General features: G+C 46.3%; 1 protein-coding gene across 1 annotated transcript; it reads right to left on the bottom strand.

The window, feature by feature from the left end:
* Positions 1-10,857: 10,857 nt before the first annotated feature.
* On the bottom strand, positions 10,858-40,741 carry ntn2 (netrin 2). The gene is made up of 7 exons (XM_071907338.2): positions 39,691-40,741; positions 24,972-25,160; positions 18,472-18,621; positions 15,823-15,876; positions 13,554-13,556; positions 11,350-11,424; positions 10,858-11,243 (listed from the first exon to the last, which is right to left on the bottom strand). Exons 1-7 carry the CDS (start codon positions 40,739-40,741, stop codon positions 10,858-10,860), a joined length of 1,908 nt encoding a protein of 635 aa, XP_071763439.1.
* Positions 40,742-60,948: the final 20,207 nt, after the last annotated feature.

The following is a 60,948-nucleotide window of genomic DNA, read 5'->3' as shown; positions in this document are numbered from 1 at the left end:
CTAAGGGAAAAGGGGGGAGATCTTTTTCACTGTGTGGTTGTTGGCCTGCAGACATCCAGACGTGTGTGGAGACTGTGGAGCCGGATGACATCTCAGTCTGGACTCATCTCTGTCTTAGCTATCTCTGGAGGAAAAGGCCTCTGCCATCACAAAACCATCAAAACCACACAGGTCACATTTGACTTTCCTTTTATCTCTTCTCTTCCCATCTCCTCCCCATGTGCTCTCTAGTCCTCTTGTCACTCTCTACTCACTTTCCTTTCCTCTCTCCATCTTTTTTTTTTCTTTCTCTTAACCCTACTTGCCCTCCCTTGCGTTCACCCCTCCCCCTGCTCCGTCCTCTCTGTCCTTCTTCACAGATAAGTAGGCATCCCTCACCTTTCACATAGCATCACATGGTAGCAATCAGAGTGGGCTTTGGCAGACAAATTAGGGCAGTTAATGTGGACCGGAGATCAGCGCGGAGGCGGGGAAGCTGGTGCTAAATGCCAACAGATGGGGCCTGATGCGGACCGGCCTAGCATAGCACAGGGCAGTACAGTATAGCTGGGGGTGCGAGAGCTAACAGAGGGCCTAAGCCCAAAGGAAAGAGGAGCACTCTCACCTAAACCTAGGTTTTTATTAGTGAGAAATGGGAGAGAGGGGAGGAGCGAGAGATAAAGAGAGAAAAGTTGGAGAAAAAAGAGCTCACAATATCTGTATCTTAGAAACGACGAATCTAACCTGACTTTATGGTCCCAAAACGATCAAAAGCTGATTTGTATTTGATTGGAAAAAGACAGAGACTGTTGAGCTTGAGTCTTATCTCAGACAAAAATATTATCCAGAACCAGATTTTTTGGAAAATGGGTTAAAGAGATACTGTCAACACTATTTCTCTGGCTCTATTTGTCCCTTAGAGAAGCCAAACTCAAGCGATCTCAAGCGCCACCTCTAAACTTTGCCAAAATGTTAGTCTCTGTCCATTTAAAGATGAACTGTATTATCCACTCCAAAATGAGTCAGATTTATTTTAAACACAGTGTTCCCAATGGTTATTCACCACTGAATTATACATATTTGATCAAATGTTTGGCCCGTTGAAACGACCGACGCAACTCCAAGCCAGTTCAAAATGGATACTCCTCAAATGGCACATTTTCACCCATCAGTCTGTCATCACTTGTAAAGTATGAATGAATAATGCGCTCTGAAATCTATTAATTCAGAATACATTTCTCCTATAAAATGTGGGACTCATCATATGCTGCTCCATGAGTGTTTTTCCCATGCTTATTTTATGCGCTTCCTTTCCAATTAATTTGGTTCGATGTATGTACTGTGGGTCATTAGTTTGACCCTTCACACCTGTTCTAACAAGGCCGCTTCGAATGGAAAAAGTAATGGATTGATGATTTCTGCTTTCTCCTCTCTCTCTCTCTCTCTCTCTCTGCCTCTCTCTCTCTCTCTCTCTCTCTCTCTCTCTCATCCAGTCCAACCACCCTGTTTTTTTAAAGTGTGAGGAGAATGATCTTAGCCTTTTTTTTTTTTTTTACTTTCTCTCTCCCCAGAGCTTGGCAAAATCAAAGCCAAGACCTTCTCTGATTTCTATATCCAATCTTTATCCCAAACCAAAACGACTGCCCCAGGCTTGATACTGAAGCGGCCCACCATGATCAGATGGAGCATTCACAGCCAAACACAACACTGCAACATAATGAAAGTGTTTTTATATATCATTAAAAGCGTTTGGGCGCACACTGAAGTGGAAGTTTTAATAATTACTCATTCCTGAAGCCAGGATTGTAATTCTCAAAGCAACGCTATTAAAATGTGCCGGAATAAGTGAAATAACTGACATGGGGCTAATACAAAATGTATCACTCTAATTTCTATTTGTCCGTCCACACACAATCCTCTTTTTGTGATCATCTAAACACATTGGCAGCACATACACACTAACACACACACACACACACACACACATTCCTCTTATGTTACAGGCTTTGAAGAGGCAGACTCATCCCCATTTTCAACAGTACCCAATCAAACACAAAGCTGAGGGGCGGATTAGGAGCAGGCTTGTGCTGCACAATGCTCCTATCAGGGACCACACTGGTTTTAAATTACCCTCTATTCCTCGCTCATTTTCAATCACTCACTGGCCCAATAAAGTTTGTTTCTCCAATCAAAAAGACCAAACAAAGGAACACTGAATCCCAGTTTTGTGAACCGCCAGGCCCCTCGGATCCACGGCATTGTCTGGCCGTGTCGGGAAAAATTGTCCGGACGAGTGTCATCGGTGTTACTGGCCTATTTGTTCGGCCAAAGGATTTGGAAGGGTTGAAATTGAAGAAGAAGAGGTTCCCTTTGGAGGCAAAGAAATGTGCTTTTTTTTTTTTTTCGTTGCATGGAAAGATGGAAAGATGGAGAGATTGAAGCATGACAGATGTGCGAGCGGAGGTGTGGTCATTGTCACGCATGTTGTCAGTTCCAGAGGGAGCGGCGTCTCTTCAGACGACAGCTGGTTTCACTCAGAGGAAAGACATGCAGCAGAGAAAGAGAGAGAGAGAGAGAGACAGAAAGAGAGAGAGAGAGAGATCAGACCTTCACCACTGAATATTTATGATCCTGGTCTACGCAGATTTCTCGCCACATTTTTTGTGGTTTTCATGGGGGCGAGTGTGTGGTGACCCACACACACTCACAGACAAGCATACATGAGTGTTCACAGATACATACGGTACCTTCATGAATTCACACATGCACTCACTGTCCCTGAGGAGAGAGAGAGGGAGAGAGAGACAAGGACAGAGAGAGAGATGAGAGATTATTAGAATGGAAAGTGGTGGATGTGAAGAAAAGAAAAAAGAAGAAGGACATTGGAGAAAAGAGAAGATTTAGGAAACAGACACACAGACCCCATGCTGGAAAACACCATTGTTGGGCTTTGAAGCACAGTGGTAATGAGGTTCCATTTAAAGCCAATGAAGCCGCTTTGGCAGGTTATGAAAGCATGATTGGTAAGCCCCCCTCGTCTGCCACTGGGTGGTGTGTGTGTGTGTGTGTGTGTGTGTGTGTGTGTGTAAGTAAGAGCGAGAGAAAGAATGAGAGCAGGACAGTATTTGGCACGGATCTGCGTTGCTCTTTTCCACCGCTTTAAGCAGCAGCTCTCTCCCAGACTGGTCGCTCAGGTTGCTCTACAATTACCAATCTACTGTCGCTAAAAGTACTAAAGTGGTTTCCCCAACACAGTTAAAGAGTTATAATTTTACTCAGTTGCATTCACAACTGGGCAATATGTCGATGGCTGACAAAGCTAAACGACATTTCGATGGTGTCTTGATTCGGCACTTCGACGTATTTCCAGTTGGAACAGGATGCTGGGGCGGGACATGATGTGGGGAGTGTGCAAAATTTCAAAAAATGTTTTGCATATAATCTTGAGCTGTTACAAATTCCCAGTTCTTCAAAATAAATAAATCCCAGCCATCAGGATGCAATCATCATCAAGTTTTTCGGGGGTGAACACCCAAAAATGCACCGCCGAGCCATGTTGCCGCTCACTTTGACAGTTGTGAAGTTTCAGGTTCAGGGTTAGGTCTAGGGTTAGGGTTATGTTCAAAAATCTTTGATGGTATTATTGGTTAGAGTTTTTATGTATGCCTACTGGTACGCCATGAAGTAACCACTAAAAATACACAGTGTTCTACGAAGTAAAAGTAATGGGATTCAATATAAAAATACAAGAAAATAAACATTTTGTAATTTTTTGGGATTCATTTGCAGGTTACAGGTTATAGTGTGGAGAATTAGCTATCAAGCTTAAAAAGCAATTTTTCATTTCACTGTCGCATTAACAGAATCACTTTATTTGTGCAGTATAATAATGAACAGGAATTGCTCTTGGTGGCATTGGTACAGAGACATATTGACAATTTAACCAATTTAGATATAGTGTTGATGAAGCTCTAGTGTTAGTGTGTTCAGGTTTGATTTCTTCAACAGCCAGTGTTTCCATCAACAGCCATGTGTTCTTGAACAAGACACTCTACTTGCTCAAGTTGCTCTGGATATGAGTGATAAATGCCTAATGACGCTCCAAACTTATGTTTAACAGATTTTCATTATTTTCAACTCTTGCTCTCAAACGTTGCTACATAGCCACGTTTGAGAGGGGTTAACTACATTTACTGTGCTGCATCTTCTAACCCTAACCCTAGACCTAACCGTAAAATTAAAGGTATATAGAACAATAACTCACAAGGCTTAAGTTTTACTCGTCACATGTGTTTGCACAGCCTTGAGCCTCCTCAATCACTGGAGTGGACAGTGTAAAACCAAAAACCGTAGGTGTTCACTTGTCATTACTCAACCAACTAACCAGTGGACTGTGTCATGTCAAGTCTGGGAAACACTCAAACACACATCCAAACCAACATGACATCACGAGCCAGGAGGAAAGAAAACTAAAGTGATACTGTAAAAAGGCCTGTGCTGTTTTCCTTGCACCTCCATGACTACCTTCACGCTGACTGGAGCCCTCAAATCTTAATGAACACCCCCCTTCCTCCATCTTCCCATTAGAAAACTCAGGGAGAGAGAGAGGCAGCGCTATTCTCAATCATCTGGTAGGAACGTGTGCCAAAGTAAGCCAGGTGATCCAGTAGGGTCCTAACAGGGGTCTTGTCAACACATAGTGGGTGAGGGTGATGGTTTCAGCTGGGGGAGGAGTGGGGTTGGTGTAGAGGTTTGGCCTCAGCCAACCAGAGTTAATATGGAGGGGCCCCAGTGAGTCCCACGTTCAGCCCAGAAGGCGATGTCAGAGCTGAGAGATGAGGTAGATTTGAAACAGCAGCGGACCATCATGAGATGTGATGCATACAAGGTGACTACTGGCCTGTTACACAACTCTTAATCAACTGTTAATGACCCATCTATACCTCATCATGAATATAAATTACTTCAAGTTGCCTTCTGATGCTGCATTTAGTGCTCATGATGCAATCACACTTCACTACACACAATTTAAAGAATAAGCAAATCTAAAACATGGGGAAAGAAAGGGAGCCAGACTTTGTAAGACTTTATCTGGATGCTCCAATGTTATACTGATTATAACTGTAATATATGTAAAACTCAACTATCAGGTGACAAAAAGTATGTGTTCAACGAAGGGTCACTTGCCTATTTGGTGCACCTCCACAGACTATGTAACCCAAAGTCTGACCTCAACCTACCTAACCCTAAACCTAACCCTAATTCTATCATTAACCCCAACCCTAAGATTAACTCTAATGCAGACATTGAATATCTGTAGACTCGATAATTGTTCAAATTCAATTAAGCTGTCAGGAGTGTCATATGAATTCTGCTTTAGAGTGAAATTTTGCTTTAATATAACCTGAAACACTATAACTATGATTCGTAGATGATTTGTAATGGGACTAAAACTACATGTCAGCGCCTGATGTGATCTGCTACAGCCTCCAAATAACCAAGATGTTGGGATATATTCATATATTTCATGACCACAAGCCTTCTGTCATGCATTCAGTGTTGTCAGGCTGTGGGGAGCGGGTAAATTGGGTAATAGTCCCCTAGATCCCATAATAGGTGAATGCATGGCTGGGTTTTGGTTTGCCAAAACTGTCTTCGCTCTAAGGTCATCTTTACCCCATACGGAGTTGCAGGAACAAAGATGTATTTGAGTGGATCTGTGTTGCCCATGCCTTTAGCTGGGTCTGCAGTCAGGGGCTTGGGTTGGGTAGGCTGGGCCGGTGATAGTCACAGAGAGAGAGAGAGACAGAGAGAGAAATAGCGGGTGGTGGAGAACCTGCTGGCGTGTGTCTGAGATGTCACAAGTCTGAGAATATCCTGCATGGCGAAGCGGCGCTTTCAGCACATCATTTGTCACTGCTCAGCGTTGTAAAATGGGCTTTGTCCATCGCTCCCGTCTCTGCTGCTACCTGTGTCCTCGGATGAGAGAGAGAGAGAGAGAGAGAGAGCGAGAGACAGAGAGAGAGAAAAAGTGGTTGGGGGTGTCTTGATTCTAACACAAGCGGATCTCAAGCAATTTTGGGCAGTACAGAAACTATCAAGGGGACTGGAGTCTCAATCAGACCCAACCCGAAGGCTGGCTCAGTTCCTCTAGCTGCATCTCTCAGAGGGCTATAAATCTGGATTTCGCCTGTCCATTTGGCTTCGGGCCATTTCAGCCATTTCTGGACAGGAATGGAGAGCTGATGGGGAGCCAGGATGTCCAGGATGGATGGGTGGCTGGATGCAGAGACATGTCACGGTGTGTGTGTGTGTGTGTGTGTGTGTGTCCGGACCATCTCAGCAGCCTCTCTTCTCAAAGCCTTGATGGCCAGGCCTGGGGAGAGTGATGATAAATGGCTGCTTTCCTGTAATTTACCTTTAGGAGGATGGATGGCGCTGGCCTGTTTGGTTAGTGGGTGGGGAGAGGAGAGCAAGAGGGAGACGAGGAGAGAGTAGACTGGAGGTGAGAGAGGGGGAACGGGGGAAAGAGAACGAGTAGGGAGTTTCCTGCTTCGGCCCTGACTGTGGAGTTGGGTTTCCTCGGAGGTGAGGTACATGTTTGAGTGTGTGTGTGTGTGTGTGTGTGTGCCCCACTGTTTATTTACAGAGCTTTAGCTCCTACTCTATTCATGGAGGAAGGGAGCCCATCCACCCCTTAGTCTAGCCCCTCTATAGTTTGAGTGGAAACACACCACACACAGTCTGTTGTGCCTAGGAGTGTTGTAAGAGCCGTGCCCACTGTATGTGAGCATCCTTTCCAATGGGGCACATAAAGTACACACACACACACATTTGATGTCATTTCAGCAGCTAAAACCAACGACTGCTGTTAAAGAGACAGATGATCAACACACGGCTCATTAACTAATAATTTATTTTTTTATCATTTACGATTAAAAAGTCAGTGGTTCATTGCCTCAGAGGAAAATGTACAAGGAAGACTTTGATATAATAACACAAGTGATGAGCAGGGCTGGACTGAGGGAAGAATCCCTTTGTTCCCCAAGAAAGGTAGGTGGACAATGTTTGCGTGAGTGAACCGTTATTCCCAGACTGTAAATGTAACAAAGCAGAAAGCGGAGGGTTGTTGTGTCAATTTCCATCTGTAGACCTTTATGGGAGAAGCAGAGGGTCCGATCAGCCCGTGTCACATTTTACTCAACTCTCCCCCAAGTCATTTACAATTGGGCTGTTGTCTGGAAACAACATAAAACTGGAGGAATACATTCTGTGTAATATTTGAACCACATCTTCTGGTCGTGATCACAAAAGCATATGTTTCTGGTTTCTACATCCATATAACATCATCTGGTTTGTACATCCATACACGCGAGTCATCTCAGGCCAAGTGACGCTTTAAAAAAGACAACATGAGTGGCAGAGGCAGTTCAGTACATATTTACAACATTAAAAATGTGTCAAGACTTATTAAACAAAGCAAATGTATTGATGGAAGCGAAATGGAAGGAATGAGAGTGAGAGCAGGGACTTGTGAAATGATAATCCTTCTTCATAAGCTATTCAGATTTCCTCTATGCAAATATTTAACAGTGGCGAAACTGAGAAACCGCTTTGCTTCCCCAAATGTCTGCCCTTCAAATGAGAACTTTCTTACCTCTCTGCACTTTCAATTCATGTGCATCTCATCATTTGTTTACTCAGGTATGTTAATTAGACACACACACACACACGCACACATACACACACGCACACACCTGTGAACATTATAAATACTGCGAAGGGGGAAACAAAGGCTTCAGTTCCACTGCCAAGCTGTTGGGCTTGTTAACGTAAAACGACAGGGAGGCTCTCCCTATGAGCTTTACTAAATAGCTTTCACAAGGGGCCGAGTTTCACCCCCCTAAAACAACATCTGGCTCGCTCCAACTTCTTATCTTTATTCCAATATTCAGGGTGGGCACGGGAGAACAGAAAAACGGAGAGCAAACAGGAAATAAGACAGCAAGCCAAGCAGTGAAGAAAGACTTTTGTGCGATTCTACGTGACAGAGAGAGAGAGAGAGTCCCGACTGAAACCGGGCTGAGAGGGAGGCACGGTCGCCGCCGTGCCTCAAAAGTGTGCAGGTTGGTTACAGAGCCCAGGGCGCGCGAGAGAGAGGCCTCATGGGCACGTAATTCGAACATCCATCATAGTGTCTCACGCCATACTCACATACCAGGCCGAGGAGACTGGCGCTACTGTAACACCACCTGTTTGACAGGCCACTGTGGACGGCCAACGCATAAATAATTGACTGTTTGGTTCTGCATTTTTGTGAAATTCCATCTGTGGGAATTCTGCTCTGGGAATACTACAGCGCTGTCAAAACTTTAATGCTTGTTCTTTCCTTCTTTGCTATTTTATAACATGGCACCCACCATTTTTAGAAAGCACGGTGGGTGATGCTCGTTTTGGTTACGGGTTCGTTTTGGATTAGCCAATTATGTTCAAATGCCATTAGACTGATAGATATGCAGGAGGATCCACAACAGTTTGCACTTCCAGCTCTAAACAACCTGTTTCGAGTTTACTTAATAGAGTGTCAAGTCTCACTCAGTCCACATTCTTAAGCTTGACGACATAATTTCATAAACAGTTACAATCAGACCGTATGCCTGTGTGAGTGTGTTCTTCACAGTTTGACGTACATTCTCTGAAGACGTGAAAACGAGCGCTACAGTGCAGTACAGTACGCCGCTGAGGACTTTTGGCCGCCTCGCTCTGTGCCGTCACTTATCTAAGACGCTGAATACACAACATGCAAAACGGGTTAAAAAGGGGGGCGGGTGGTGGCCGACACAGAGGAGCGAGAAGAGGAGAGACACTCTTGGAGGAAAGACAAACCAAACATACCGCCGCAGCCAGAGGAGCGTAACCACGAGCTAGCATGACATGCCTGTCAGCGTGCTCACTGCTACGCTAGCTTGATGTGCCCCTCAAACTTGTGTGTTTATCTTGTACTCTATTTAAATAAATTGTAATGTGCTTTACAAAATGAAATAACAGCAAAAGGCAGATAGAAAGCTTGAGAGCAACCAGACGGGTCTCTCTGTGGTTTTCGTTGGTCCTGACTTCCATAGTCTCTTAATTGAATTTAAAAACAGACCATGCTTATTTGGCAAAGGATGACAGGGACTGTGTTAGGGTGGGCCAGTGGGGGAAGATGACTTGGGAAGTTTTCCTTTGGATCGTGATGCTGACATTGGTTTAGTCCTTGCTCTGCTCACTGTAAATTTTGCTTTGCTAAAAAAGATGGACCAGCAAAAACCACAAACATGCAAACATAACAAAGCACATGAAGATTGAAATATAATATTCTCACGTCATAATACAATCAGTGAGCGCTAAGAACTTTCCAGCCTCATTCATTTTGTCAATATAATCTAGAGAAAAACATGAATATGTTGTTTATCCAACTTTGTTTTCTTTTTACTGCATGAAAAGGAACTCTCGTTTCAATCTCTTATTTTGGCAAGCAAAAGCCTGCCAGTCACTAGACACATCATAAAAAATGGTCAGATATTTAAAGACAGAAAAATGACACTGGCCACACAGTAACATCTGGACGGCCGCTTTCTACCCAAACAATGGAAGACATTATCCATAAAACAGAAAATCTCCTCGGAAATATGGGTATTGTTCCGAAATGCAAGCCATTCGTCCACTCTGCCTAGTCTTCCTTCCAGAAAAAATGAAACAGCGATGAGTCACGATGGTGATACATGACTATATGAACCACTCGTGATAGGGACTAGTGGTGGAGAGGCGAAGCCCGGAAGCTTGGGGTTTGACTCTCACACGCCACAGGCTCTGCTCTGCTTGAAAGCAAATGGGTAAGGATCTATCTCAAATAAGGATATAGCTGGGATATGGAGATAGGAGGTAACCACATGGTGAATATAAACTCTACTATGAGCAGTGGCATCAAATATCTGCAGATATGAGAGTCTACATAGGCAGTTTATTCTGTGAGGGCGGTCTGGTGGCAGCAGCAGTGGTGGTGAGACTGAGGTTTGCTGTGGAAAATGTCCCTGCAAAGGGAGCCCTTGGGTCCTCACGGGTCCAGAGTTTTTTTTAGTTACAGTGGATCGTGATCCATAGAGGTTACTGCAGAGACCTGGAACAAATAGGCCCATTCTGTATGAACAATTTAACAGCAAATGTTGAGAGGTTGTCAGTCGGCCCATAATCTCAGCTCGTGTTGATCAAGGTTGAGTTTGTTTCGACAATGAAACGGGAGGCAGCCACGCTGAGGGTGTGCAGTTTGTCTTTAGACGGGTTGCGGTGTGGTGTCGCGCCACGCTGAAATCAGTCAATCTCTTTGACGTGACAAGCTCCGTTGATTAAAATCCTCAGAGAAGAATGGGAAGTGTGAGCCTCGGTAGTTTTGTGTTGAAACAAGGTGGCGGGAGAAAATCAGTCTGGGAAGAGGAGGAGGAGGCTGGGGGTCTGGAGCAGGTAGTCGGGGGGAAGAGTGGACATTTTCGCTGTCGTTGTCGAGGGAGGGAATGGCGTCTGCTTTTGTCTACACTTCATACCCTTTTTAATGGTCCCTTTTTAAGGCAGACCAATTGGAAAAAAAAGACAAGTGACATTTCGATGACAAAACTTGAAAAATAAAAAGGAAAATAATTATACAATATACACAAAAAGTGGTCCTTAAAACAGGTAAGGTACATGCAGTCTTTGTAATGTGCAGTGTCCCCGTGGCGGGGGAAGACGATGGAGTTGTGTCCTATCCTGCCAAATATCTGCGGGCGAGGAAGGAGATCACTGGGTCAGGGTTCACGGAGGTGAGTGATGGAGGGAGAGGCGGGGACGGACGCTGCTTTCCCATCACGCTTTGCTGCACTTGCCCTTCTTCTCTTTGCGCTGGAACTTCCGCAGGCGCCGCGTCCAAACGTCCCTCCACTGGATCACCAGGCTGTTCTTGTCAGCCACCAGGCCCACACGCTCCGCCCCCGGATTGGTGGTCCCTCCCCCGGGCCCGACCCCCGGACCCGTCCCTGGGCCGGTTCCGCCCTCGCTGCCGCCCATCACCAGGAAGCGCTTGCTCATCTGGATCTTGGGACATTTGCAGGCAAGGTCCTTCATGTGGATCCACAGGATGTTGTCGCCGCGCTTCAGGGGCTCGCCGCGGCTCTTGTACACAGATCCCACGCTAACTGAGAACTTGGCCCAGTCGCCCACCGTCTCCATGTCCAGCACGCTCACTTGCACCGCTGGGAACACATTCACCAACAACAAAGGAAAAATCAGGTCAATATTCTTCATTTCCGGCATTGTACATTTATTAATCATGGTTGATAATTAATTCCAGTCTCTCACCATAATCCTTCTTGCAGTATTTCTTCATGTTGATCTTCAAGTTGCCCTTCACTGGTTTACAGTAGGACTCACAATCTGCAAAAACAATGAAAACCAATATTCACTCATCTAAGATCTTCCTACTGATACTTACTGACGCTCACAGCAGGGACCATTACACACATAATGAGACACTTACACACTTGAAATTAGAATCGTCATTATAAGGTTGTGTCGCACACATAAATACCATTTCATAGTAACATTATGGGCTGGTCTTGTAAAACTTAAAATGATAACTACACATCTGTAATGCAAAGTCAGTATCACAAAACATTGTAAGCAGTTAAATACTGTGAAACCACCGGTGCACACACTCATCCACATCAACATGAATCATTAATCAAAATAATAGCATGTACAGAGTGTGCACACAGGCCAAGGTTACTAAAGATATATATATATATATATATATATACTGTATATGTATATATATAAAGGTGAAACTAAAATTGTAATATTAGAGTTTTGGGTTTTTCATTATTTACTTTTTAAATATGCTACATTCTTTAGGACTAGTTTTATTCTTGTATAATAACCTTTGTGCGTAAACACAAGTGTGCGCTTACATGCATACATGCACGCACACAGCAAAGTAGCCACTGACACTGGCAAAGGCTCCATGGGAAACTGGAGCTGGTTGGACGTGGGACAATGTTGGGCTTGGTCCGATTTTTGTGGGGTAAAATACAACCTCTGACAAATCACACATAAAGCCCCCGCAACACCCGGTGCTGGGAGGCAAGTGAAACATACCAGAGGAGAAAAAGTGTTCGGTTTGACATGTTTTCTGGGGTCTTGAGAAAAGACAGAGCGTGGTGGAAGCGGTCATGGTTGGATGGATATGAATAGGCCTTGGCTGCCAGCGTGACGACTGAGACCACACACTGGCCAGTTGACCTCCGCTGACCATTCATAGGTGGAGTGATGAGGTGTTACAATTATGATTGTGGCAGATTGGACCTGTTGGCTGAGCGACCAATCTTAGGTTTCTTTATTCAACTGATCACTAGGACTAGTTACTACTGAGCTTTAGTTTGTTTTAGGCTTTATTTATCTAGGGAAGAACATCTTTTTCAGCGCTGCCCTGCTTCACACAGTTACACAAATTTAGGCCCAGGAGCTGACCAGTAGAACCAGCTGCCTACCTCAGTGACACTTCATTCACACGCCCTGCCCTGATTTTCCCGATCCAGGATTTGAAGCAGCTACCTTCTGGTTGCAAATTCACTTCTCCAAACTTTAGGCTAGCCCCACCCAAAGGTTTAGAATGATACATAGTGCGCAGCTTTTTGTTTCTGCAGGGCATCGCACACTGAATTTCAAAAGCAGAAGTTCGACGTTGGGCTGTTACAAAAGCTGTTTCGTTAGACATAAGATGAATCATCATTGATTTAGTTTGTGGCCCTACAGTAAAACTCTTAGGCGGAGGGAGAAAGCATGGGCACAGATGAGCTAATGCCATTCAGACATGAAAATACTTGGAATTAAACCTCTAATAATTGGCATTAAAAACACTTGGATTTACTAATTTGATGTTGAAAAATGGAGCAGTACCAATGCTTTTCATGGACCAAGAAATCACAAACTCATGATCGATGAACTCTCGTGATTTGCCAGCTACACTGGTTGACTAACTAGACAAATGAACATATTTGGGAAGCTAAACATCATCCACTGGACTTCTTTCAGAGCCACCTCCCTGCAATCTGCTGAGAACTGGCTGAGCGTACAGAAAGGGGAACAACAACAGCTAAAACAAATTAGATGAACCATCAAAAACGGAAAAAATTACACTGCTTGTGTTAGAAATCCATAGCAAGCTTTTCCTGGCCGAATTGAAGCCATTGCACTGGATCTTTAAATCATGCTCATGGTTATATGGCCACTGCTACTGGAGCCGTGACGAAGAGACAAGGGGTCACTGATGATGATTAGCTACGCTCTACTGTACTTGACTGGATGCCACTGGTTTTTTATGAACCATAGAGTTTTGGATCCGCTGATTTCATTACCCAAAGTTTAGGGAGGAACACAAGGTTATGAAAATGATGAAAACTGATGACCTGACATGTTCTCAATGTACAGTACGCCACAAAGGCCATTTTCCTACAGAGTTCTAGTCGGGCATCTTGAGGGGACACGCGAAAAGCCGACCATGACACCCGCTTGGACCGTCAAGGGCATGAAATTGAAAAACCACAGGCTGGTATCTGCGGTCAAGCCTCTCGCTGCCTTCAAAAGGAAAATCATTCGGTCATGCTGCTTTCCAAAGCAAACCAAGTAAAAGTGATTGCTGGATCCGAATTGGCCCAATTAGACACACAAAAAAAAGAGAAGTCGTGAGAAGAGAGAAATTCCGCTTTCTGGGTTGCATGAGAGCAAGGGTGTTGCGGCGCTCGTTTTCTGGAGAGAGGGACGGATGGAGCAATGGAAGGAAGGCAGGAGGAGGAAGGAGCAGGGGGCCGAGGAGCCCGTAAAAATGTCCAGGAGGCTTGGCTGTATATCAGAGTGCTGGAGATTTTATTAGCTAGAGTGAGAGACAGAAAAGGAGAGACAGACAGAGAGAGAGAGAGAGACAGAGAGAGAGAGAGAGAGAGAGAGAGAGACAGAGAACAGCCAGAAGCTTCCAATAATGCCGGGACAGGAGGAGGTTAAAAAAACCCAGAGTGGAGGTGTGGATGTGGATGGGTGCAGAGGTGTGCGTGTGGATGGATTTGTGTGTGTGTGTATAACGTACTGTGCATCATTCACAGCCTTTAAATTTGATGTTAAATATCATTGAGGGCATGTGAAAGGTCTTTTTCATTATGAGCGAGTGTGTGGTTTCATTTGCAGATCATTATCATGTAAGTGTGCAAGCAAGTGTGACATGCGTGCATTTTTATGTGATGTTAGTGCATGGATTTCATTACATCACTGTCATTGTATGTGTGTGTTTGTGTGTGTGTGTGTGGTATACAGTGGCCTAGAGGTATCAGTGGTGAAATGCTGGCTGGGGGCCAATGTGTGTTTTCCCATGAAGAGTCACTTACTGCTGGCCGTTCACCTGGAAAAGCTCTCGGTGAATCGCCCATTGACCCAGAAGACCGGCCCGCTGAAAACGAGCACAATTGCCTCCGGGACTCTGGCCGCCCTTGTTCCCTCTAGCCTCTTTCACTGCACCATGACAAGGACAAATTGCATCCACCGCCCCTCGCACAAAAACATTTTGGGGCTTTGGGTTTCTGATGGTAAAGCTGGTTCTATGGCAGTTCAGCGAGGAGAAAGATGGGGGAAATGCTCTGGTGTTCGGTAGCGCCCGAGGTGAATTGGCGATAAACAGCGTTTGTGTTTCTCAGACTCCACAACATTTTCCCAGGGAAGTAAACACAAGAAAGGGCTGGACTGTGTTTTTTTTTTTTTTTTTTCTTTTTTTTTTTCCACAAAAAAGGCTCAACGGCCCAAGTGATGAGAGGAAAAGGGAGAACCTTTAAGAGGGAAATTAAATAAGGAAAGGAGTGGCTAATGTGACAAACTGATTAGCCTGCAATTTCATTTTATAGCATTATGTTTTATGGGAGGTTTTTCAGTGGTTATTTGCTATGGTTATGGACTGCTTGGCTGAGTTTGGCCTTCATCTTGACAATTTTCCTGTGATTTTGAAGTCAGTATTGGCTGTCATCATCACACACACTCCCCTTACACTCCCTTCTTTACCTCTCAGCCCCAAACTGTATTTAACGGTTGAGATACAAGAAGGCACAGAGCCAAAAACGCCTTTTAGCCTGAGTTTTGACAACAGAATTAAGTCTTGGCAAAAAAACAACAAAAAAAACCCTGACGTTGCACTCAAAGTCTTGCAGTGAGTTGCCGGTTGCAAACTGGGAGGTACGAGCTGTGGGCTAGGTGTTGATATATGTTATAAACCCACTAATGAATCAACATTTCCAAATCAACACTGCCATTCAAATCAAAGGGCAAAAGAATGAAAAATAAGAGTCGGGTAATTGACCGGAGCCTAAATTGGAGAGGGAGAGGGAGAGACTGAACAAATCTAGAAACGTTCCCCGCAGTCAGTTGCCAACACTCTTTTCACGCCTCAAAACTCTCCCCTTCACTAAGTCTCCCGGCTAAACTGCAACTAATCACCTCTGCTGCCTATCCACTGGCCTTGGGTTGAAGCTGAAGCTACTTTGAGCACAGCGAGCCTCAGCTAACTCGCGGCTAGCGGTTGGGAACCCATGCCAAGGACACAGGTTTTAAAGACAATGGAAAAACTCTGCCGGCTCCAGCGCGCTCCTTCTCTTTGCCGAACATCAAAAGGGAGACCCACCCTCCATTAATATTTATTCCGCAGCTTAAAAACCGAGCCCAGAAATATTACAAAATTTGCTTTTCTTTCCTCATAAACCGGTGGTAGTTAGGGGCGAGGTCCGCACAGTGTGTACTAACCTGCTGGTTCCTCTGTGCTGCTCACCACAGCTGTAGGGTTGGCCACCGGGATTTCTGAAACACACACAAAAAATACAAAATCATTTTATTGGCACAATTTATATCCATACCTTTCATGCAGACATGGTGTAAGTGATTTGGCTGCGTGCCTGCTAAGCACGCATGTGTGGTCAAACAAATGAAGTATGTCTGAATTCATTGAAAATAGCTTCAAAGAGCGGCCTGGGAAGGCTATGAATATAAACGTGGAATATATTGATATAACCAAAACAGAATATAGAGGGTAAGCTAAAGTATAAGGGAGAAGGAGGAGGAGGAGCCAGCGTGCCTCTCAGTTCACCAACACCAAGATACTGAAAGTCCAATGAGGGAAAATACCAGTGTTGTCTTACAGCAAGTTTGGATTGTGACATATGTCAACTATGCGCATGAAAACACATGTGTGCGCACACACACACACACACACACACACACTAGATAAACACAGCAGACTGACAGGGATACTTATTGGTGGTGAGAGGGAAGACATGCTCAAATAAACCATTGCATTCCATGGATTAATGTGATGGTTTAAGTGTCATTTTTATGCCGTGGAATCAACTGCATGGTGCTGAGACAGAGTATGAGCAGAAGAAATAATCGAGGTCAAGAAGAGAAGGTGGGCTAAATTCAAATCTAGCTGTGGGTGGTTGCTGTGTTGTGCAGACCTTAATCAAGATCCAGTTTTGAGTCAATGTTTGGATTAGGAGCTGCATTCTGAAGTCTGCACACTCGATAGGTCTGACATCATGAGTGTAGCTGATTCTTTGTGGTACACTGAATCAAATGGAAAGGTGCACTGGAGTACTGGTTGTCTCAGTGCTGTCCTCCCCTAACAGACGCTGGGTTAACACCGTTGTGTAATCTCCATGCAAGCATGCATAGACAGATGGACAGATGGCAAGGGGGCAATTTGGGTTGGAGCGTCTTGAGACAGATGCAGCCCTCCCTCGCTGCGCCCGCTGGCGAAACTAAAAAGTGCCTCTCGCCTCATGGAATTCCTCCAGGACTTCTCTGCTAATCGTATGCAACTTTCCAATACAAATGCTAATGCTAACAACAGGCCCTCCGCTGTTACCATAAACAGACTTACTGGAACGCCGGCTTAGCATCCACTCAGAGGATCTGCTTTTGATTGGAGTTCGAGGTTGAGGGTTTCAACCAAGCTAATGGGAGAAGGGTGATGAGGAGTGGGGGGGAGTGGGGGGGCTTCTTGGAAAGCTGTTTTGAGGCACAAGCGGCAGTTGTCTCTGTCTGAAATTATGGACACCCCCGCCAACAAAAACAAACAAGGGCACTGAGCTTGGTAAAGGCAGGAGCAGCTGCTAGAAGCCACTCTGAGCCCTTGCGCCCTCGTGGCCACGTTTTGTGAAGACAGAGAGATGATAAAAGGGAAATTCAGATGAGGGTCGCTGCCATCATACTAATTGGCTTCTTAATGGTCTTGTTTTCTGTCTTGGGGGCCAGGAGGGCCTCACTGAGTGGCGAGATGCCCACTAGGGACTAGAGGAGGCCTTACTGACACACAAATTTCATTGACACTACTCGTAACGGCTCCAAATGTGCGCATGTGCCATGAGCAAACATCCATGCTTTAAACACACACGTACACACACACACACACTGTTCTCCTTGTTCTCATTGGACGGTTCAGTGGCGCTCAAACGAGTGGGGTCTGCCATCCATGACCACAGTTGTTTTCTCCTCCTCGCCCCCTTCGCCATCTGCTCCGGGGCCGCATGTGAGAGAAACAACATGGCACCATGTGGCACGGCGTGGCAGAGCTCGGCACGGCACCGGCTGGCGTGGCACGGCTCGCTTTGGTGGAGGCTGTCTTGGCGAGTGTGTGACAGAGTGTGCCGATGCGTGCCCATACCGCCTGGCACACAGTGTGGTGGAAAGCTGCCCTCTGTTCCACATGCCTGCATGTGCCGGGCCACTGGTATATTTCATAAGCCACACACACACACACACACACACACACACATACCTCTATCACAGGAAATTAAAAACATGATGTAGTCCACATGCACACTACATATTCACCAACTAGAGCACACACACACCCTCGATCTACAACTTACAGCGTAGAGCAACAATAATCAAGTCTCGGGGTTTCACACTGCCACAGCTCCCAACTGATCTACATCAGACCAGACCAACTACATCCAGCTTCATCCTTCTGAGAAGCACCATAAGAAACCTCTCTTCCTCACGCTTTCACCTTTCTGTGTCCCATTAACAAAGAGCATGTTTCGATTTACCCAGATTTTACATCTTGGCCCTCGTGTGAGCACATGTTTTGGGCTAGAAATTATCATTGCGTTTACAATAGCCATGCAATACCACAGAACACTGACTTTCGATCAAAGGCAGGCAGTGATGGAAGTGCGCTTTCAATTATCTCCTGTAATCTCCTTGATTTGGGCGTTTATAAGCTACATATAATGCAACACTCGCTGGCACTGGCAGCTGCACTCCTGGCCCCGACTGTGTGTGTGTGTGTGCTTGTGTGTATATGTGTGTGCATCCTAATAGGCTGTGCTTCGATCCCTGACACTGGCTTCCCTATAGTGTGTGTGTGTGTGTGTGTGTGTGTGCGTCACTCACTGATGCAGGGAGCCACAGGCGAGCGGCTCTGCTGGTAGCCCTTGGCGCAGCGGTTGCAGGTGATGCCCGTGACTCCGTCCTTGCAGGGGCACTGGCCTGTGGTCTGGTTGCACGTCTTGCCTGCTGCACCCACCGGGTGGCAGTCACAGGCTAGGGTGGGGGTGGGGGTGGTGGTGGGGAGAGGTGTAAATGGGGGAAGGGAGGATTTGGGTGGGTGACGGGGAGGAAAACAGAGGAGAGAGAGAGAGAGAAAGAGCGAATATATTAGACATTAATTCCCCTCCATCTGAACTTGTTACAAAAAAAAAAACGCTGCCAAGATGACACACAACACAAGTGACACCATTAAGATCCCATTCCACGGAGTCTACAGAGACTAGGCAGGGTGGAGGGTAAAATCTTGTGATCTTCTGTCGTTTGCCAGCAGGCAAGGAGCCTCAGACAGCAGATATGCATCAGGACTGAGTGTTCAGCTCAGAGCTTCAGGCTGTCAGAGTGAAGCAGCCTTTTTCCCTGCCTGCCTCTGGTGCTTGGGATTCCCTAAAAACTGCTAGGTTGAAGGGCCTGGCATGGAGAGAGTGTGTATGTGTGTATGTGTGTGTGTGAGAGAGAGTAATTCAGTGAGTGAGAAAGTAGAAAGACAATTTGGGTGTGAGAGAGGAAGACAGCAGGAGGACAGAGAGAGGTGCATGGCTGTCACGAGACCCAGAATGGGACGCTGTGCCTTCCTCTCCCCTCTGCTTGTGCCCGGTCTCCTAAGTGTTGAGGCTGGTGCCTTGTATGACACACGCTCTGCTGTTTCTTCACTTCCCGAAAATTCAGCCGATGCACAGCAAATGCCAACAGCAACAAGCAAGGCTCGGGTCACCTCGCTCCACCGAGGGTTTTATGGGTTTTGCTGGTTCTAGGCAATTTATTCGAGCCACCTTAAGCAATATAGGGCTTCTCTCTATTTTAAGAGCTGTTAAATACAAGACCTGGCCTGTTGGTCCGAAGCCGTCTAAAAGAAGGCTTTACAAGATGTTAGTGAAGACAAGAGAAAAATGAGAGGGAGAGTGGGAAAAGGAGATATCGAAGAGAGTGAGAGAGAGAGAGAGAGAGAGAGAGAGACAGAGAGAGAGAGACATAGCGCTCCACTATAGTCCAAACGGAGCCTCTGCTGTGCTCATCAGCATAAACAACAGTGGATCTAACCAAACTGTCGCCACTCCACCTCTACTAGGAAAACAGACGTGTGTTCTTCAAGTAATAAACACACACTTAACATTTCACAGCAATCCGACCAGACAAACAGGTCGTTTGGTGACACATAAAACCAAATGTGCAACTCTAACATCCTCTTGAACAGTCTTAAAGGGTGTGATTGACTGATTTCACTTGACTCAAATCTTTTTTATTTGAGCCTTTGAAAACTATGCTCCTTCAAAATTATGCCACAGTTCAATAAAGAAAAGGGTCCTTTCTTATCTTGTACATTGGCACCTGACTGAAAAAACACCAACTCAACGGAAACTCTCCCTTTTCCCCTTAGTTTCATTTAAATTATTTGGAAAACAAGCACACTCTCCATTGTAAAATTACTTAAGTTACTCGACTGTAAGGCGATAGCTGTAATTGTCCGAGCTTATCAAGAAATGACAAGAAAGGCCAAAATTACACTATGGGGGAAAAACCCTGTAACCCTGTAACAGTTTGTGATAGGGCTTGCCAGAGAAAGGCAGCTGCTGACATGCCGCTTGGCCTGACTGTGAATGTGTTTATTTGTGCCGGTCGTTTTTTTGCTGCCACGACTGAGGAGAGTCTGAGGACCCTACCACCTGTTGACTGGGTGAAGGGAGGGGTTAAGAGGTAGGTGGGGGTGGGGGGGCACTGAAACTGACCCAAGAGAGGCCGGTGGGGTGGGGTGGGGCGGTCTGCAGCTCGGATCTTCAGAAACACATTTGCCTTTTCCAACAAGGCCGGCTAGTCCACGGGTGTCAAAGCGGCCGCGCTCCGTTTGAAGCCGCGCGGGGAAACGTAAATCTGATGCCTCAGCGTCCGTGCAAAATCCCCACCACCTGACCCACGCTGGCTCACCCAGGAAACTCAAGCTTTGAAGACATTGGGTACGAGTTTCGGGACAGGCCTGAAGGCGATATATACGTCTGCATATAGCGGGGTTATGAGGCGGGGTTGCGTTGGAGGTCAGGGGTCAAGTCAACAAGGGTCTCTGCCGGTCTCGAGTCTGTCTGGTGTGACTTTGTTCCCGTCACTCTGTGCCAACCATGTGACCTCTATCCTCATCCCCACACCCCCATCCCCCATTCATCAGCCACAGCCAGAGCTCCTGTCCCAGTTCCCAGGTGCTACGGACTCCGCGGCCCATTTGGGAATTTGTGGCATTCCTGGAGTTTGTGCCCCTTTAGACGTGCTAATGAAACCTAGCTGATTAGTGCACTAAAACACTGGTGTGGACCCAGAGGCATACATGGTGGAAAAAACAACATCCATACCTATGATCCTATATCACACTTTGCATTTCTCATATCGCAAAGATTAACATTTACAAACCTGAAAGAGGTAAAACCCCTTCCACACAGATGAACCTGAACCATGTAATTGTTTTGAAACGTTCACAAGCTGGTTTTGTCAAACTAATCCAACAGTGATTTGGGTAGAGGTTTATTCTTGACTGTGAAAATATGTCTGTGTCAAAGCACACTGTATTTGAACGCTGGGGATAAGAAGGCAACACTAAACCCCTCCTGGTTATTTGATCTGTCTGGTAGAAGTCTGGTGTCGGTCTGTCATGCCTGCCTAGACATGTGGCACAGCAGGAGGAACGTCGAGCCATTGTTTCCTGGCTAATCCACTGTTAGCCTGATTATTGAACAACACAGGCAATTGGCATCAAGTCATCAGTCAATCCTGAGTAAACTTTAGGGGAAAAGTGCTTATTTAACAACGTGCGGCGCGTCTGCGTTCACAGTCAGTACGGGCGAGATGGGAGTCATGTCGGAGGTTCTCGCTTCCATTCAAAACAAACACGGGTTGTTAAGACATCAGAGTTTACTGCCAATTTCCACATTGTTCAGTAAACAACCAACGACTGCCAGATCTGAATGGGCTGTCGGGGTGAAGGGGGGGGGGGGGGGGGGATCAATCTCCACCCCCAGCTCTCCTCCTCGAACTGGCTTTCTGAAGTTTTATGTGCAGGGGCTTGGGCCAGTTAAGAAGCAGTAAAAATGTCCTCAGATGTTGATGACTTTTCAAGCCTGTGTGACTGCAGACGTGACAGGCACTGCCTTGGGATTTGTAGTCCTTTGACAGGCGTTTGCTCACTTTAACTGATTAGTGTTGCTCTGTGTGTGTGTGTGTGTGTGTGTGTGTGTGTGTGTGCTTTACCATTCAAGGGAAATTCTTTTTCAGGGGATATTAGCATTTTTCCATTTAAGAACTATCAGCGCTACTATGAAATACTGAGTGTAAAAGCTGGGAAGCTGAAGCTGTCGATGGAGCAGCTCCAGGCTGTACATCTCGGTGACATCACAGATTAAAGTCTTGATTCCCTGGCTTCGAACTTTGGGAAAGAGTTGTTCATGTTCACAAATACTGGCTAAACTTTCCTTTGCCACAGCAATGATATTTGGGAAAATAGTGTTATTCCCCCTTTAAGGGCATTTTTATGCTGCTTTGGGCCTTGCCCTTGATATATTACTCACTTATAAATTCAAAATTACCTAAAGGATTAGATTGCGTAAGACTCTTTTTGTCCGCAATGTTTTCCAACAGCAGAGATCTGCATGTCCTGCTTCAGAAGTTGTGGACATTTGAGACATGCAGCCGATGTGGTTTATGTTGGCCGGTGCTGCTTGACGTGCACTACGGCCTCAATTTCAATTTCTTTTATCGATGTTCCTTGTGGTCAGTGGATACCCGCGGCACGGCAAACACTTGGACTCACATAAAAAAAAACCTTGCATACTGAAGACCTCATATACTGTGGCCAGGCCATGTGCTGACTGTGCCTGTGGTGATCGCCATGTTTCTTTAATTTCGCCGACTGTTTTAAGGCTTGTGACACCGTAAAGGGGTTCGTGGAGAGTGGCAGAGGCCGCTGCCTGGGCATGTGCACCGGAGCGCCGGAGCCCTGCGGAGTTCACTCAGAGCTGGGACCTTGGTACTAAATAAGGAAGTGTGTCTGTGTGTGTGTATGGGGTATGTGGGAGGTAGGTGGCGGGGGCGTCGGGGGCAGAGGTGGGGTGGGTAGGAGGTGAATACTCCTCAGATTGTGTATAGACACCCGTCTGCAGAGCGGGTCTGATTGGAAACAGACGCGGCCCATTCCTACTCTTAGAGCCCCCAGCCCTCCCCACGCCTGACTCCCCTTTAGAAAACACCTGTATTTTATTGTCGTAACTCCATTTCAGATGTGACACTCGCCCCCTTCAGCCATACCGCACCTCTGACCCCCTATCCTGACCCTGACACATGCACACAGAGATATACAATGTCCCCATGGAGGTGGGGAAAAAGAAGAGCTGGGGGAAGGAGAAAATCCGAGGACGACAGAGAATGACCCAGTGAGAGGCAAAGAGAAAGAGACAGGTCTTAAAAGCCCCGCGGTGTGCAGTAGTGAGGAGAATCGGTCTTCAGAAAGTGAGCGAGGGAGGAGGAGATGGTGGTTATAAAGAAGCAATGGATTCTAAAGAGGAAGAGGAAGATGGAGAGAGTGAGCGAGGGGGAAAGGCAGCTCCTAAAAGGTTGTGGGATTGCTCTGATCCATCATGGTGCCAGCCGCCCAGGTTGAGGGCGCTTTCATTTCCGTCACATCTGGGAGGCGATAGGGAGGTGATAAACGTTTTTACCACCTGATCGCTAGGCTTTGATAAAAACAGATCGCAGCCTCAGGGGGCCTTTGTGTGTGTGTGTGTGTGTGTGTGAGCATTGGACTTCCAGGCATCGTGGGAGATGGGAGATGAAGGAGAACATTTCATACAGTGGGAACTACACTGCAAAAAACATCTATCTTAGCAAGTCATTTAGTCTCATATCCAGCCTTCAAATCTTATTTTTCTTAAACCAAGAGGAAACATCTGCCAGTGAGGTGAGATAACTCCACTTGTTTCCAATGCAGTTTCACTTGTTTCAGTACTTTGCATTGGAATCAAGTGAAAATTACCTAACCCCACTGGCAGATTTTTTCACTTATTTCAAGGAAATTATTTTAGGACTCAGTAATAGTGACTTGTCAGGATAGTAGCAGACTTCTCTGTTGGTGTTTCAGTGTAGTAACAGTTCACATGTTCAGCCTGGTCAGTTGTTTAAGGTATGCAGCTAAGTCACTGTAGACTTTTTGCCATTACATGATGAATGGTTCTACATCTCAGCCCACTAACATGGGCAACAACGGCATGATATCACGCCATTGCGAACCTCCTGGTGTACAATTACAGCTTGGGTCGCCTGCGAAAGGAAAACTGAGTGGAAGCCAGTGGGAGATTCTCTCCATGAAGTTTCAACCAAAAGCTCTTCACGGCTACGAGTGTTGGCAGTTCTCACCATCGCTATTGTTTGGAATTCTCTGGAAGTGATCCCTTACCTTCATTAGAGTCAACAGGATAAAAAAACACTCCCCTCTGCTATTGATTTGAATATTTCCCTGAGCAACAAGGGCAGGAAACCGGTGTTGTTCTTGCAATGAATCCAGCAAGAGGAGAAAAATGCCTCCAGCATAATATCAGGCAGAAAAATATTCACTGCAAATGTGAAACATTCCAGGGGCAAAATACATTTTTCCATGAGAAATGCCTCGGTCAAGTGATAATATTATGTGGTTTGTGGTGTGGGGAAACATTAATAAGGACGGCCAGAAAAACTTGAGGCATAACATCAATTAGTTTCTCTGTGTTAAGATGCTGCCATGGTACTGCAAGTCAGAAATGCAGTGTCTTGAATGTTACCATGTCTACTGTATATGTTTCCAATCATAACTTGTTACTCTTTTTACTTTTCCTTAAAAATGACATACAAATGTATTGATACGGTTATATATATCACCTTTGGTTTGCAAATTCACATGATCCTCTATGGAGCCATCAAACCTTTCTTTGAAGCACGTTGAAGGGCATATTGCCATTACATAAGGTTATATCTCTGGCCGCAGCAACAGCCGTTCATTTGAAATAAACAGAAGAAGAACTGGGTAGTTAGCATGAGCGGCCATAGCCACCATGTCTGAGCAGACAAAGAAAAGAGCGCCACCTACAGAGACTCAAACTGCATCAACAGAAAATCCAAGAAAGACGTCACAGTACTGGACACACTGTTTGATTGACAAGTGATCTCTGGGAAGTGCAGTGCAGAAACACCACAGCCAATACTCGGCACCAAAGATATCGACAAATAAAAAAAAAAGAGACAAGAATCTTGTGAATTACCACTTCAAAAAACAAACCATTAGGGTCAGTTTATAGACAAATGAACTGCACTTAACATGGTGTCTCTTCCTGGAATCTTACCTTTGCAGGCTCGTCGGTGGGTGATGGGTCTGGCCATGTCTCTGTAAAAGCCTTCCTTACAGTAGTGGCAGTGGCGGCCTGCTGTGTTGTGGCGACAGTTCATACACACTCCTCCACTCTTCCTCCCCGACAGCTTGTACAGCTCCATGTTGAAGCGGCAGCGGCGGGCGTGGAGGTTGCAGTTACATGCTGCAGAGGGGAGAGGAGTGAGGAGAGTTAACATCAGTCGTTTGATTGTTGTTGGAGGCGAGGAGGATGAAATGTAAGAATTGTCTCTTATTCACAGTATAAATGTAATGCACAGGTTGAGCCATGTTACAGCCTAGATTATCACATGGAATATGTGTTGCAGCAGTGCATATGCCTACTACTGTGCATTAATATGCCATAGGAGAGCTGGTGAGATTTTCCAGCAAGGCGGTGTAATAGTCGGTGGTTTATAATTCACACTGCGGCTGTGTGCTTGGCTGCTATTCCAGAACTCATCAATCATATGTGATATTTGCAGAGCTCATTTTCTCCATTTCATAATTAATGAATTCAGCTTCTCTCAGCCCATTAGTTATTAATCACTGGAAAGAGAGACATTAATTTCATGAATCACTGATGAGTACAGACTCCCTAAAATCTATTAAAAGCGAGCCCTGTTCAGATAAAGGAGCGGGCTTGAGCTAGCTGTCTTCTAAATGAGGCAAGCCAGGATGTATAGGACGTGTGAAGTTATCTTTCCCAGTCTCACTGGTTCCTTAATGCCTCTTCGGCAGTAGGCCAACCGCATGCTCACAAGTCTCAATGTACTCCTGAAGTCTTTGCATTGATTCCTGCGTAAGACCCCATTCACCAGCATTCACATTTACTGATAAACTCCACATTCACTCATTGCTCATTCTTTCTACATGTGGGGTTTGCGTTTGAGAACTCTAATGAGAAGCCTGCCTCAACTTGTTTGTGTAGCAGAGTTTGGTCCAATCCCTCTCCTGGATAAATCAGAGTCAGACCTTGGACCTAAACGCTTGGCCACGGGTTCAAAGACAACTGTTACAGAGCTTGGTTCCAGTTCAAAGTTATCCGCAGATAAACTAGTAAGAAGTAAACAACAGCAAAGCTGTTTGACCGAAAATGTCAACAGTTAGGGCAACAAAGGATTATTAGCGGATCACAACAGAAGGTGATATTAATTAACTGTAATCTGAAGGGCGTGTATTAGAGAAAATACATTTCACTATCAATGGCTGTTTAGAGTAGAATAAGCCACAACAATGGGGAATAAATAAAGACAGACTGGCTGAGAGACCAGGAGGTCTGTGTGTGTGTGTGTGTGTGTGTGTGTGTGTGTGTGTGTGTGTGTGTGTGTGTGTGTGTGAGTGAATGTGTGAGTGTGTGTGTGTGAGAGAGAGAGAGAGAGAGAAAGAGACAAAGATACTTTCAAATAGTATTTGTAAATCATTTTAAATTAAACAAATCTGAATAATTTAAATAAATCAAAATAATGTTTTAACCTGCTTCATTTTTGTGGCCAATACTTTGTCTGCTAAGTTGGCAGTCACAGATATGTATCCTAAATTGTCCCATGTGGTAAACCCCATCCATACCAATTAGGTTGCCAGAAACCATGAAAAGTATTTGAAAATACTATTTCACGCAAGTTTGGTCTCTTTCTCTGTGTGTGTGTGTGTGTGTGTGTGTGTGTACTCCGGCACATACGTTGAGCATCATGGGGAAAATATTTGTTCCTATAGTCACTTCTCAGCCAAGGTCAGTTCTGCAATTACATGAAGCTCAAAGAGCTGTACCACATCAAATATGATCTTTTTGCAACTGATCAAACAGTTACCTTTAACAGCACTATGATGGCTCCTTCACACTGGAATGACAAGGGCAAATCAATAATAAAAAGTAATATAAGAGCAGTGAATGATATTACATGGAATTGTGCAGCTCCATCTATCCTGAAAGGGAAGCCTGGCACCAAGTTGGGAAAGAGGCCCGGTTTTCCCTGGTTGCAGGCCCCGGAAAAAAAGGGGGAGCACATTCCCAGACTGTTTCCCAATTCCATCTGGTTATTATGCGGCCCAATTTGTATGGAATTCTGCAGTTAATGAAATACTGTTTTGGGTCCGAATCCCGATTGGAGCAGTGCCATTTCTATAGAGACGCTGCTGGCTTTCTTTTGGTGTGTTCTCCAGGACTGGTGACCCCAGGACAAGGTCTGACCTTTGACCCCTTGAAGCTGGTCCAGAGGAGATGTTTAGGGCACTTGTATAGATGGCATGGCGGTGTGGGATGCAGGAGGGGGTTAACAAACAGCAAGTTCAAAGCCTTTTGTCTTTAGTGTGGTCTTAGGTAGTGATACGGCTTATCCCTGCTGTAACAAAAAAAACACACCAGATACACCAAATTGGTCACATATTGTCTACGTAATTGGCTCATTCTGTGTGTGTGTGTGTGTGTGCATGCGTGTGCTTGTATTTGAGGGTTTCCGTATCTGCATCTGGAGTGTATGTGTGTGTGTGTGTGTGTGCATGTGAACACCTAAACAGCCTGTCCAACTTCTTCTAAGGGGAATGTGACAAAGAACACACCAGCTCCAGTGAGTGGCTGGGGCTGCTGGGGGAGAACGAGGTGGGGGACTGTGATTATGATCAAACGTCTCAAACACACACACAGCTGTGAGCACTTGTGTCCATTAACACCTTGTAGCGGAACATGAAAGCGGTGGATCACTTTTTTTTTTTTTTTTTTTGCTCCCCCAGCTGAAACACCAAGGGCCCGCTCATGGCATCTTCTCGGCTTACTGGTCTGCAACAAGATCATCCAACAAAGTCTTGAGTGCGAGAGGATATGTTCAAGTGTGGAGAATGCCTAGAAAGCTCCAGAATTTGACCTGTAAATGATTTAGCATGTGTAGCAGTGATGGTCGGGAGCGGCTTTAACGACAGCCTGACCTTCCAAAATTGCAGACAGAGAGGGTGAGAGGCGGAGAATGAGAGTTAGCGTTTATCCAAATAGAAAAAAATGAATGAAAGTGTGTAAAGGACAGAAGAGAAAGTGAGGAAAAAAAATGAAAACATGAGGAAAGGTGAGTGACAGAAAAAAAAAATCAAAACAATAAGGGGCATCAAGTAGGGAGTGTTTGTGTACGTGTATGTTTGTGTGTGTGTGTGTGTGTGTGTGTGTGTGTGTGTGTGTGTGTGTGTGCATGCATTGTGTGCAGTTAACTTCACCTCAGAGCTGCAGCTGCCCAAGGATCTTGGAATGTTTATGGGTTTGTTTTGAAGTGCTTACACACACACACACACACACACACACACGCCGGCACCCCACCTCCCACTGCCGCCCCCCCTTAACCCCCCCCCCCCCCCCCCACACACACACACACACACACACACACACACACACACACACACACACACACAAATTAGGCTCAGCGGGGATAACTGAACACTGTTGAGGGCCATTTTTCAATTCATTAACACATCAAAGCCTCACTAGCGCTCTGCAAAAAAAACTCACTAATTGTTATCTGTTGGAGGAAAAAAGCAGAGGCCCTTTCAGCAGGGAAGGGAGGGAAATCGGCAAAGGAACCTGTGGTGTTCGGGTGAACGTTGCTTCCTGATAGGTCAGTGTCCGACTCAAGGGTGCGTAGTAAACCTGGTTTCCAGTGTTGTCATGGAAATCAAACAACAAATAAAGACAAAATGGAGAAGGAGATAGAGGGAGAGGAGGAACAAACACACCACTAGGAAAACAGAAATAGAATTCCCCTAAGAAATAAGAAAGAATTCCCCTTTTTCGTAAAATTGAACTGTGCCAAATGTGGGTGACAGCTCTGAGTGTTGTGCTCTCAGCTGATATCCTCCTCTTCCGAGGTTTGCATGCACGCGCCCAGTTTGAGGTGAATATTTCAGACATATTTCAGAAAACACCACACTGTTTTATTTCATCTTACATAGCAGGTGTCTCAACAAGTAAACGTGCTCTGAACAAGCTCACAGACTGGTCTGTCAAGCGTGCTATGACAAATTGCCCCATAAAGACTGCGCTCCACAAATAAAATGCAACTGTGTTCATGGAGTGCACCGCCTCTCCATTCCCCTCCATATGTCAGGGATAAATCTAACCTCATTTTTCCTTCAGCTCGACCCAAGCCAAGCCAGTAAGCACAGCCAATTGATTTTGGATGCCTGTGCAAAACCCAAATCCCATGGCTAAAATTGGTCCTTGAAAATTGGAGGGCCGCTCTCCCACCACCACCTTTCCCCTCTTGGCCCAGGCCTCGGTCCAGACCTGCTGCAGCCCCCCTGGGTGCCCTCCGCCTGGCCAAACAGGCTCTGCTATGTGGGCCCCTGCCATCCCGTGTGTGTGGTGTGTATGGTGTGTGTGTGTGTGTTTGGGCTGAGTTCCGCCTGGCTGCTCCAGCCACCTGCTCAGGGCACCGGGGGGAACACCCGGTTAATTAGCTCCTCATTAGAGCCAAGGCAGTGTACAGCGTAGACAAACACACACACTCATACACGCACGCACACACACACTCACCCACACACACACCAGAGACTACTACATGAAGAACAAGCGACCGCACACAAACGACAAGGATCGAGTAACAAAGGATACAAAAACATTCAAACAGAAGTGAGAATTAAACAGATGTAAACACCGCTGGGCCCATACGCTCTAATGAGCTGTGGACAACAAGCTGAGACAAAGATTTAGAGACTTCTAGCTGACGGCTAGCAGGGAAATACAGCAGACTGCTGCCCTACTGAATGAATTAGATGGACTGTGCTATGATTTACGCATCCTGAGAGTTTCTATCTCTTTGTAACAAAGCCAATTCAGGCCCACTGGCTCTCTCTGTCTCTCTCCCTCTCTCTCACACACACACACACATCCTTCACTCATAGCTCTGACACCACGTCTCAGCCTTCCCCTCCCTAACCCTCCCTCCACTGGTTTCTGTGGTTAGCCTCACGCCGTGGGCTTAAGAGCAGGCTCTTGGGAGCCCTTTTGAACTGAGAGAGTCCCCTTAATTCCTCTCCCCACCCCTCCCCTCAGCCTCTCTGTTTCACTCTCTCCCTCCCTCACTCTCTCCTCTCACTTTCACCGACCCCCGTCTCTACTTCTCTCTCAGATACTTCCACTGGTTATCTCTCCCTCTTTCCGTTTCTGTCCTTCCCCCTTTCACCCCCCCCCCCCCCGTCCATCCCTTCCTGCTTCTCCCCTTGCTCCCTCTTCCTCTCTCTGGATGGCATCGGGCAGGGGAAGATTTTAACGAGATTAGGCTGGAGGGTTGCCAGGTCGGGGGGCCTGGTGTCAGTGGAGAGTTGAGTCCTAAGCTCTGTTCCCTCTCTCTGGTCCACTTCACTTCCCCACATCTAAACATTGTTATCTCTGTACCCCCTTCGCCTTCACTCTGTTTCTCTCTCTCTTGCTCTTTTTTCAGAGGAAATAACCTGCAGTCCTGAACACAGGGGCAGAAGGAGAAGACTCTTGCACAAATTACTGTGGCGACTGGGTTATAATCATAGGTAAGAAAAAAAAAAACATTCACTTTTGTCTTAAGCCATGACACTTGGCACACAGCCATGAGGGCCGCTCTGGGGGACGCAATGTGACGCCTGGATTGGTTTAGAAATAGAAAGTGACAGATGGAACATACTGTGTAAAAACACCACTGTGGCCACAGATGAGGGTAGAAATGGTTAAGGGAAACCAAACGTTCACATATTTTATGTTTTATGCATATGGTCACTCATCATTTTAAACCCATCATCCATCACATAACATATGGGATGCAGGTTTGTACTGACGTGTGAATGCACAGAGAGCCAGAGAGTTCTGCAGTGATGATAGGTGACCCAGAATTGAAGTAAATGGGAAAAGTCAAAGGTCAAATGTTAAGCTCAGGGACAAAATATGAAGCTAAGGTTTAAAAATAATGTAGAGAGAGGAGGGAGGTGGGGGGGAGTCAGAGCACAGCCTGCTCTACATACTCTGGTCTGTAGTACTTTTTTAAAGGATAATACCAGTGGGTTTTTTTTTAAGTTTGTGCCCAAATGTCAAGGTTGCCGCTGTCCTTCATGTTATTCCTGTTGGTGTCTGCACACAGTCAGCATAGTTGGAGATATCGGGGCTCGCCATTTGCTGATATTTGTTTTTTGTACAGTATGAAAAGCAACTTCCACAGACTTGAAAATTGCCTGAGCTAGATAATCCATCACAGTAAACACGAAGGCTAAGTTTGACACATCTAATGACATCTGACATGAATTGCAAAATGATTGGGGGAAATGTAAACTGGACGAACACAGTAGTACAGTAGTACAACATACAGGCACATGGTGTGTTTTGCCACATACAGGTAGACTAGAAGCATGTTGGTGAAGTGCTACTATCACACTTTTGAATGGTGCAAAGCAAGAATGTCTACATCACGCTGGTGACATGCATGTAGCATATACCATGTAGCATATACCACTGCTATAGTCCTATGAAAAAGCAAATGGTGCTGATACTATGCTTTGGAAAAGCGCTAAGCTATTATATGTAGCATTGGAGCTATATTCAATATATAGTTGTGTCTAACTTGATTCATTCTGCCACTGAAGACTGACCAGGCTCGTGCTTTACTGTGTACATAGCTTTTGTCACTGTAGATCTACACCAAATTGGAGTATTCTTGTACCTCCAACCCTTTTCACTGATTAACCTATTCACTAGTAAAGGTGATGTTTGGAGCTGTGGAATAAAAAGCAGAACTGGGTTGGCTGCTCCCAGTGGAGCTGGTCCATAAGGAGAGAGAGAGAGATATTCTGTAGCCTCAAATCCACACTGCTCCACATTTCTTTATACTACTCACAGCAGACCTGTCCATTCACATACTGCAACAGACACACACACACACACACACACACCAGACACAGACAGCCAGACAGCAAAACCGCAGCTTCACAAATTCAAAGGAAAAGCGAGCAGAAAGATAGTTCTGTGCTCCTCATAAACAGACAGACAGATACGCTTTCCTCTCCGCAGCCTCTGGATCTTGCTGCCACCAGCAACACCGGCTGGCGGCCCAAAACCACATATTTTCTCAGGAACCTTCTAAAAGGCAATAGAGCACAGAGGCCTTCAACAGCATGAAAAGAAGCAAACTGTTAACCAAAACGCAAGGCATTCAATGACAGGGGCGAAAACCCCAAACCTCAGCAAAAAGAATAAATATATGGAGTAAAAGAAGAGGCAGCACACTGTAAAACTTCCCAGCAGTGAGTAAATCTGACGCCGGGGGAGGTCAGCGACTTTGACAAGAATCAATTACACTTGGAGAGAGGGAGAGAGAGAGAGAGAGAGAGAGGGGGGGGGGGGGGGGGAGAGAGAGAGAGAGAGAGAGAGAGACAGAGAGAGAGAGAGAGAGAGAGAGAGAGAGAGAGAGAGAACACCGGCAGTGATGGGCACCTCAGTTGGTGATTGCTACCATCTGTGTGAGAGAGAGTGGATGGGGGCCTGGGAGAGCAGGCAGGCAGACAGGCAGCAAGGCAGCAAGGCAGACAGGCAGACAGACAGGCAGGCAGGCAGCAAGGCAGACAGGCAGACAGACAGGCAGGCAGGCAGCAAGGCAGACAGGCAGACAGGCAGGCAGACAGGCAGGCAGGCAGGCAGCAAGACAGGCAGACAGACAGGCAGAAAGGCAGGCAGACAGGCAGGCAGGCAGACAGGCAGACAGGCAGGCAAGCAGGCAGCAAGACAGGCAGACAGACAGGCAGAAAGGCAGGCAGACAGGCAGGCAGGCAGACAGGCAGACAGGCAGGCAAGCAGGAAGCAAGACAGGCAGACAGACAGGCAGAAAGGCAGGTAGACAGACAGGCAGAAAGGCAGGCAGACAGGCAGGCAGGCAGACAGGCAGGCAGGCAGACAGGCAGGCAAGCAGGCAGCAAGACAGGCAGACAGACAGGCAGAAAGGCAGGCAGACAGGCAGACAGGCAGGCAGGCAGACAGGCAAGCAGGCAGGCAGACAGGCAGACAGGCAGCAAAGCAGGCAGACAGGCAGACAGGCAGGCAGGCGGGCAGGCAGCAAGGCAGGCAGCAAGGTAGGCAGACAGGCAGACAGACAGGCAGACAGGCAGGCAGACAGGCAGGCAGACAGGCAGGCAGGCAGACAGGCAGGCAGACAGGCAGGCAGGCAGACAGGCAGGCAGACAGGCAGGCAGACAGGCAGGCAGGCAGACAGGCAGGCAGACAGGCAGGCAGGCAGACAGGCAGGCAGACAGGCAGGCAGGCAGACAGGCAGGCAGACAGGCAGGCAGGCAGCAAGGCAGGCAGACAGGCAGACAGGCAGGCAGACAGGCAGGCAGACAGGCAGACAGACAGGCAGGCAGCAAGGCAGGCAGACAGGCAGACAGGCAGGCAGACAGGCGGGCAGGCAGGCAGGCAGGCGGGCAGGCAGGCAGACAGGCAGGCGGGCAGGCAGGCGGGTGGGCACACACTGTAGCTCCAGCAGTTTGCTTTGGCACCCGGATGAAAAGCTACATCTTCTCAAATCGCACTGCTAGATTACATGTGGCTCTCACACATGTACAAATGCAGGGAGATGCACGCATACACACACACACACACACACACACACACACACTTGGCCTCCGGCAGTCCCAGAGCATTTCCCAGGGATCCAACATCTTAACCCAGCTGACATTAGCGCTGTTATTTGACGCTTTGCTGTGCTAAACATTGTTTCACCAGGTTCCCTGCTTGCCAGAAAACCTTTATGGGTTGCTTCACAGAAGAAGAAACGCATCATCAATCCCTCATTGGCCAATTGAATCTTTTTGTGTATTGGCCATGGACCAAAGTTGCAATACTGACAGAGGGAACAAAAACAGAGAGCAAAGCTACAAACCAATCACACCAAAGAGGACAGTGTTGCTCTTTGTCTCAGCCAGATAAGGGAAATCTGTCTTGCTTCAAGCCCTTGAAACACACACACACACACACACACACACACACACACACACACACACCTCGCCGTGCCTTAGCCCCTGCGTCTCACGCTAACAACCCCAAAGGCATCATTTCATAGGGCTGCTGATTTTAGAACAACATTCCTCGCCCGTGTAATTATTTGAAAGCACAGGAGGTTTCTTTTTCAATGCCCCCCTCCTCTCTTTCTCTCTCTCTCTCTCTCTCTCTCTCTCTCTCTCTCTCTCTCTTTCTCTCTCTCTCTCTCTCTCTCTCACTACCCCCCACCCCCACCCCACCTCTCCTGCTCATTTGGGTGTCACGCTGTAAGTAATTGAAGTGTCGGGTCCCTGCTAGCCTCCAGCGACAGGCGGCGGAGGTGGATGGGTGGGAGGGGAGGGAGGGAGGGAAGGGGGGGTCTTTAAGTCAATTAGCAAAAGCAGGAACATGGCACATACATGTAATAATAACAACACAGCCTTGGCTTTTTTTTTTTTTTTTTAAATCCTTACCAGTCTATATTTGGCATCTCACTAAGCTTCACATCGTGTTGCCCTCTAGGGCCAGACGCTGGAATTTCAACTGACCATAGTGGACAACGTTTGGCTGCTGATTTTCAAGGCTCGACATGGAAATCTAAAGCTGTTGGTTGAGATTAACTTTGTTCTACCCAAGTACAATCAGCGATCTACAAAATGCAAGTTATTTGTTTTATAAGAGGTGCCGGTGCAGAGCTGGAACAAAAGCACAAGCATCCTGCTGCTCTCCAAGTGTTTGATTGAGGAACTATAAACTGTGTTGTTGCTCAAGTTATCCGAATCATGCAACCTCGCAACTTGAGCCTTGTTTCATGTGTGTATGTGTGTGAGTGTGTGTGTGTGTGTGTGTGTGTGTGTGTGTGTGTGTGTGTGTGTGTGTGTGTGTAAAAATGAGGTCATTTCTCGATCAGCAGCCCTAAAAAGTGTCTTGATGAATCTGTTGTAGGACTGGAACATGGGCCTGACCTCTGCTTGCCCTTGCCAGGAGATGTGGAGGGGAAAAAACTGCTGTGAAAGGATGGAGCGCTGTTTTGAAATTCTAATCAGCATCACGTAACCATCTGCCCCTTGTCAGAGAGAGGGAAACGGAGAGAGGGAGAGAGAGAAGAGAGAGAGAGAGAAGAGAGAGAGAGACAGAGGGAGAGAGAGAGAAGAGAGAGAAGGGAAAGAAAGAGAAATAGAAAGAGAGAGTTTGGGCCCCTGTGGTCTTCAGAGTTTCCACAGCTCTGTACAGATCTGAGGGCTTAGTCCGAGCCCTGTTCCTGAGCATGTGTTCCTGGCTGGCCTCTTCCTCTGACACACACACACACACCACACACACACACACACACACACACACACACATACACCTCTGCTGGATCGCACTGCTCTCCCCAAGAAACCCATCTGTCAATGTCCCCCTAATTCCAGCTAATAGTTTCCAAAAAACAGAGGCTGAGCCCACCAAAACCACGAGCCCCCACAAAAGGTTTGGGCGGGCTCACAACATCAAAATCTGTCTGTGTTCTGGTTCTCCTTCCTCCGCTGCAAAACACATTCTAATTCAACCGCTGCTTAATTAGCGGGGCAGACATGATCTAATAACAGCTATTATATAAGAGGTAACAACTTTAAAGAATTTGGGAATTTCCTTCAGCAGATGACATGGATTGATGTATAATGGGAGTCTACGACGAATAGTTTTACGGGTGATTGATTTCATTTCAAAGGGAACTCCCTTTCTTGTAAAGGAACAGAATGTCAAATAAACGCCCACTTGATCCGCCGTATCTCTCGTTCCCCAATGAGCTCGATATGTCAAATTTCCTACAAAAAAAAAATATTCGACGCCACACCCAAACGCTACACCAGAGCAGGAATTCCCAGCGTGATTACTAACCGCAGCTCACCTGCATTTCTGACAAATCAGCACCAAGTGGCCTTTCAAACAACCTTCTCATGACCTCGTGTGTGTAATGCTATGAGCAGGAAACTGGTGCGCCTGGTGCAACACTGGGAGCGGACCTGGCACGGCCGCTCCATTAGCGATGGATGGTGTCTGGCCCCGGGCTCGTAGCGTCCCAGAGCGCTACTCTGGACTTCCTGCAGGCTGGGTCCAAATGAGGGAGAGGAAGGGCTGGAGAATAGAACAGCTTGGTGCCACAGCCAAAACAGGGCCAAGATGGCTAGAGACACGGCCAAGAGTGGAGAGCTGCTGCACCCCCATAAATTGTCATCTAGTCAGAATGTCACATTGCCATTGACTCCATAAGAGGCCTCTTCATCTTATATAGTGACTTTGGCAGAGTCTATTAAGGCAGTGATATACCGTCTCACACTTTTAAGTCAACATATAGCATCTACATTATGGCATCAACTATGCCAGCACAAAAGCTAATACTCCATCACTACCAGTAACCAAACAGCTCTTATCCATCTGTTCCTTCATTCTCTCCTCTGGCTCAAACTCTGGGCAGATAAATCAAAGCTTTTTCCATCATGTCTCCCTCAACACAAACAGACGTGCTCCTTTACGAGGCTGCGCTCTGTGACTACTAGAGCAGGGATTTGTAAACCAATGTCTTCAGGCAGGATTCATAGCGAGGGAGGCGGCAGATGGGCGTGTGTGTGCATGGCTTGTGTCTGGAGACGGTGCGTGAGCTTGCCAAGGCCCCAGACAGTAATCTTGGTGAGGCGCATGTCAAACATTAGCGAGACCCGTGAACAATCAAACAGGCTCTTAAGAGACAGTTTGCTTGGTGTGCGCAGCGCTGAGCTAAAGACTCAAGTCAAGATCGGGGAAAGCGAGAGGAAAACACTACAATCTTTTAATCCATCTGAGCGACAATGTTTAATGTGGAGAAAACTAGACTGTTGGGCGCATCGTTTCTCTCTGAAGGAGCACATCGCACTGCAAATCCTCACTCTTGACTCCGGGTGGAAGACAGCTATTGATTTGGCTCTACATCAATCCACTCACTCCGCCGTCGCTCTGAATTCCTCTTTACCCACAAACCATCTCCCTGTCAGCTTAACCTTGTCATCACCCCGAAAAGGATCATGACCTCAGCCCGGCCCCCTCAGACCTTCCCTCCAACCCAAACGCCCCGGGGCCTAGAGGAAGGCTCTGGTGACACCTAAGGGACCCCTCGGCTCTGTAACATGCCACTCTCACACACTTGCCCAGTCTAAACAGTTACACCTCAGCTGCGCTTCAGGCTGAGCTGCCACGGTGGCATCCCTCAGGGCTCGTACTGCAGCCCACTGCCTTTTTTTTGCACTGTGCCAGAAAGAAAAGCCAGCTGAGAAACCAACAAAGGGAGGGGACATTTTAAGAATGGGCTTCAATGTACACTAGGGAGGCTTTTTAAAGGCTCTCCTGCTACTCTGAGAATATTTTGGAACCTGTTATATGGTGGAGACTGGAATAAGCTGTAAAGAGGCTTTTGGAACGTGGAATTGGGGACGTCTGGGACTGACTTTTGGCGTGTCCGGATGTGTGATCAGGTATAGCGTGCAGCATGCGTTAAGTTTTAACTGCCCTGTATCAGCACTGGGATTAGGTCATCAGAGTTGGCCGGTGCAGGCGTGCTGTTTAGTCCAGCAGTCATGGATGGAAGTGACATATCAATCCCGCTGAGAAGAGATCTACGGGAAGCGGGCGGAACATTTCGGAAATGGCTACGGGACATACGAAACAGGGAGTGTGCAGAAGTGCGAGCGAGAACACACTGAGGGATTTACAGGATATTGTTGTGGAAGGGGCTAGGTGTGTGTGTGTGTGTGTGTGTGTGTGTTGGGTGAGGGAGTGGAGGATAGGAGAGAGAGGGGGTGGGGGGGCTGAGACGGAGCAGTTCGTTGGCCAGCCCCGATGCCTGAATGGCCTCGCTCCTCTGGCTCTGTCACTCTCTGTCCCCTTTAAACAGATCTGGCACTGTTCAATGCTAAATATGATTCCAGGCCAGCTCACTGGGCAATTACAACATGTTAGAAAAATATACACTGTTTTTCAATGTTCTACTCCTGCTTTTTTCTCTCTGCCTGTAATTTTATTTCGTTACGGCGAAAGGTTAAAAGGGGGACAGTGGCTTCTAATATGGTTTTATTTTCCTACACTAACAGATTTTTATGACAGGCAAAATGACCTGAATTAGGTTCCGCCTAGGTCCATTTATACTAACAGAGAAACACTGAAAAAATTACCACTAAAGGAACTGCCACATATTAGAGAACAAATTCCTATTAAAAACACATTACTGCTATGTCACGTTTCTAAAACCTTTGCACAGCCTTGAAATTGATATATGGGCTAAATATTACATCAAAAATCTATGCTCAATTTTTCATACAACAGGCCTAATCCATTACAAAGGTAATCCGTTTACATTAATAAAAAGTCACCGAAATTGCTGTAATTTTACTTGGCAAGCTTTCAGAGCGCGTCTGGATGACTTTTTTTCTGAGCATGTCTTGAGGTAAAAGCAATCACTGCCAAATAACATTCTTGGATGACTTAGCCGCAGTGGTGTGCCAATGACTCGAGCTGTTGTCATCCACTGTTTAGACTTGTTCATGAAGGAGAGGTTTTTTTTCATACACAAGTCCAAAAAAACATGATTTTCTTGAGTGCAGCAGGCCTGTTTCAGTGCAGAGGAACAGTAAATACAACGGTTGCTCTTGAAGTCTGATGGGAAATGCGGGGTAGGGATGGGTCTGTGTTTTGAGAGACGTTGCCAAGTTTGCCAGCTCAACCCCTATATGCCACCAAAACCTTGAAAACTCCTCACCTGTATAAATACAAACTCATCCGGTATGTTCTGCCAACGTTCTTATTTATCCTCATGACAGTCAGACACAGGTCATCATAGTTAATTCTCTCTCTCTCTCTCTCTCTCTCTCTCTCTCTCTTTCCCGCTCAACGTACTGTGTGTACTGTAGCTAGAAAATTAAATAAATAAAATGTTAAATTATAAGTTAAATTTGTTGGCTTTACTTGACATTGCTATCCACCATATACTGAAAACAGGTGGAAAAAAAGGTAATGATGATATCAAAACTTGTCCACCTGTAACGCCACATATTTGCAAATTATTCAGAGACTTTCTGGGCTGAGAAAGAAGTGTTTGTGTTGGGTCCGTCTCACATCACAGTCGCACTGATGGGTGTGCAACAGGGCTCAATCCCCTGTTCCTCTCCCATTCCCTCATTAGGGATTCTGAGATGCATTGAGGAGCTTGTCACAGGGAGAGAATACCTCCTTCATTCATAGGGAGGGGAGAAGGAATGGAGCAAGGAAGAGAGCAAAAGAGGGAGAGGGTGGCCTGAACATAGGAGTTTCAACAGAATGAACTCGCCTCTCGGTCACATTACATTTGCATGGTCCTTTCATGGTGGCCATTGAATTGATGCGAAGGCCGTTGAATGATATTTCTATAATGAGCTGATTGTGATGGACAAAAATAAAGCCGCCTGCAATTCATCTCCATAAGTCTAAATGCTCCAAACAAATTTGAAAGATTTATGATGCAATACTACAGACAAATACCAGACATACTAAAGCTACAGAGCCATCGTGTTCCACTCTCCTTTTAGAAAATATGTTATGCTAAATATGTCAAGTTCTCAGAAATCTCTGTGCATTGCAGCAGGCGATATTGGACATGCAGTAAAGACAAAGGTATATTCCACAGCACACTAAGTGAAATAGGATTAAAACAAATAAAGAATGATAGATAGAGGGAGAGACTTACGTAGACACTCATTGGCCTCTCGCGCGCTGGCCCTCTGCCATGGCCGGTCATAGTGGAAGGGCTTGCAGCGGTCACATTCAGGCCCCTCTGTGTTGTGCTTGCAGTCACACACCAGTTTGCCTTCCTTGTCTTTCAGACAGCGTGAGGCATGTCCGTTGCATTTACACCTCCCGCCCACCTGGAAGTCGCCCACTGCGTAGAAATAGGCGGGCAGCGTTGATGACACCGCCATGGGGTCGTCGTCCCTCCCCCCGCTGTTGCTTCCGGCCCCCAGTCCCAGCTCCCGGGGCAGCTGGGGCCGGCTGAAGACCACGCGGATGTCGGTGACGGTCACCCAGTCCTGGAGGACGGGGCTGTTGTCAAAGTCCTTGCCAGAGGGCCGTCCGTCCAGCGTGCTAAAAGCGATGAGGCCCCCGGAAAGCGGGTAGAGGTCGGTGTGGCCGTCCGTGCACAGCGCCTCCTGCTCGTTCTGCTTGGTGATGGCCGCCTTGTTGGGCCGGTTGTACATGCGCCGGCACTGTGAGGAGTAGAACTGGTAGGGCATCCAGCTCTTGCCGTAGTCCATGCTCTTGTATATGGCCAGCGACTCGGGCCGCGGCGAGCAGAACTGCAGGCTGACATAGGTGATCTCAAACTTTTTCCCCAACGAAAGCGTGAGCGTCACGTTGTGCGGCGAGGCGTGCAGGTTCTCTGACTGCCAGCAGGTGAGGTTGTGGGCGGAGTTGAGGTCGGTGAGGTAGGAGGCGGGGTGGGCGCGGCGAGGGTCGGCCGCGTCACAGATGTGGCACGTGCGCACAGAGGGCCGGTCGTCGCCGCGCTCCACCACGCTGCAGGAGCGGGTCGGGGGCCGGCCGCAGACGCTGGACACCGCTACCTCCTTGCCGAAGGCAGCGTTGATGAACTCGGGGATGCAGCGGCGGGCGGCGCCTGCGTCGTCATAGCAAGGGTCCGGGGGCGTCTGCTGCCCCACAAAGGGATTGACGGCGCTGTGGGTGGAGGCTGAGCACACCAGGAGGCACAGGCCCAGCAGGCACCTCCAGGGTTCCCTCATCCTGCTCAGAGGGCCTGTGTGTAAATGTGAGTGTGTATGTGTGTGTGCGTCCGTGTCTGTGCGAGTATATGTGTGTATGTGTGGATGTGGATGTGGATGAGCAGCTGTGTCTCTCTGTGAGTGTGTGTGTGTGTGTCTGTGTATGTGTGTGTGCTTGTGTGCTAAGTCAATGGAAGGAGAGAGTCTGAGCTCAGTGACCCTTTACTTCAGGCTGACCAATGCCTTTCCTGTAAAAGAAAGAAAGAGAGAGGTGAGTGTCATGGGCTTAAGTTGACCATAAAAGGATGTGAAATAGATAATGTTGATTGCAGGGCAAGTTACTGAACAAAAAACAACTTGGTGCATCTTCAAAAAGAAATGCCATACTCCCTTACAGAAGAAATCACATTTTTCGGTAGACTTTGTGTATTGTATAATGACTAATGAATGTTTTCATTTGCTAAAAGCCGGACAAAGGGTAAGACAGTCGGAGAGAGGACCCCAGAGAAAGGAAGTGACCATTTAAAGAGAGACATTAGTGGCTGCAAGCGACTGCATCCTGAATTTTAATGCCGGCCACTCATTCAGTGCTTCCATTCAGGTCGAAACTGGCCAGGCATTCTGGTCATGCTTGAGCAGCGTGGCAGAAGTCACCCTATAATCCCTGGTTATGCAGCAAAGCAGTGGACCACATGTGACCTTGGTCAACCCTCTGCTTTAAGAGTTGAAATAACCAGGCTCTTGAAAAGGGAGACAGTTTTGCATATGGGGACATGGCCCCACTTCTGAGGTGTGAGCTACTCTTGTTACTGATTTTTCTGCAGTGGATGAATTTGACAAGAAACCAACTGTCGCTACACCGTTGTTGTTGTTACACACAGTACTGACTATGTGGAAGGCACCATTATGTTACCAATCACTGAACCAGAAAATTCACCAAAAGTGATTCCTATTTGAAGATTATAGTCAGCAATAGAAGAGCAGAGACTAAGAGACTCCATTCAAGCCATTCAAAATCTCAGGGTCAAGATGGTACCTGGATGACATCATTCACACAGCTCACAACTAGACAAGGGGCCTCTCGGTCCCAAAGAGAGAAAGATTGAGGGAGGCAGAGAGAGAAAGCTGTGGTGCAGAGAAAGAGACGGAGAAAGAGATGTATATGGCCTCGGGCTTTTCCTTCCCTAATCCCTTCTTACTTCCCTGGGTGTCAAAGTTAGAAGGACCCCATTTCAAAAAAAGACAGCTGAAGGGTTGAGAAGGCACCCCAGCCCTCTTTGCGAGGAATTTATTAAATTACAATGAATCACCACCCACCTCCTCCCACCCCCACTCTCCCTGTTCTTGTGCTCCTCTCCTACAGCATCCCTCTTCTCCTCGGTAGAACAAAAGGCCGCCTCTGTGTCCACTTCAGTCGAGTGGGGAAGGCAGACGGGCGGATTTAAAGGGAGTCGGAAAAACAAAAGTTCTGTTCTTTTCTTGTGCGAGGGGTCCAAAGCTAGCAACCCTCAGAAAACTAGAGAAAGAGCCCAGTGGACTGGTAAATAGGGCCACTCTTCTCTGCTCAAGTGCTTAAGCCCGGCCATTTGGCCTCTCCTCAAGCCCAGATTGGGTGTTAAAGAAAGAGTGTGTGGGGGAATTGTATGGAGTAGAAAGACAGTGAGGAAAAAAATGTATAAAAGTGAAAGTAAAACTGCTTCTGATGTCTATCACAGACCTTTGTAGATTGCTACAAATAGATTAAAGAGTTCTTTTCTGATTGATAAAGCAAGAAACTGTTACCTCCTTCATTTTGAACTGCACTTGGAATTAGATAATATCAAATAATATCTTTCCCTCCATGCCCAGCTCTGAAGTAACAATTCACAAAGCCAATACGGCAACTTCCAGAAGCAATTTAAAACTTTAAACTAAAAAGCTAAAAACTTTAAGGTACAGTAAGATACAATAAAATCACGCGGCTCTCATAAAATTCAGCGTAAGAAAAATGAAGCGCATGAAAAAGGCCTATTCGTAAATGATTTGGCCCTGGAGTGAGTGTGGGCCCGGCCAGGACGGATGAGGACATTGATCAATGGCAAGTGTCTGAGGACGAGAAGGTTAAAGTGGGCATGCAGGCGGGAGTTCATCAGCCGAGGCACTCCATCAAAAGGCTGGCCGTGGCGAGGCTGGCGGGCCCCACACCCACTGGGGAGGGCATGGGGAGACGGCTGATAGAATTAGCAACTCATTAGCATCCAGGCCCAGCTTCCATCAGCGGCGCGTCCGTCACAGAAAGGAGGAGGTGGGGAGCGTTTGAGGAAGAGAAAAAGGTTTAGGAAAGAGTGGGGAGCAGGAGTAAAGTACTTTGACAGGTGGAGGAGGGAACAAAAAACAGAGAAATAGCTGTCAAAGAGACGGAGAGAGGGAATTATACAGACTGAGGAGCAGATAGGCATGTTGCGGAGTGAGAAAAGTTGGAGAAGTTTGGAGAAACGAAGACCAGGCAGGAAAATAATCGACAGACACAAGAGACTAGAAGAGAGGACTAGCAGGCATGGAAGGAAAGAAAAAGAGATTCTGTAGGTAAGAGGGAAAAGAGAGACGCACCGGAGGGAAGGAGAGCGACAGTGATAAAGCAGAAATGACTTGAGGGAGGGCGAGTGAGGACAGAGATGAATGGGAGCAGTAGGAGAGAGAGGGAAAGTGACAGAGATGGAGGGAGGGAGTCGAGGGAAGGACATAAAAAATGAGATAGAGAGACAGAGAGAGAGACAGAAGGGGGAGACAGATTACGGTGGAGGACTGCATCGGTCTGTGTCTGGACTCTGGATGACTAAATATGGTGCGGCCCGTGTGCAGCCGGGCCTGCTGGGAGATTCTTGCAGGGTCTGGTGCTGTCAGGCGCGTCTGGCAGATGAGCGTGTAGGTTAAACAGAGAGAGAGAGCAGTGACATGGCTGTTTAATTCCACTCCTTATGCCCTCTGAAATAAACGCTAGCCTTGTAGCTGGTGTTAACAGTTTGCTCACAGCCTAACAACACGCTCGCACACAGCTACACTCTGCTAAAAATCTGCTCTTTATTATAAACTTCAGACTTATTCTATATCTCTGTAAAAAAAAAAAAAAAAAAAAGGCAAAATGAGCCAATTCCACAAAATTCCTCGCCAAGACGTCAGCTCAGTGGTGTAGCTGGCTGACCTTTGAAATACTCAGTAAGATTCTGTTTCAGCAAGAAATTCTCTGCTTTCAGCATTGACAGTGTGTTTAACAAGCCGCAAGCTCCCCTCAGTGGGGGCAGACATTGTCTTTCATTAAATGTGGTTGAAGTAGCAACAGCTGTAGGCCTCTGTCTCTGTCTTTATGGAGGAGGCAATGGATACCACACAGACTCGCCGGGCTAGCAGGCGGCAGTGACAGCGTTTGCAGGAAAACTACTGAGGAGAGGTTAAAGCCTTTCAGAATTAAAAAGCCCCCGCAAGCGAGAGATTTAACATTGGATTTGACCCTCCAGCAGGCACACCTACCACCATCTGTTATTGTAAAAGACAAACTGTCCATGTGGCAGCTAAATAGCCAAGTGAATGCCTGCTTGGAGCGCAGTGACAAATACAAACTGCATTGCCAATTCATCATTGCGACACGTCTCTCTGGATTAATGGGAAGGAAAATGTACTTGTGTCAAGACGGTTTACGTGCTGCAGTCCCCAGTGGCAAAGCTACTGCAGCGTTAAGTAATTTCCCCATTAATATTATGAGCGCAGTATGTGAATAAATGAAAAAAATATGAGCCTTTCACGGGAAGCGCCTTGCATAAAAAGTTCTGCTTTGCCACAAGGACCAACTCGGGTCATTTGTGTAATTGGAACAGATTCAATGGTTTTAATCAACTAGTGACAGCCCAATTAGGGGAGGTAGGTGATGGAGGGGAGAAGGAAGGGAAATTAGATTAAAAAGAGGTGGTGAGGAATGGCGGGAGAGAGAGAGAGACAGGCAGAGAGAGAGAGAGAGAGACAGGAAAAGGAAACTGACAGGGGTGGTCCGGTGGTTTCAGCAGAGACATTCCGGGGAACGTTTTTTCAGCTTCTCCCTGTCACCGGGAGATCATCCCATGTTGAGTTGTCTCTCTTTCAAGCGTGGGCTCCGCTGTCAAAGTTCACAGATTAGGAAAACAGAAGTTGCTGAGAGGCTTTATTTGGCTTGGGTGTAGGAGGGGACGAGGGGGAGGTGAGGAGAGGAGAGGAGAGGAGAGGAGAGGGACAGCTGAGCCACTTTGTATCCCGAGTCGGAGGCTTTCACGCTGTGGAGGAGAGTTGGCACAGCGGCTCCCCTCAGACTGGGACTGAATGCAGGTCCGCTGGGTCGCTTCTCTCAGATGACAGGGAGCTGAGGCCCAAACCGGTGCCCTGCTGTCCCTCCAGCCTGCTGTACAGTAATCCCTGGTGGGGCTATTAGTGGCCGCCCAGAACCATGGAGGACTTTTTAATAGGCTAACAACAGGGGGACCTCCATCCTCATCATCATTATAGAAAAGATGCATTGTGCGGCTATAAAGGAGCAGCGAGTGCAACAACAAAGTCAGCACACCCCTAATGCACAGATGGCACATGGTTTGATGCCGTTATTGATGCTATTCACTGTGTACAAGAAACTAACATTTCAACTCTAATGCGTCTTATTCAGTCAGAGATCTAACACAGAGCCACATCCTTACACACACACACACACACACACACACACACAGAGAGAGAGAGAGAGGCTCTTTCTCTCTCTATCTCTGCCTCACACACATACGCTCGATAGGTAAATAAACATGTCCAGATGAATCAACATGACCGACAGGCCTCAGGTAACAGGGGTCAGATATTAGCGCCCCGAACCCAACTTGATGACGGCCGTCTCCGCAGTGGTGATGATGATGGTGCTGGTGTGTGTGTGTGTGTGTGTGTGTGTGTGTGTGGGGAGGATGGGGGATGGGGGGATGGGGGTGAAGGGGTCTCGGAGTTCCTCGCTGGTATTCATTAGGGATTTAGGAGGAGGGGAGGAGGAGGAGGGAGACAGAGCGGGGAGGGCCGAGGGCAGGAGGGGGTCAACTCTCACAGCTGAAGGCGTCATTAGCAGGGGGATCACTGACAAATTTTTAAAGCTGCTCCGACGCTGTGTGTGTGTGTGTGTGTGAGTAAAAAGTCTCAAAAGGTTATAACCTGAACATTTTCCACTGATTTTCGCTTCAGCTTCATTCCAACATAAGGGAAAACTGCTACAAAACGGCTCACTATCCGCTCACTATCATAGCAGGCCGTTTTCGGTGCTGTCAGTCAAACATTGACCTTTGCTTAATGCAACAATCAGCTGCACCTGAACTGCTAGCTATCCGTTACTGGGCTAATTAACTGGACAATGCACCCCAAGTTCCCAACTGCCTGTGAGGCTTAGGGCATGGCAGCTGCTTATTGGCTCACAAGAAATACAGGTAGAATCGTTTCTCCCCATCTCTCCCTCTCCATCTGTCAGAAAGAGAGACAGCGGGGAGAAAGACGAGAGAACGAGAGAGAACGCCCAGCGGAGGAATGCAGCAGCTTCTGTGGCCCAACCCCGCTCGGCCGGCCCCCGAGTCCAGCGGCGGTTCTTTAAATCAACAGAACCTGATCCAGAACCGAACAGGAGGAGAGGGGAGACGGAGCGAGGTAGAATGTGAGGTCAGACCCAGACGGCTACCGCTCTCTGTGTTGTGTACTTATACGCTTCACTACAAAGGCGGGAGGAAAAAACGCTGATAGGACGAGTTCGGGGGTATTTTTGCGTTAATGAAGTGTTCTGTGAGGTCAGTGTTTTTGGTGAGAAAATGGGAGGTGGAGGAGGGTTTCACAGGGAGGGGAAAGGACATGAGCAGGCAGAAAGTTTCAGGCAACAGTGACTCACTAGATTCCGGGTTAAATACGGGATAATTTGTGTCAGGCAGGTCAGGCAAAAATCAGAAGTATAGAATGAGCCGATAACAAAACTCTAACAGTAGAAGTTAAACTCAGATGAACAACAACCTCAAATACGGTGCCAAGGCCCACAAAGTGTATAACATCAAGACACTGGTAAAGCACATACTAGAGCGGACACCGAGAACCACGGAGCCTAAGATCTAAGGAGCCATTTTGGATCTGAATCATATCTGTAATATCAGATTAATTCATGATATCGGGGCGAAACTGAAAAGAAGGGCAAGCTATGCTGTGGTTCTACAAGTAGCCTCCTTTCTAATGACCAAAGTGGGGGTTCAGTACCTTTGGAAAGATCCCATGAGGCTGTTTTAGTCCCTGATCAAAACTTAGTTTCACAACAGAAACAAAGCATTCTACAGCAGTTAACAGGAGAGCGATGGAGGAAACGTTGACCTCGTCTTGGATCTTTAAGCGATAGAGTGAGAGGACGAGACTCTGTGGGAATCACATCACCTGAGGGAGCTTCACAGCCCACATACCACTTGTATGAAACATTTTATGCTTCAAAAATCATTCTGAACCGTACCTCCGCTAATGAGAGGAGCGCACTGTTCATTTCATAACCGCCGGTTCGGACTTTGCCAGAATAAGAAAAAAAAAGAAACATTTATAGCCCCATGTCAAGCTGTGATTTGCTTTCATATAAAAGAAATATTTCCCCCACATGTGTTGTCAAGATGGGATTGAGAGAGGGATGACACCGACGGCCGTAAAATGAGGAACTACAGATTTCCTCTCAGAGTTGGTCGGTGGGTAAAAAGGCCGTGAGATGATAAAGACGTGCTGAAGGGGTCAGAGCGCCTGGATTATACAGTTTGGAGAGTGTGTGTGTGTGTGTGTGTGTGTTGGGGGAGGCGGTTGTTCCTTGATTGGAAATTTCCCATGGACCTGAGCATAACCCTGACCGCAGCTCTGGAGCAGTGTGGTCAGAGGCAGGTGAGGCGTTCCTGGATATGAGAGGAAGTGGCTCGTTTAGAGGGATGGAGGGATTTAAGGAGAGGAGAGGTGAGCGCTCCTTCAAAGCCCTTTGAAGGCTGGCTGCGGTAGGCAGAGCCGCGGTTTTCCCAAAAAGCCCCCCTAACAGGAAAGCAGGCTTTTTTTTTTTTCTTTTTTTTTTTTCCATTGCACAAGAGCAACTTCTACCCCACAGCCAAAAGCAAGGGCCCACTTTGAACTCGTGGGGGGAAAAAACCACAAATCATTTTATTAAGTGTTCGGAATACTGCGCACATTAGGCTCAAACACAAACATACACTTCGTTGACGGACAAACGCATGCCCTCTTGTAGTTGAGCACACACACACACTCACACACACACACAGGCGATTCACAATACATGCCCTCTCTCACACATGTACACACACATAAAGGTTGCCAAGGCGTGTGACTCATCAGACACCACCCTTTCCCCTCTTCCCTTGTTCCTCTCCTCCCTATCTCCTCCTCCTCTCATTCTCCCACAGAACGGCAACATTACAGTGCACTTGGTGAACTTTGGCTTATATGAGGGTGAGGGTCAGAGGCCTCCAGTCAACGCGGGTAAAGACCGGACTGCCTGTGTGTTAGCTGCGCTGACTTAATCGTGTTAGCAGAGGACTAGTCCTAGTTTAACGGCAGCTGCCTGCTATTTTACTGTCCGTGTTGCTTTGGCCTCTGCGCCCGCATGCTGTCTGTCTGGCTGTCACTGAGATGAGCAGAGGAGCTGAGCTAGCAGCACACATGGTTGTCACAGCATTGGGAGAGCCAGACGTGCAGCCAGTCCACTGTCAATAGATAAACAACTGGTAAAATGAGAATCAATTTAGTTCCTTGGGATAAATCACTTGTAGCCCCGTAATGCCTGTGTGCTCGGGGTGTAGGTTGCTATCAACACATAAGACGTCTACTGTGTGTGTGTCCGCTTAAGATAAGCAGGCTGATAGGTACTAAGTGGGCAGACACACACACACACACACACACATGCACATACAGACCTCACACACACACATATCCCCCTGCATCTGGAGGAAATGTGTGTGGCTGACACATGCAGCCCTGGCAGGGCGCAGGGAGTGGCGGGATGAAGCATCTGAATCTTTGCCTAGCTGGATCCTCATCCCACAGGAAGGGGCATGCGAGGTGTCACGCTGATGCATGACAGGCGCTTTTACAAGAAAGTTAAGCGCACATACGCACACACACACACACATAAACACCATTTCCCACTCAAAGAGAAAACACACAACCACTTAAGTCAGCAGCGAGACAGGATTTTGTCTTCACTCGCACCTCTCTAAAAAGGAGAGGTTGAATGTGTGTGTGTGTGTGCACTACTAATGAGCGTATTTCATCACACCACATCCATCTCCTGCTCTAAATATAAATACATGCCAGGGTTGGAACTAATACAGGAAGGAAAGAACGTGATTCAAATATAAAGACAGAGCATATTCATGCGCATGAAATCCACCTTACTCAGAGGTCATGTGCAAATCACAGTATTCATCGACCAGTCAAGGAAAATTGGACCGGGATATTTGCTGTGTGTGTGATCAGGTGCCAAAGCTCAATATGTAGGTAGCTCATGACAAATAGCTGTAATATGAAAGCTAATAATTTGATCCCTGAGCTGGTTGGCTGCTTTACCAACAGGGTCAGAGTTGAGCAGCCCTAATATTTTAATCAGCTCATGTCATTTGTTAAAAATGCTTATCTCCACAGCCAGCAAAAGGAGAAAAAGAGGGGGAGAACAGAGAGCCAGAGAGAAATAGAGCTCTAGCATTACTTTGCCCCGTCAAGCTGTTCAAACCGTAAAAGAAAAATATATTGGATGTGTTGACTTTACTCGCTCAGGTGGACGGAGCCAAGAGTCCTGACTGAGGAATCCTGCTTTTCAAAGCAGAAGAAAACGATCTGCTTATGTTACTGCAACTTTCTCCGTCTCCATCCACCCGCCTTTCTCTCTGTTTCACAAACACCACATGCAAGCGCGCGCACACACACACACACACACACGCTCACTCCCAGGAGTGGATAAAACCTGGACTAAGTTGCTTTGGATTAGCGTCCACATCATGTGCCTTCAGTTGCTCCTGGCTCAACCTCCCTCACTCTGTTATTGATGGAAGCAGGGCATGATGCAATTAAATAATGATGATTAATTCACAAAAACAGGGAAGTGATGGCTCCTCTCCAGATGAATAACACCTCACTTCACCAAAAACATGCAACTCAAATATTGGGCCTGCCATTCGACCGTTTGCACTTGACTTTTGACAGTCTTTCTGACCTTATGGTGAATAGTGAGGATTCAGAAGTCTTCTCTATGGACAGATTCCAGTAATATGCTGTGAGAGTGAGAAGTAGGTCAAGTGGCTGACACTCTTTTAATGTCTAATAGGGGCATACTTTAACTCTATTGAGGCAGTTATGATAAGCAATCTGTTTGGGACTCTTGCTTTCAGCTCCCGGCTTGTTGCTGCTTGAGTGTGCAGCCTGGATGAGCTTAGAAAGGGTGGAGCTCATCATTATTGTGAGGGCTATTGTTTCATGTCACACCTTCCCACAATGGGCTTCAGTGTCAAATCAAGCTTATCACCGCTTTAATCCTAACCAAACCCATTGTAGACCTAACTTAATGCTATTTGGCTTGAATGAATAGTTCATTTTCTTGAATAAGCTGCCGTTTTCTCCGCAAAGCTGATTTTCTAAGTGGAATTCAATAAGATCCTCCTCAATCTCCAAGAATGAAAATGAATGTTTCTTTTTTTTCTACACGGCCTAATATGGTGCTGTATTTCAAAGTTATTGGTAGCTCTTTAATGACAGGAAGACTATGCCATCCTGATTTTTGCACACAAATGTTTTTCAATATGCATGTGGTGGCGTCAAAGCGAAAAGGGAAAATATTAGAAGTGACAAACGCATTGGGAGACTTGGCGTGGGCAGCGCCGTGGAAGACGGGAACCGAGAAGCGCGCTGCTTGCTTTGGCATCCGTACTTGGCCCTGATTTCAAGTTGCTATTAAAACTCGCTGGCTCCATAGCCTACCTCTTGTAACCCGTATTAAATCCTCGGCGCGGGCTGTTTTTCTCGCTCTTTTTCCTGCGACCCACGGGCCAGTTGTAAACCGAGGAGAGTTCACACCTGTCTGTCGTGTCCGCCGCTCTGATCCCGTGCGCCCCGGTGATTCAGTGGCCAAACCCCTACTTACAGTCACACGACCTCAACCTATAATTTAGTAATGACAGTCATTGCCTTCATTTAAAACAAATGGCTGGTAATGGGCAGCCCGTCATTGCAAGCGCTGAAGTAAGTCCTTTCACTTGTATTGTAAGAGAATAAGCGGTGCGTAATGAAGACTGAAATCTGCTCTCCACAGAAACACGCTGGATGTGAAATAAATAGGCACGGTGACCAGACACACGCTGCTTATATGAAAACTTACCCCACTGTCAACTCGTGACTGTCGCTGTCTTGAAATAAAAAAAAACGTCCCCTGAATGAGATCCACGCCAATTAGCCTTTAGGCGCTCGTCTGTCAGAAATGCTCCAAACGCAACCAAAGTGTCCCGTCTTCTCAGAGTCCCGTCGTTGTAAAAAGGGACAAGAGAAAGGCATGCGACATAGTCCAAATGAGGTTGTTTGTTGAGCGAGGGGACGCCGACAGGAGGTGGGCCACTGCACCCATCCGCGCCGCTCAGACCAAGTGAAACTGGTCCAGTACATCCATAGGTTGAAAAGCGAGCCCAGGGTAGGCTACTCCCCATTAAAATCAAACCCAGATTTCCCAACCTTGTGTGTGTGTGTGTGTGTGTGTGTGTGTGTGTGTGTGTGTGTGTATGTAGGTGTGTCGGTGTGTGTGTGTGTGTGTGTGTGTGTGCGAGAGAGAGAGAGAGAGAGAGAGAGAGAGAGAGAGAGAGAGAGAGAATATAAATATTGCAATATCGTATTTTATTTACTTTAGTTTCGTATTACTTTTAATTTGGTGGTGTGATGCGGATCATTTAGTCGGGTAGCCAAAATAACGCGCAAAGGAAAATAAACACTCAGCCTAACCCATCACTTGCTTCGAGATTTTTTCCCCCCCAAACAACACAACTGGTCTCACTTTTACAACAAATACCTCCGTCGCTTTACTGACTGACTGTTACTGTGCCGCTCGCTATGAATGCCTCATGGCTCGGCGTGTTCACAGGCAGCCATATGGAGGTCGTAATGAGAACACAAAACATTGAACCTGTTGAAACAGAGTAGTGGGGCTCCGGGGCTCACAGAAACAAGAGGCAGATGCAGAATGGTATAACTTATTAATTCTAATAATAGTCCAACACACATTGGATTTATTAGCGAACGCCAGCGCGTCAAGGCAGCCAAAGGGACATGTTTTTAGTAATATATAATAACAAAAGTCGCACCAAATTAAATAAAGCGGAATATTGGCCCTTTGCATCTGAGCATCTGAGAACGAGAGAGAGAGAGAGAGAGAGAGAGAGAGAGAGAGAGAGAGAGAGAGAGAGAGAGAGAGAGAGAGAGAGAGAGAGAGATAAAGTTCATTTTGGAAACTTTTTCTTTGGCACAGAAGTTTGGCCCTGGTGCCACCGGCCCTGACAGCAGCATATTAACTCCTGCATTCATCTACCGCCTCTTAGTACATAATGAATTTAACGGGCAGCAAGCAGGTAATGCGTGTGCTTTGTCATGATGAGTGTGAGCACTCTGTGTATCAGGGGGAGCGCGTGCGTAAAAGCAACTAGAGGGGTCAATATGAAGCAATAAGACAGGACAGGCCGTGGTTTACAGTGACTTTACAGCAGTTCCGAGTAGGCTAATAAAAAGAAGACAAATGTTCAAAAAATACTTTACTTTTTAATTTATGAATTGTTATTTTTCCGTCTAGCAATAGTTCTTGAGCAGTAGCTAAACAAAGTGGTTGCTAAGCGACAGCTAAGTGCCAGTATGAGTGGTGATTTCCCGTTTGCGTATTAATATTTGAAATGAACAGCTGTGCGGTCACAAGTGAGTGTTTATGGGTATTTTACAGCGTCTTCCACGGTGACTCAGCCAGTCCGAATTGAGGATCTGCTGCTGCACTATCCGTTTGTATAAAAATACTGCTTATCCTACATTTAGGAACATGTAGGCCTGGAGTATATTCATGAAATCAGCCCAGCAGAACTATGAGCACCGCAACAATCCGTCATATATCCCGTTAATTTATAGGCGGCAGCACGCATATTGGGCCCGGTGTGTTATTGCAGGTGCAGCCTGGCCTACCGGCGGATAATTACCCGAGCAGCAGGCACTCGCGGCCGGTCAAATCCCGAGCGCCTCCTGGCTCCGCTGTAAGCTGATCAACATTCCTCCTGTATTTACTGTACCATCCACTGGGGGGAACAGCCGGCCCGGCCCGGCCCGGTCCGCTGTTCCTTTATTCATTAATTCATCTAAGACAAAGACCCTTTTAATATTTACTCAAAAATGCGGATCATTAAAAAAAACAAAAAACTGTTTGTGTGCGTGTGTGCGTGCGTGCGTGTGTGCGTGTGTGTGTGTGTGTGAAGCCTACATCAGAAGACACCTGCCAGCCACTTCTGATTTACTTATGTTCCCTCTATTCAACTTCAACGTACGAAAACCAGACACACAAAACCACACAAAGACTCTGACCACTTATGAGTTGAAGCACAAAGGGGAAAGAACAGGGTAAAAAATCTGTTCAGTCAAACTGCAGAAATCATTTTCTCCCAGCCGACCCTCCATCTCTGCACGTGCATCTGCCATCAGTCTTTCTTTATTGTTATTATATTATTATTCCCTTTACTCCTCTCGTCTCCTCTCCGATGCTTTATTCTGCTATTCCTCCCTAATTTAGTGGTTCTCCAATCCAAACCTTTTTATCTCCTCTCCAGTCCTCTCCTTCTCGATGACTGTCAGGTGAATCAACCTTAATTTTAATTGGCTTGTTTTAACATGATTCTAAATGAGTTCTATAGTGATTTTTCTTTTTTTCTGTTCTCCTGGTCATTTTGTTTTTCAGAGCTCCCTGTTTAATCACTCCCATCCTCTATTTTCCTCTCCTACCTTTAACTCTCACCCTTTCCCAGTGTGTATTTTGTCTGTAGGCTACTAAATTCCTGTTAGTTCAGAAATGGCGTTTTAGACACACTTCTAATCAATCACTTCCCTATGTTTTCAAATAAAAATGTGAATTTATTTTTAATTGTCTGTTTTCTCACTGTTTTCTGCCGTTATAAGATCAAAACAGATAGCCTGTTCACAACAGATATTCACTTGCAGCAGTTTCTAAAGTAGCTAATTTGGATGTAAATGATTAATCCTTTCACAGAGAAATTTGACAAAACAGGCCACCAAGCAGAAAAAAATTATCACTTCAGACTGATTAATTTAGTCAATCGCATGTCTTTGAATTTTAAAAAGCTAAATGTTCATCAGTTCAGCAACAGCACGAGCCTGTATTACTGTGTTAGTAGCCTAGTGGAGAAATATCCTGCTCCCCGCTAACCTGAACCCGACTTTAAATTGTTTCTAGCGCAGACGAATTAATCCTCTCTGTTCAGACAGTAACAGTATAGCCTACATGTTCATGCACTTTCTTGCATTTCCATCTCAGTTCCACAGAGGGCCAATTTTGACGCATTACTGTGAAATAAAGGAGCCACACCAGGCAGGCACTAATCTAGGTAGATTATCTCTCCAATTACAAGTGGGGGACAGATTAGACTGCGTTAAAGACAGAATGAAAGAAAGCAAGAGTAACAACAGGCAACACACTCACTTGCTGTCAGATGGGATTCAAGCGGGGAGCTCTCCTCGGTCCTTTTGAGTTGTTGCACTTGGATTAGCCTGCTGATTTTGTCTGAAAAACAAGCTTGAGTGGTTTGTTCAAAGCCTCGGTGTCTCAGCGCTGGGTTCCCTGCGGCGGACACCCTGGAGAAAATGTCAGCCTCCGGCTTTTTCCTCGCTTCATTTTTGGCACCTCGGCTGTTGGGCGCAAGGAGAGATGCTTACCTTGTCCAGAGGGAAACCCCCACCTGGCCTTCAGCGGGTAAAGGGCGCCCTCTTGTGGCGAGAGTACTCACATTACTAAACCTCACTCACATTACTGACGGAGGGTTCAGCGGTCCATCCAGATCCAGACGCTCTGGCTCCTAAGTGACTCGCCATAGCTTATTAGTCCAATTTAGATTTTCTCGTTTTAATCATTTTAATAGAGGGAGAAGATCAAGCAAAAATCGCAGAAATGTCTAAATGACATAAAATAATAAAATATCACATCAGGGGATAATTTAGGACCTTCCCTCTAAGCTGTGTAGTTCTGTGCAAGGTAATTTTGTAAGGCTAATCATTTATCATAAATTATTTTTATTATCCCCACGTTTGGGTAAATATGAAGAGTCTTTGTGATACCAGGCCAAACCCGGATATGATATCAGATGATTTAACCAATGCCAGTACGTGTAACATGCCAAAAATCAAACGAAAACCACTAGATTTTCTGTCTTCGTCACACCTAAAATTATACCTTTAATGGAGAAAAGGTTTATTACATTTCAGTCATTTATGACTTCAAACTAAATCAATGTTCAGCAATCTGTAAAAAGTTATTCACTCTTTTATTTCCTCTTGTTTGGAGTACTGCAACTCTCTTTATTCCTGCCTAAATGAAAAGTCACTACAATACCTTCAGCTTATACAGAACACAGCACTTTATCTGGTGCTAATTCTGTCATCATGTCACTGTTTACCTGTTCAGTTCAGAATTTACTTGAAGATTTATTGATCCATTTTGGAGCGGATTGGTTTTGCCCCCATTATATCTCTGACCTCTTAACCCCTTATGAGTCTGTGTGCAACCTCAGATCCATGGGCAGGGACCTTCCTGTTATTCCTAAATCTAAAGAAGACCAGGCCTTCACCCACAGAGCACCTATGGGATGCCCACCCTGAGGTGCTCGGGCTGGCAGAACAAGTGTCATCTTGTAAATCACTTCCTCAGACATCATCTACAGACCGACTTTTATGTAATGAGGCTTCTCCTCTCCTTCCACTATTCTTTCTTGTTTTTGCCGCTGTCCTCTTCTTTTCTTGTGAAACCTTGTTTGTGTCTTTTGTTTATATTGTTTATTATATTGTCAAATAATATATTTTTCAATGAAATGACTGGATAGGATTGATCATCGGCCAATACATACTTATAATCAGCAGGGAAAAAGAGTCAAAAAGAGATCAGAGTGTCTGGGCTTTATGAAAGTGGAGGAAAATGCTGTTTCTGATGTCATCCCAAAATCCTCCATAGGTATTACATGTTGTTATTGAGAAGGCCTTGGCATATGGCTAACATCATTGTCATGCTCTTCAACCGCTAGGAAACCACTTATACCTTATAGGTTATTATCAATTAGCTTGTCCACATGGAGATGAATGGACCAAAACCTCAAGCATAATTACCTTTATCCATCATTATCCACACCATTATCTGGACTTCTGAGGAGCTAATAATGCTGTGGAATAATAATTATGCGGTTTTAAACATGTCACTCATCTGCTGCAGGAAGAATCAGCGCCACGGGCTACATGATCCCGCTGTAAAGATGTTTTTCATGTTTATTCACCAGACCGTTCAGTGCATCATCAAACCCTGAGCTGATCCTCACAGACGACCCAGTCACAGACCACATGTCCTGACTGATCCTGACTGAGGTTTTCCACCCGCAGATAGAGACATGCTTCCCCTTGCTGCCCGTCATCTTCGCTCTCCGTCTCATCTGAAGGTGAGTATGGCTGTCGTTTGAGAAACTGAAATGTAATTGGTTTGTGGAAGCCCGTTGGCTATGTATCCTTGGGAATCATTTGATAACGATACTGGTTTAATTGTTAATACACAACTTGTTGGATTTTTTTGTTGAATGAAAGCAAATTTTCATTTATGGCATTTGATGTACAGAATTCCCAATGAGGTGTAGAAGTCCAAAAATAAAAGTGGGGAAGGAAACCACTGAATGATGCAGAAAAGCTATTTATTGTTTCCAGTAGGCAAATACAGTGAATAGCTTTTCTGCAACATTCAGTGTCATTTCCCTCCCCATCTTTATTTTTATATTTCTAAATATCATCCTCAATTGATTTAATAAAAAATAGCCTAATAGTGCTATTATGAAATAGTACAAAAGTCAAAATCGTACTAAATGTATCCAACATTTTGCTTTTTAATGCCTTTTTTTTTCACTTGATGAATGGATGCTGAATGGATGCTGATACCTGAAACCCCTGTGGTACACACACACAGGTATTATTTTTCAATCCCAACTCAGCTCATGGGAAAAATGATTGGAACTCATTCCACGAAAAAAACAAAAAAAAACATGCTCCAAATCTCACAAACCCACACACTTGACATTTGTCCCACTGCGATGGTACTACTGCTTGTAAAGCCGCTGCACTGTTCTGCTCCTGCTCCTGCTGCTGCCCTTCAGTTTAACATTGAAAACTCTGTGCCACCGTCCAGAAAGGTGAAACACGCCGCAGATCCGTATGCCTTCAGAGTCAATGGGAGAGAAGTGGGCCAAACAAAAGGGGTACGGCGGAACCCAGCCGACTGATAATTAGGTGGTGCTGGCAAGAAACCCAGAGGGTGGGGAGGGTGACGGTGGGATTGGGGTAGAATGAGAAAAAGAGGGAGGGAGAGAGAGAGAGAGAGACCACTGCAGGCACTTCAAACGACATTGAGCTCCCATGTAAAAATAAACAGCTCGGGCCGCTCTCAGCACACCCCCTGTTTATAACGACGGCCTCTTGGGGAACCCGGCCTGTTTACTTTCCCTCCGCCGACTCATCTTAAGTCAAGACGGCGTGTTGGCGTTATTGTATACATCCTCTCACACACTCACTCGCTCAGGGCTCAGCTGCCACTCCACTTCAAAGGCCCGGGCCCGAGTGGGAACGGAAAAGATATTAATGGTGATAATGCTGGCATGTACGTGTGCGATGCATGTGTGCATGTAGACCTACCCCCTCTCTCTCTCTCTCTCTCTGTCTCTCTGTCTCTCTCTCTGTTTCACACACACATACCTCAATTGCGCTGGGTGTGCGGTATCAATATATCAACATGAAGGAAAGAGAGCTATCAATAGCTCTTCTGCCAGTATTATTGTCCCATCCATCATTTTGACATCACTTCACTGGAGGTGGTCTCCTCCCAGCTCGCGCTGATGACTCAACCGCAGAGAGTTTTTAAATGAGGATACCTTGAGGCCACAGTTAGGAATCTGCAGTAACCCAATCTCCAGTCCCGAAGACTCAGAGGATGTGTGCCGGCCGCAGTGTGTGTGTGTGTGTGTGTGTGTGTGTGTGTGTGTGTGTGTGTGTGGGAGGGAGAGACTGTTGACTTGCTGTGTGGTTATTTTTGGGTGCGCTGCTCGCATTTGACAGCAGTCACTGTCCAGGATGACGATGGGAAATTGGCTATCCCGCCAGGTGTGTATGTGTGTGAGATCACCCCAGAGAGAAAGAGACTGCTTGAAAGCTGTGTGTGTGTGTATGTGTGTGCACATGTATACGTGCGCATGTGTTCATGTCAGTGCAGTGAGGAGGGGGTTCAGGTACCTCTCTGGTGGTATTTAGGCCCTTCATTTGTGTGGAATCCAGCATCATTATCCCAAAGTGTTGCCAGCTGGGAGCGCTTGGGAGTTCCCATTTGAACTCTATGTGTGTTCTGAAGATGGAGAGGGAGCGAGCTGAAAAACTCTAATGAAAGCTCACATTCTGGTTCTCATTCTGCCTTGATATTCATGAGCGGCAGAATTTGGCACAGTCTTGCCGATTAGCTAATATGTTGTACGGCAACAAAAATGCCACCCAGGGCTACAGAGCCGGACCAAGAATGTTTTAGAATCCACTGAGCTGGAAGTGGGTGCTGTTGGAGATCGAATGTGTGTATGTATGTATGTGAGCGTAAGGCTTTGTCTGATGCTATCCCACACTGTGAGCAAACAGGTTCTGCTCTGAAGTGAATGATTTGGACTCCTTTGTTGCGTTTCTTTTTTTTTTTCAGCGTCAAAGCAGCTTATGCATCAGGCGCCGATCTGCAAATAGTGGCCAAATAGTTTGAATCCTGCAATCTGTTAGATGAGAAATTGAAATCTTTCAATATCCCTCTCATTTGTCAAAAAATGTGAATGAAAGTGCTGCTCCATCACTCACTTGATCCATTTGCAGTGACTGGAAAGCATCAACTCTAATAATAATAACCAGGGTTTCCAAATGTGTTTGCTGGCTGAGTGCACTGTATTGCCTGTCATGTATTGTCACACACCAATAATTTTCCTAACAAAGCTTAAACTTAGTCCAGGGATAAATACTTCTTCAGTAAGGACTGCTTCAGCCTTTTAATGGAACAAACATACTTTTCCCAGAACCAGATTAACTAGAATCAATCAGTATGTTTAGATGCAGGCTGCAACTGCTTCATCTAGACTACCCAACATGAATGAGACAGAATTAAATTGAACTGGAATTAGCTGGCTTGTCCAGTCAAGGTGTTTATGAGATCGTATAACTTGGAAATAGACTAAATGACTTGGATTATCACATTATAAAGCAGTATGTGAACACTGTGACAGACTGATCATGTGCAGGCTAACAATCCTTTAAAAGGGCTTATTCCAAAAAGAACTGACCTCATATACATGTCAACCAGATTGACTACAGTAACATAACTGGCCTCAATCCTAATGAAACCTCAAAAAGTAATATTTTGACTGCTAATCTGGGATCACTGATAGTCACATAGCTATACCAACATGCCCTGGCTAAAGTGGTACTCTGGTTTCAGATCAGCATCACTGTTCTGACGTGATTTTGCATCCACTCCCAAAGCAGTGTGGAGGGTGCGACAACTGGCCTGCATTGGTCTTCTCACCACCAGAGGGCAGCGTTGCTCTAGGTTGGCCTGTGCCTCCACCTGTCACAGTATTCAAGTAGGAGTGCTGTACCAGGACCATTGATCAAGGCCCCTCCACCAGCCACATCCATTGTGATCTGAAAGTCAACGCTAGTGCTAGTCCAGCACTGAGAAACTGGGGGGGTCGACTGCTGGGCTCCTGTCGCTGCTGGGACAAAAAGCTTCTAAGCTGCGATCCAGGGCCCCACATTAGGCCTCCGTCATCAATAATGCATTCTCAAGTTGTAAAGGAGCAGTGGACCCTCAAAGATAGATAGATTAGGGTTATCAGGAGTGCCATTATTAGATTTCAGCCTTTTTTGCACTTGTTTGTCTCTTGTGTGTTGCCTAGAAATTCCATTTTGGAAATTGGACATTTGGAAATTCCATGTAGATCTAAGTAGATTTGAGTTGTGTTAAATCAGTTCCTTCAATTCCTTCAGTTCCCATGATTCACTTCCCATTGGAACCAATATAGAGAAGTAGTAGTTGCTCTATGAGAACTGGGTCCTGGCCAGAATGCAAAGCCTAAGTGAGCTTTAAGTCCAGCCTCAGCATGTATTAATACTTATGCTTATACAGCGATATTTTCTGAATCAATAAAGAAATTGCCTGCGATATAGCCTTAAATCAATGTGGTGTTGATGTTTTCGGTAAGGCTTAAGTCTCAAGTATCTATGGAGTAAAAGTATTCTTTGTCAAGCCCAGTGGTCAGCTTTCCATAGTCATTTCCGTTCACAAAAGGGGTATTTACCTTCAATATGGTTTGCATAGGCTCTAAGGAGACTAGGGGCGAGTCAGTAATTACAATGCAATTCAAAACCAGCCCTCCTATTACCAAAAGGATGTTTCTTCTCACCAGTTGAATAATATTAAGTGGACATAATGGGTGGTAAGACCCAAGCCTTATCTGGGAGGGGTTTTCAATTCTCTGTCATGAGAAAGACAAACACTTGTTTCAAATGATCACACAACTTCTGTGCTGTTTTGTTTGGGAAATTAAAGGGATATTACAAATTATTTTCATTTCACACCACAAGAGAGAATGGCCCATTTCTTAAGAGGTACATAGAACGTTTTGGGTAACACTATGGCAAAATTCACTTGACAATTGGCCAGCCAATTACCAGAGTATTACATTGTCTTGTTCATTGTGGCCTCTTTCAGTGAAACATGAACCATTCCTAAATGAGACTAAATGCCCTCTGACTCAAACAAGTTCATAGCAGTGTTCCCATGGGGTCAAACCTTGTGCACTTTGAGCTGAAAAGCATCCCATTTGGCTCTCCCTTTACATTCAGATCCTATTGAC

The sequence above is a fragment of the Centroberyx gerrardi genome, chromosome 20, assembly GCF_048128805.1.
Source record: "Centroberyx gerrardi isolate f3 chromosome 20, fCenGer3.hap1.cur.20231027, whole genome shotgun sequence".
Taxonomy (NCBI): Eukaryota; Metazoa; Chordata; class Actinopteri; order Beryciformes; family Berycidae; genus Centroberyx; species Centroberyx gerrardi.
Note: the sequence above shows the minus strand (reverse complement) of the source record. Positions and strands in the feature narration are given on the sequence as shown.

What these genes read in the sequence shown, in the direction of transcription:
- ntn2 (XM_071907338.2), bottom strand. Translation starts at nt 40,741, where the DNA reads ATGAGGGAACCCTGGAGGTGCCTGCTGGGCCTGTGCCTCCTGGTGTGC. An exon ending in GCCTGTGGCTCCCTGCATCA is followed by an intron (nt 15,877 to 18,471) that starts GTGAGTGACGCA and finishes TGTGTGTTTCAG; the next exon opens with AAATCCCGGTGGCCAACCCT. An exon ending in ATACTGCAAGAAGGATTATG is followed by an intron (nt 11,244 to 11,349) that starts GTGAGAGACTGG and finishes ATGTGTTCCCAG; the next exon opens with CGGTGCAAGTGAGCGTGCTG.